Source organism: Ascaphus truei, chromosome 3 (assembly GCF_040206685.1).
Source record: "Ascaphus truei isolate aAscTru1 chromosome 3, aAscTru1.hap1, whole genome shotgun sequence".
Classification (NCBI taxonomy): domain Eukaryota; kingdom Metazoa; phylum Chordata; class Amphibia; order Anura; family Ascaphidae; genus Ascaphus; species Ascaphus truei.
This window is the reverse complement of record NC_134485.1, coordinates 14186729-14258817: the sequence shown is the minus strand read 5'-3', so window position 1 is coordinate 14258817 and position 72089 is coordinate 14186729.

Here is a 72089-nt window from a genome sequence, read left to right as displayed (position 1 = left end):
CGCTCCCGCAGCCTTCCCTGTAGTCATCCCCCTCCCGCAGCCCGGAGGTAAGAGGGGGGCCTGGCTAAATCTATATAGATATAGATACAAACGTAAAAACCCAGCACCAGTGTAAGTGACCTGATTTTAATAATATAAAGTGTGTGCAGACAGTGACACTATATTCAATACAGTTATCTTTGTTAGTATAACCTCTCACTTTCCCTGTCAATGCAGACAAAAGAGAGAACATCAACCCCACAACAAAGCAGAAAAGTACATCAGCCATTGAACAGTAATTGAAATGCTCTATACGGTGTGTCTCCATATGTTATTGGGAGGGAGGTTTGAGGGGATATACAGTATTCAGAACTTGAGACTCTATTACAGGGGTGCTCAACTCCAGTCCTTAACGGTCGCCAACAGGTCATAATGACTGAGCCCCCTGTGCTGAAGCAGGGATAACCTGAATACCTGACCTGTTGATGAACACTAGAGGACTGGAGTTGGCCCTGGCCAACTAAAATAGGTCGCTCTCCCCCTCTCTCCCATCCTCCTCATTGAACTCAGGGAAATGGATGTCCGTTAACCTTGCGACCTTAGCCCTGATTTAACACAGCTCTGTGGATCCCCTCCTAGGTGTTTTTTTTAACCACTCGAGTGCCCGAGGGGCCAGTAACACATAGCGCTGCACAGTGCCACTGACCCCTGTCATCCGATGGGTTAAACTCCTATAATAAAGTTGTTCTGGGGTTTCATCCTCTGCTTTTTCAACACAACGGCAAATAAAACAGCCAGGGAACAGCACTGGCCCAACTTGACAAGTGAGAGCCAGGCATGTTGGTTTTGCTAGTGACAATGCTTTGCATTTTAACAGCCTTGCAATCACAAACGCTTCCAATACTGCCCAAGAGCAAGTACATTCATATGTTTGCTTAAACATTTGGGCCTGGTTGTTTTGACCACTTAATAGCCAGCAGCTCTTGCATTACACTGAAAGTCTGTGCATCTCACGCCTAACATAATCATCTCTGCTTACAATCCTATTTCACTGTTGACGGAATCCTGTTAACACTTTAACCCGGCTAGGCAACAAATGATGCAGCTATAGCAGAGCATTACAACACTGCTACAATGCTAGAGACTCATTGTAAATAGTCAGGCACTTGGGTTACACTACGGTATGTACTGTAATACTCCTGGGCTTTCAAAACTGCAGACCAAGCAATATCCTACATGTGTTTTTTTTTAATAAATCAGTTCTGTGCTAAAATACTTGTAGCATTTGAAAAAAAAAAAAAACCAGCTCTGAATGACATTTTTTTACGTATTATAATGTAACAATATTTTTTTGGTTTCTATAGCAACCATTAACAAAGATACATCCCCTTCTTCTTCTGAAACCGACTCTGGCATGCCCCTTTTAGAGCCCTGCCCTCTCTCTAGCAGTGCATCAATTGTATCTAGTGACTGCCTTGTCACATGATCTTCCGCACAGAACTTTGGTCCTCTTCTGCTGCACTGACAGCCATTTAGTGAACCCCCGAGCCGAATCTTCGCCAATCGATCACAGGAGAATGGATCGAACGGCAACTTAGCTAATTACTTATCATTGTGTGGATTGCGTTGAAGCACACATTAACGGGAAACAAAATACATAAATAAAACAGCAGCTTGGACTGCTGCTGTAAATAGGAAAAAATAGTCCCAGAATTATCAAAGAACAAAAAAAAGTCCCAGGTGAAAGCAAAATAATTTTTTTTCTTTGATAAATCTGTTTTGATTTTATTCTTCAGTTTTGCAGCCAGAAGACTTTGGCAAACAGGACTTTATTTACAGAGGTCTCCTACCTGCCAAAGTGGAGGCACGGAAAAACCCACACTGCAAGGCTTGGAGACACTCGTAGTAAATAACGTCTGTAGGCCGCTTTGATGCTTGGAGAGTTTTAGATCGTAAGCTCCACGGGGCAGGGACCTGTGCCTGCAAAGTGTCTCTGTAAAGCGCTACGTAAAACTAGCAGCGCTAATACATTTATTATTACTGTTACCTTGGTGTAAAACGGGTGCGATAAACAGCGCTAGAAGCATCAAAGAACAAAATCCTATTAAAAAGCAAAAATGTTAACAGTGTCCCATAGATCAGGGGTGCTCAACTCCAGTCCCCAACAGGTCAGGATTTCAGGATATCCCTGCTTCAGCACAGGTGGTTCAATCAGTCCCTGCTTCATCCTGTGACCCTGGACCTTGCTGGCAACCGCCTTAGCGGCCCTGCACGGAGTAATTGGGGAGTCAGTAATTAAAGCACTAAAGGAAGGAGACGCTGGTACTGATTATAATGGCGTACATAAAACTTTATGTTTGTACCTACCCCTGTTTTCCTTTTTTTGTGCCAATGACTGTAAATACACCAATCTGGTCGCTTACCTCTGCGCCTTCCAGCTCTGCGGCAGATGTAAGAAATCCGGAAAGGTTCATTGCTACGCCACCGGAGAGAATTGCCAAAAGTGATCATTCGTACACCCTTTTAAACAAAGGTGCAGGATCATAGTGAGCTAAGGACAGTGGTCATTTAGATGTAGCTGCATCACATCCGAGAAAAATAAGATAAATATAAAAGTGTTTTTACTTTTATTTAAAAAAAAAAATATATATATTTTTTATATTTCTGTGGTAACAAAAATGTCTTGGGACCAGCTAGTCTACATGGGACTTTCATTCGGAACCAGGGGTAGCCAGCTCCAGTCCTCAAGAGCTACTAACAGGTCAGGTTTTCAGGATATCCCTTATTCAGCACTGAAGCAGGGATATCCTTAAAACCTGACCTGTTGGTAGCTCTTGAGGACTGGAGGTGGCTAGCTATGTTCTAAATACTATTTGCAATGTTGTTCATTGCTGCCATTGTTTCTAAACTAATGAGAGCATAGTTTTTAAACGAGAAGGAGCGGCTCAGTGAGTAAATACACTGAGTTTGAAGCAGCGGCACCTGGTTCAACTCCCGGCATCGGCTCCTTGTGACCTTGTGCAAGTCACTTTATCTCCCTGTGCCTCAGGCAACAAATACATAGATTGTAAGCTCCACAGGGCAGGGACTGTGTCTGCAAAATGTCTCTGCAAAGTGCTACAGTACATAAAACTAGCAGCGCTATACAAGAACAAACTATTATTATTATTGTAAATACATTAATACGTTACCCCTTTCATAGTCACTATCACATGTCAACTACTGCATACATGTGTAATATATAAATACAAACAGCATGGGATTTGTATTGTTACTTCAATCTATGGCATGATGCTGAGGGAGATAGGGTTATGCAACGATTTGAGTAACTACCTAACCTCTCGAAGACCCTTAAAAAAAAAAAAAAAAACCACATCACACACTGGCAACCACCAAAAGGAGAATGGAGATCAAAGATTTGTCTTTTTTTATGCACCGCGTTTAGATTTCCGCTATGAATTCTGTTTGATATAGGAAGAAAGGGCTCCATTTATCCCAGCGGGGAGAGAGGTCGCCCTAGATTCCCTACGAGCCAGTGATGTGCCAGCCTCCTCTTAACTCTCCTTCCACTGTCTGTCCAACACAATTAGTCACCCAATGACAATGAAGACTCTCAGCTGTCACGTCATCAGGGAACAACAGCGGCAACTAAACCCTACACTTTAAAAGGTGCCATCCCACTTAAAGTTCCATTTATTGAAAGGTGCCCAGTGATTATGTAGAAGTAATATAATAGCAACATCAAAATGGAAGAAGTGTTTCTCTCCAAAGAGGTATAAGTAATAGGTACGAGATGCACTCAGAGTCTAATAATAGTTAAGTATAATAATGAACAAGAGACCACTGAGTCTCCACTAGTGCTCAAACCACAAACAGCACAGACATTCCATGTGGTATCAAATGCTGTTAAAACCAGAGCAAGATGGTCATATGTTGTATGTGAGTATATAGGTGCTGATAAATGTCTTGATGGTGATGTCAGTTGATACTGAATCCCTATAGCACAAGTTCATGCATATTTGTACAGCACCCAACACTATACATTTCTCAGTCCTGTTGGCGATCCTAAGCCCAATAATACAGTCCAAGAGACCAAAATGATGAATCAATTGTGACAGTTGAAAATAGTACTCACTGGGTGTGACCATCAGTATAAGCTCCAGGCCGCGTGCGTCTCCTGCAGAGGCACATAACCAAGGGGATTCCTATGTGATCCAGCTGGAGCCAAGGAATCAGAAGAGCACCGCAGCAAAAAGTGGGGACCCAATCACGAGGAGCCGTAAAACAAGGTCATTTAATCCATAAAGAAAATACACAGTAACATACAGGCGGGCCAAGTGATCCAAACGCGTTTCACGCTTGTGCAGCGCCCTAACGCGTTTCACGCTTGTGCAGCGCTTTGTCAAAGAGTAATAGTTAAGTATGACTAGTAACCCCATAACAGGTGGAAATAAGTGATCTGAAGAGAAATAAAAACGTTGCTTTATATTTACAGCTGTACGTCTAGCACAGTCTGTTTCTGTGGCCACCCAAAAAACTGAATTGGTGACACTGCTGGGGCACAGTGAGACATTTCAGGCTAATACATACTGTACAGATGTAGCAGGACTTTCCTTTGCAGCCGGAAGGATTAATGCTGTAGGGATCCATACATTTGAATGGGACCCCACAGCATTAATCCTCTGTTTGATGGGAGAGAGATGAGCTGCGCAGCCGTCTGCAGCCGTCTGCAGCCGCGTCCCCGTCTCTCTGTCTGGATCCTTGTCCCTGCTCGCTGAAGGTAAGAGCTGTAGGGCTGTATTTTCTGCCCCATGGATGATATAGATTCCCTTATATGGGGCTCTACATCATGGAGGGGGGGGGGCTATATTGCCATATTTCGCCATCTACATCATCAAGGGTTATGTCCAAATATGGTCATATAGCCCCCCTCATGATATAGAGCCCCCTACATCATTCAGGGGGAAGGAAATGCAGCGCTGCATCTTACCAGCGCTGCGAGGACAGGACTCCAGGCAGAGATGTGGCTGTAGATGGCTGCACAACTCATATGTAAGGTGAGTACCGGTATTCTCTCCCTGCACATGGTCCAAAAGGATTAACACTGCGGGATCCTATTCAGAAGCATGGAACCCCGCAGGGTTAATCCCACTGGGTAGCTTACTGTTCTCGGGGCTGCGAGATCTGTACCCGCAGTGCACCGGGACAGTGAAGATCGCGGCACAGAGAACGGTAAGTCTTCTTACAACGGTAGGTGTACATATATAAAAAAAAATATTTCCTGGCGGCAATTTTCCACCCACACAGTTGTTTGCGACGCATCGTCAGCAGGCCCGTGTGAGTTACACTGCACCATTAGACAACATCTGCATTGCAGGCATGGAGGGTCTGTTCCTATTCTACTGGAGTGCCGGTTCCTTTTATTTTTAGGAGGATGTGTTCTATATTCTAGGTCTCCCCAGCGGGGTGGGGGGGGCGGTCGCTGCACTCCCGAGGCAGTTGCATAAATCCAGTGAGTGCACCTATTTCTTTCTCCTAACATCACTATTATACAGAGGTAGCAGCTGTTACTGTACCTACAACGTGTGCGCGGGGTGGACACCATTTAAAAGAATTCGCCGCGAGCAAAACAGGGACAGGGCTATCGTGCTGTAGAACACATCGGCGCCCGCCAGCGGCTGCCATAACATCTTCTACCTTTGTACACTGCACCGAGTTTATATCCGCTGGGTAACAGCATTCCCCTCAAGCCTGTGATTGCCGCTTTAAGATGAGAATAGCCAGCACGGGACTAGGAGAGCTTTGTACTTGACAAATAAGTAGAGCAGGGCGCAACGCTCAATATTTAATGGCAGCTTTTTAAGCATCCGTTATGTGCCGCACTAAATAATTGCTGCAGTTGGCCCGTTAAACCAATCCACAGAGTGTACTTTTTAAAAGTCAAAATAGCATAGAAGGTGAGAAATGTGAGTGCTCTGACCTCTTACAGAAATGCCAGGCCGAGGCTTTTTTTGGGACTTATTTCTTATCTGCCTTTAAAAGGAAAATGTAAGAGAGAATTGCAGGCTCGAAAGCCTCTATTTACTGAATTGTCCCAGGTGCAGGCTTGGGGCCAAACGAATGCAGTAAACAGTGCCCTGTTTACCAAAGAAAGGGGATCCCATTGAATTTGAATCCTTTTTCATTATTAAAGCATCATTTCCAATAGGAAACAATAGGATTTTATGCTTAGATAAGCTCTTGGAATTCAAGCTTTTGCAACCGCCGCACCCCATCCCCCTCCCCCGCCCCCACTATTTGCACAATAATTACACCACTTTCCCCTAAAAGTCTCCCGGTTGCAACACCAGTGAAGAGGAATTAATGCAGACTTATCACAACAAATACTACAATGGTTTTCAACTACTTTTCCTTGATTAGTAAGGTGATGGTTTATGGTGTGGTCCCGGTTTTGCACCAAAATATTTTACAAAAAAACACCCTAAAGCTCAAAGTTGCAAAATGGAGGCAACAATGGCGGAATATCACAGCGTTAGATTTACCAGGGAATGCTATCGTTTCTTCTTTTGCCTGCTGCTGATTTGGGCTATTTTGCCCCAGTCTTGGAGCTGGACAGGAGTCCATGATAACGGAATACGTGGAATTTCTCTCCATGTATTTTTTTCTTCAAACGCGCTGATTTCCTGCACTGTTATTGCCCTTGTTTTGCAGCGGAGAGATTTTATTACACAAATCCTTTGCGAGAACGACACATTTTAAAGTCTCTCAGCTCCAAAACTGGTGCCAACGCCGCGCTAGAAACCTCCACCAAGCTCACCAAACCGAAAAAAGTCCCATTCATTTCAACGGGATTCATTTTCTTGGGTACAGATGTAGCTGGCGTTATTACTCCCGTTAATGTGTGATTTTAATACGAAATGACAACATTTTCCGGCAGCTCGATTTGAAACGGGGCGGCGGTAACCACCGCACCAGCGGTGACGCAGTACCGTGTGTAAACGGGCGTAAAAAACTCTGAATGTTGTGCAGTTTTGTGGTCAACGTTTGCCCTGGAAGATTTCGGGATCCATTTATCGTCGATCCGGATGTATCGCGGCAGAAGGTGTATAGCACATGTAACCCTCCCTGCCCGGCTCCTAGGGTGTTTAGTCCCTGTATTTGGCTTCCTTAGTATATTGCCTTATCAGGGTGCTGGGTCCCTTCAGCTGGCTGGTGAAGGAGAAAGGATGGGCGCCAGGAACTTTACAGTTATGAATAAGATTGAGTTTATTTGCAGGTTGTTAGGAACACAACTACCCAAGATGCATTGCTGCAGTGCTGGGGAAGCACAGTCTTATAACAGTTGAAGTAGTTGCTTAGGCATACAAGATAACATTGTGCATACTTTCCTAATACCTTCGGTGTCCCTGCTTAGGCTCCGTTTATCTCTTTGGTCAATAAGACGTTGGGTTCTGTAACTTTTCCTGGCGATCCTTCTGGTTGCACTTCCATGCTGGGATGGCAGTGGGGGTCCCTTTATATTGGACCCTAACTTACACTCCCCTGGGTTGCATACAGAAGGAGGGTGTCACATTATATTCCCCTGGGATGCTCATAGCAGGAGGGTGCCTAAACATATAAGTTGCTACTCTTCTAAGAGTCCCACAGTTATCATTTGGGGTAACCCCTAGGGGACACAGGCCTCCCTGCTGGAAGCCTTACTTATATTCCTCATCTTTCTAGGGAGCCTGACTACAGGGCACCTCCCTATCTGAGAAAATAAGAACAGGGTCACCTGCCCTTTCCAAACTATTTACAAGGCTATATGCATTGTGAGACCCCGCTGTTTATCCCCTCCTGAGATCTGAGGGTAGAGACCTTCTCCCTTTCTATTTATAACCTCTCTCTAACTTCCTGTCTCCAGGCAGAAAAGGGGTGGAGCTAAATCCCAGCCGAATCACCCTAGACTCATCCAGCATGTTCTAGAATCGGGGTGTAACCAAGCCCCTGCCTAGTCACTTTGCAACATACTGTCAGAAACACCCATGCTTCCGTGGCAGGGGGGAACAGGTGCTACACTAAAAAAGATCAAATCATATTCTTTATTCACATAAAAATAAAAAGAACACCTGAATACAACTAAGCCCATACAACTCAAGCTTCCAAAAACCTGTATGGCGAAGCATATCAACATCAAAAATAAAAAAATATCATCCCAATTAATACAACCAGCTAATGAAGCGCGGGAGCAGCTGGCACACTCTGGTTCATTCTATATTTATAGAAACCATCTGAGATCTAACATTTCATTCATGCCTTTCGGTCTAATAGTATCCAGTGAAAATCCACCTGCTCTCCCTCTCCAACAGGCACTTTTCCATGTCGCCCCCTCTTTTGAGGGGACCTACTGAGTCCATGATTTGACATTTATGTCTGGCCGGCCAGAAATGTCTGGGGACTAGAGAATTCATTGGAGGTTCTTCCGCTTTTTGGAGTGCCTCCCAAATTTCGTGTCTATGCTCACTTTTCTTAATGGGACGAATAGTCTTACCGACATATGCTTGTCCCCAGGGGCACCAAAGTAAATAAATTACAAATTATGTATAATGTTTAGAATATGAAAAAGGAGAAAGTACGTTGAAATCGTTCCCACGTGTTCAACATTGCATAAACTCTAAATAGTTTGGTTACATTGTTAACGCATAATTACGTTGTTATTTGTAACCCTCCCTGCCTGGCTTCTAGGGAGATTACATTGGGGTGTATTATATGGCTATTCCACACGGGTTACCGTGACTCGGGCTGATTCAGGCGGCTGGGCGATGAGGTAGCAAGGTTGTAGAATAATTAGTGCCAGGACCTTATTGAAGTACAGCTGTCATTTATTCGTGCCCCCATGAACAGGAACCGCTCATACATCTATTAATAACGTTGTACTGTATTTTATAACAGACATACATGAATACAGTTGTTCCATCAGTGCCCACTCTTAACACTCCGATGAAGGTACTTTGTCTTAGTTGCTCTGAGTAAATGTGGGACCCGGACTCCCTTGTGGCTTCCGAACCATCATCGGTATTAATCCGATTACTCTGGGCCCCTACAGGAATCCTGTAGGGTCTTTTCTTACTTGACCCAATACCTTTGGCCTGTTTGGGAACTGCCACTTTCCCCTTCCATGATGAGGAATATTAGCGCCGATCTGCGGTTAGAGCTGATCCGCCGGCACTCGGGAGTCCTCTTCCTGAGCCTCCCTATTGCGTGCCGCGTTCCTTTTTATTACTTATTCTAGATTCTGTACCTTCTTTCAGGGGTTCTAACTTAACGGATACTGTCCCTATCTACAACATACGGTAATAAAGAAGGGGACTTGTTCTATACTATTACTTTACAAACATTACTTATCTCCTCTCCCCAAGGCTCCTCTCCTGATGTCCTCCTGGAATCTAACCTTCTAGATTAGTACCTCCTCCTTATATACCCCAGCATACAATAGCCATGTTAGTAACCCTTTAAGTAGGGAGGTTACATATGTATCAACCCAACAATGTATGTGATTCAGCACAGGACTTTAATTTCATAGGTTACCAAAATGTATTTTCACTATATGGCAATTATAAATAATATTACGCTAAGAATTGATAGTTACTAATCTTAGTTATAAATACTAAAAAAACACATTGTACTGTTTTAATGTAACTGGTATCCATCGGGTATTCCACATGACACCATGCATCAAAAAATCCTGTCAAACAATAAATTAGGGGTCATATCTATGAAGTCTTCGGTCTTCATACTCTACGTATGTGGCACATTTGATAAAAGTTATTAGTTTTTAGCACTGACATTTTTAGCACACATAACGTAAAATATAATCTTAGTATATACGTAGGCCCCATAATGTTTCAGAAAGGTAGAAATAAGGAAGAGTTCATTGCAGGCATTTTATCACTTTTAAACAGAAGTAGTAGATCAAATATATGCAACCCTTCCACATCTCTGTAGCCTGGGGTCTGCTGAGTTGTTATCTGATACTGTTTCATCCTTTTATGCTCTGTCCTATTCCAAACCACTGTATGAGTCTAGGATAGCCCATAAAGGTACTAAGATAGCTTCTGTTAGATGGCTGAGTAACAAGTTTCTGTCCTGAAATCTGCCATTTCTATATGAAAGAAGGCTCGCACAATATATACAGAAGAAATAGCTCAATGTAAGATATTACTATAGGTAATGAGTTCCACAGTTCCTTGATTAATATATGACTAGCTAAAGTGCCCGCACGGCTTTGCACGGACCTCTCTCCCTCCTTCCTCTCACCTCCCACTTTATTGCTCCAGTTTTGCAATAGGGAAACTTTGAGACTTTGTGGGGAGCAGGTAATTGGCTTCAGTTCCAGGAGCAATTATTAAACCCTTTGGCTCTACAGGTAGTCCTCGCTATCCAACGTTTCACTTTACAGCGAATGGCATATCCAACGCTTTACAATGCAACCCCGAGGGCCGTTTCTCGACGCCGGAATGCATCATCCAACGCCTGAATGCGTTATCCAACGCTCACCGCCACTGATTAACATGGGACTCACTTTCCAACGGTTTCACTATCAACGCTACTTCCAGAACAAATTCCGTTGGATAACCGAGGACTGCCTGTATTTGGAAAAGAGAGAAATGTCCACTGTGGACATTTCATTATGATAATACTTTATTTCCACAAAGTATCATTGGCGTACACTCCGTGTTATAAAGTTAGTATGGCTACAACTGGTAAACAGAGTAAGTAGGGACTCTTGCTCCTGATTGAGACATTAGTATTACCAGTCAGCCTGGCTCAATGTCACTCTAGTTCAGTCCATGTTTCACATTTTCCATACCGTATGTGGACATACATGACTACTGGTGACCAGAAATAATGCACTGAGAGAGCTAGAATGAGAGCGGTAAAAAGAGCCAATAGAGAAAAGGAGTTAAGGTTATCTTGGAATTGTATTGTATCAAGGGCACTTTCCTAATACGTCAGATTGACGGCTGGTTTCCCTTTAGTCACTGGAAGACGTTGAGGTGTAATGAGAGGTACAATGGTGACATTTTTCATTGGTTTTTCTAACTTGGAGTGGAAGAAAAATATTTTTTGTTGGAGATTTAACCTTTTCTCTGCCAGAAAATGTGCCAAAGCACAGTAATGTGCTGCAGTTAACTCTGGCAGCAAAACGGTTAATTTGCTGTTTGTTGATGTTTATGTAGCCATGTCTGGTTTGGCTACCAGTCTGCCATCCCTGACATGCAAGCCCTGGTAACAGTGCGGGCAGTGTCACGACCAATAATCCTGGGTTTTCCCCACAGTAAGCAGCTGCCTTGAGGGACAGGGTAGGATGCAAACTAAGGCCTGTATTCTGCCCAATCCTGGGCTCAGACCTTGGACCTTCCCCCCCTGTACTTAAGGGTCTGCCCACCTAAATTTAGTCGGTGTCACTACCCCTGAGAGAGACAGGTACTCACACAGAGGTGTACCGAGCATTGGCACCTGCTGTTCCTTCCCCTTGGGAGAGTGAGGAGTGATACCTTTCCCCTGACTCTATTAGAGAGTCAGGGAAGAAGAGCAAGGACTGGCCCAGGTGCCCTTGGCCTGGGGTGGATGTTCAGAGACCATCCTGAGGTTGGAGACCTATCTGACTGTGCTGAAGCAGATACAAGTTGTGTTGCTGTGTATGCAGAGGGACAATAAAGTGTTACAGTTATCTATACACCTGCCTGGTGTGCAATCTATCTGGGGGAGTGGAAGTAAGTTCTCCTGCAAGGATTGTCTCCACATGCCTGGAGCCTGCAGCAGATGAAAGCGCTGTACCATGTGATATAAAGATCAGCAATCTACCCCAGAGGCCTGTCCTGTCTTAACCAATGACAACAGTGGAAAGCTCAGCATCTTGTGAACCAACAGGTAAACAGCACAACACTGCTAAAGGTAGGGTGATCTCCCAGAGGGTTGGGGGGAAACCGTTAAACTTGGAAAGGATAATGTGAATTCGAAAGCAATCCTCAGTGTAGCTGCACGCTACCAATCCAAATTCTTGCAAACATTATTGAAGCCCTCAGAAGTTACATACCCACCTTTTACTTCCATCTACACATTACACTCCCAGTGTGGCAAAGGCCAATCACCTTAGTCCGAACACAGTGGCCCATAAGCAGTTGTGCCCTGTTGATTTTCTGTTATGGCTTCTCTGATGCATGTCATGTTTAGTGACATATACAGGTAGTAGCTCCATTTCCACAAGGAACAACTACAGCAACAGCCAATTATTGAGTTGTTCCCAAGCATACCATCTTCTCCAGGGATCTCTGGAGAGGTCTAGAAGGCTGGAGAGGAGAGCTATTAAAAGCACAATCCCTCTGACCTAACCATCTTTTGCTTTCTTACAGGATAGAAAGCATGGAGCCACCGTAGCTGAACCATGTTCATTTCAGCTCCGGGGACCCCAGTTCCAAAGATACTTAACGAGTGTAAAGCGTTAAAGGAACGGGTGTAACTTTCTGGTTTCACACTGGGTTTGAAATTGCCAAAGGATGACATTGAGGAATCCTATTTGCCCACGTAATGGGCAAGGACTGAAACGCCAGATAAGTTATCTCAGAAGTGGGGGTGTCAGGAGTTGGAAATTGTTTGGGTCAGCTCCGGGGACTCCCAGGTTCCATGCTGTTAAAAACAACAAATGGGGCGTAAAAAAAAATGAACAGCCAGAATTGCTGCTTTAAGCCCTAAAATAAGATTTTTTTTACGTTGCTATACAGTGCAGTATACTCATTTTGTGTTGGTAGCGGGGAAAGAAGAATTGGACAATGGAAGGTATTAAACATGAAAGGCTGCTTTAAAGGGCTTAATATATATAATATATATATATATATATATATATATATATATATATATATATATATATATATATATATATATATATATATATATATATATTATATATATATTTGTGTGTGTGTTTATATATATTTGTAAAGGAATGAGAATGCAACAAGAATATAATGTCCATTGTACCTGCTTTACACACAGTGATGAATGCCTACAAACGGGGTCTTCTCCGGACTGTAGATTTTCTTTCATTAGTGTCAGGTTTCAGGATACAACCTTGCTTATTTCCCTGGCATTTGGCGTGATGCGCTGTTCAGGGTCGCAGTGATTTCCCCCAGGTTCCCATGGTAAAGCAATGTACGTGTTCCTGATACAAAGATCATGATGTTTATGGGGCAGCCCGTGCTATGGGGAGATGTACGAACACAACGTGTGAATAGCAGTTCTCTTATTGTGATGGGAGTTTGTAACATTGTTCTCTGTTCCGTTCCCTGGACTTGACGCACATTTTGAGCCAGACAAGGTTACTCCGTTCCGACTTGGATTTTCTTTTTTTGATTGAAGCAAATACTAGATAGAATATTGATGGACCGAGAGGCAAAGATTGATACATCGCATTATAACCTGTGCATCGTCATATAACATCTCCGTAACTTGCAAGATGATGCGCATGCAAAAAGACTTGGAGCAAAGACCTTGATACAGTACATTGACGCAAAGAGATGCAAGATCAGCGGCGGACTTCCAAATTTGCCGCCCCTAGGCACTGGCCTGTGCCTGCCGCCTCCTTTCTGCCGCCCTCCTGCTCCTTTTGGAATCCCGGCATCAAATGACGCCGGGACGTCACCAACGTGACGTTGTATGGCGCCGCGTTGCCATGGAAACATGACGGCATGGCGTCATTTGACGTTGCGCCATCCCATTGCCATGGCAACGAGACACAGTGTGACGTCATGGTGGAGGGCTTTCGCAGCGTCATTTGACGCCGGGATTCCAAAGGACCTGAGTGCGTCAGAAAGTAGGCGGAAGAGACACGTATGTAACCTTCCCATTAGGTCCGACAGGCCCGACAGCGCATCTGTGTTAAATGTAAGAAATGTGCTTACAAAGTTTAATATATTTGATGCCAATGTTTTAGGTACAGTAGCTGTAGCTCATAGTCGGTTAGCTTTTACTGTACATAAGAAGACAACTGACTGCAAGAGAAGAAACATTTGGTACGTCCCATTGCCCATGTAAAGGCAATCTGAGTGGGACTTAAAGTCATTCTTGAAGTGAAACTTCTTTGCTGGCACCTACATGGCTTTCATGGGAAAAATCTTTGTCTTGTAATGAAAAACCATAACGCAGGTGTCGTCATGGAACTAATGGGCGCGCACCAGTCGCGTGTGGCCGTTGCGCTCGCGCATGTGCAAAAAACCCCAGCATTGTAGCCCGCATGGAGCTTACACTAAACGCACAAGAGGTTGTGGCCCGCATACGCACCATGGCCCTCTGCACATGTGCACCACGGGCCGTGGGCCTCTGCGCATGCGCGTTGCGGGCTTCTGCGCATGCACAACACGTAAACCGGACCAAGGGGGAGAAGAGGAGCCAGGGAACACGGGCAGCAACGTCCCCCGAGGTTGAAACACACACAAACATAGTGACACACACAGAGTGACACACACACAGTGACACACACACACACACACACACACACACACAGAGAGACACACACACAGTGTCACACACACAGTGTCTCACACACAGTGACACACACTCACAGAGTGACACACACTCACAGAGTGACACACACACAGTGACACACACATACACACAGAGTGACATGCGTGCACACAGTGACGCACACACACACAGTGACGCACACACACACAGTGACGCGCTTACACACACACAGAGTGACATGTGCGTGCACACACATACAGTGACGCGTGCACACACACACACAAATAATTCACAGTTAGTATAATTATAGAAGTTCAAATTGCTCAAACGGGGTGTGTGCCGAGCACGCGCGTTCTAAGCCATAGTTCTTTGAGTTTTGTCACTGAAATTGTGTTTTGATTTTTAATTAAAAATATCACTATCACAAATACAATGTCTGTGAGAAAAGACAAAGAAGTTTCACTTCGGCACACGCACATTTTTTTAAATTTTGTTTTAATATATGCAGCCTTTGATTACGTTTATTGAAAAATAATTACCTAAGCTTCAGATCGATTCGTTCTCCCATGATCGAATAGCAAAGCTCCTGCTTCCCACGGTTCACTAAATGGCCGCCTTTCAGTTTCAATCAGTCCTTCAGTCAGTGTACTGTAACTCAGCAGCTACCATGTATTCTTATATTACTATGGTCACATTATCCATTGTTACAGTTTGCAGCTCAAACTGCTGGGAATATTGGCAACAAATTATCACAAACATGGAAAGTGTTGGAAATATCTTGCACTGCTGGGGAGGTGGGCTAAAACCTGCGATAGAAATCAAAGGATGCTCACTATATTAAAACTCATTAAAAATGGCATTATGGGTTGAATTAAAAACACAATATTTAGTAACTACCGGTATTATCTGTAGGATATTTTGCTTGGATTACTCCTTTAAGGAAGTCTACTCCTACCGACTCTCTTTTCTCCATATAATAACTGCTACAAGTGAGGTGGAATCGCAGTAATGTACGATACCCACACAGGCACCAACAGAGATACTATGCCCAACCAAAACTATGCATACTGTACATTGTGTGATGTCTTTAGGCTTCCAGACTCCCAAATAAAAAGTAATAGCACATATATTAAATTAGGAAACACTGAATGGTAGATAAGGTATTACAGGGCTGAGCCATTTCACTCTACTGCAACTCCAATATAAGTTGGTAATTAAGACAGCACCTTGAGCCTTCCTTCCACTTCTAATAGCAGGCAAGGGCAAAATAAGAGTTGGTGGAATAGAAACAGAGAGCTGGCTTCTCCAGATGCAAAGGGACTCATTCTTAATATCCATTGATGGTGCTTGAAACACGAAAACCTTGACTTACAGTATCACCTTAAAGGCTATGGGAGAAATCCATTAATGTCAGATTGCTTCTTTGTTTGTCTAGATGGGTTAAGCCTGGGAAGGATTGCTTTATGACAGTTGGGTACGGTGGGACTTATTTATCCAAGTCTCCTGGCTGCAGAACCAGGGCAAAGATACTACAGCAGATTTAGCCAGGAGGAAACATTCCTGTTGAAATTCTCTTTATTAGTAAATATGGTGTAGTGAGTTTGCACCAGTTTTGCTCCAGGTTTTGCGTCTGGGAGACTTTGGGAAATGAGCACCTATATCAGCCAACTCCAGTCCTCAAGCGTCACCAACAGATCAGGTATTGGGACATCCCTGCTTCAGCACAGGAGGCTCAATCAGTGGCTCAGTCTACGACTGAGCCACTGATTGAGCCTCCTGTGCTGAAGCAGGGATATCCTTAGAACCTGATCTGTTGGTGGCCCTTGAGAACTGGAGTTGAATACTCCTGCCCTATATGTTCCAAACACGTTGCCCTACATTGTAACTCTGCATACGTGACTCTGGGATATGACATGTTTAGTGGCGTCTAGCAGCTCACCTCCAAAATAAATGTGAAAAGCACTTTCCCTGAAGGCGTGGCCTATATGGTTTTGCGAATGATCCTGGAGATGCAGTGTAAGTGTATTCTATGCAAGTATTTGCATTTTTTCTATTTATGTATGTGCTTGCGTGAGCAACGGTAAAAGGGCTCATTCTAACAGCTCTGGAGCGGCCATTGGCAAATCAGATGACTTGGAATGTTCACAACAAGCAGATGAAATGTGAGAAAAAAAAACGGTATTCTCTATCACAAATCACTTCTTCTAAACCTCTTCTAAATAAAGTGACAAACCGCACGGATTGTACGTGCTTTAGAAGCGGAATGACCTGAGATGGGGCTAACTCCATCCCCAGTCTGATTTTTGGGTTTTGGTCTCCTAGCCAAACCCATATTTCAGGCTCTGGATGGAACACAGAATCCCAATCTCGCTGCCCTTGAGACGAGTGTTTAGAAGCGGTTTGCCTAACGGAGCTACGAGGATTGCAGTTGTCATAACAAAAATTGCGAGTTTGAGGCTTTTTTTGACAAACCAATCGGATTGGCAGATCCGGAATGAAACCGCTTCTAAAAGAGCCATTTAAACCCGGATTTGACATGCAAGAAGTGCTTACAGAATAGTAAAGCATGCACATCCACTTCTAAAGGGCTCCATGGAAGTGGTTTGTCACACTTCGGAGCTACGAGAAAAGGCCCCAAAGAGTTGTATAAGCTTCAGATTCACGACCTCCGAAGTGCTGTACTGTGGCTGTCAGTGTTTTATTTGTCACTGTTAACTACATTATGTTCAAGGTGCCACACTTAACTATTCTCAAGGTGGGTTAAGCCCCGTGCCTATTATATTTCAATTGTGTGCCAACTGAGAGGCTTACTCTATATTAGGCCTATCGGGGGTGTTTTGAGATGAAATTACTCATCGACATCAACGGGGACTTTTGTCCTGGAATCTGCCCCTCCGGTAATGTAGAATGAGCCCTATAAGTAGCACTGTAAACCAACAGCTGCTTCCCCAGAGTGAGAGAGAGAAAAACCCCATTGTTTCTTGGGTATCCCAACTGCTATCGCCCGGATTCATTAGGATCCTTTATGGGTTCACGCACAAAGACAACGGAGGTTAACGCCGTAACGGGGCTTGATGAATAACACCCTCATAGTTTGAAATATACCACAGAAGATAACAGAGCTTACATAATAGTTTCTATTTGCATCGTAAATATCACAGTCTCTGACATCATAGTAAATAGAAGAATTGTGTAGCTCTCGATAAGTATTTAAGAAACAACCCATAGTCCAATACAAACAGATTTTTTTTTGCGTATTGATGAGTAATACAAGTATTGTGTTCTAGCCCATGATCTAAATACCATGCACACTTGCCACTGCCAACTTGTTTAATTTTTGGCAATTTGGAGCATGACTAAGCTTCATTCCACGAGTCGTATTAATGACCCAATTTAGGAAGTAGTGGAGTGCCTCACTAATAATTACGATACATCGTTCTGATGGTTTCACAGGCCACCCCATGGAATGGAACACTGTGCTGTAACAGGTAAGGCGTCTTCTATTTTCTGCTAACATCTTAATTACCTGACACAGTTCTAGAAGAAGCCGACTTTATTATTGAAAAGTCGTTAACCAAAACACAGCCTGTTCTGACAACGTTGCATGGCTGTGAAGGTGGAAAATTACTTTACAAACAGGAATCCTATCAACGAGATGAGGAGATATTATGGATGTTACAGAGTGTATAACAGGGAAATGACAGAAGTATCACCTTAATGAGCACGGACAGCCTCCAACAAAGTAACGTTAATTTATAAAGGAATATATGTGTAGCCCTAGTTCCCCCGTTCCTGGGAAGGAACTACCAGTGTTGCTATTACCTGTTGGCAACCAGGAGGCCTGAGCCTCCCCCACTGGAAGACTGGGGTGATTCTGGTTCGTCTCGGTGCAGCTCCTCCACCTGGAAGGGATCCGAACGTGGTGGGATAAGCCCCTTACAGGAGCAATAATAACCACACACAGGTATATAACAACAACCTTTACTGAACACACTATAACAGTACCCTGTACCACACAGTATAATAGGCCAAGCCCTGTACCACCTTTGAGTGTCCCCAAAGTACATAGGGTGCTTGGCACCAATACACTGATGTCCTTTTCCCCCAATGTCAGGGCCCACCCAAAAGTGTAGGAGATAGCGCTATCCTGTGAAGTGTTGGTGCACTTAGTTGGGTACCTGCCCGGGGCTAATGCAGATTAACAAGGGGATCCGTCTGATCCAACGTTGTCGTCGTCCGCGATGGTATCCGCTTCCACGTGGGGTGGATTCCGGCGTTGATAATATCACCATATAGAGTCTCTTACAACAGAGGTGGTCTGGTCCCAGACCACAGGTCACAATCATCGTGCGACGTCCTCACTGTGTCCCTGACACTAGACAGTACAACGGGGAAGCATCCCTATCTAAGAGGCCTTCCGTGCAACAACTACAAGCTACTGTGAATCGGGGCCTAGCTGGGGCCTACTGGGGGTGATCTGGCCTAGTTTGGGTGCCACTGACACTCAGACCCTACCTTCCCCTTTTGCATCCCTGCTCTGATTGGCATGGTCCCGCTGAGCGTGTCAAATGTATCAGTGTGTTACAGGGAATTCCGGAAGCCCTATCGGCTGCTGTGGGTCATGCCTCTACTCCCAGAGGTTCATGGGAGTTGCAGTTCCCCTGCAGAGATACGGGTGTAATGGCCACCGCAACTCCAGATGTCATCGGCGCCTGCGCGAGCTGCTACTGCGCATGCGCGGCATTCGGGCAAGATGGCGGCGCCCTCGGCGTAACGCCGGCAACCCGCTCTCCCGCTCCCTGCATCGCAGCAACCTCACAGCCATCCCCCTCACGCAGCCCGGAGGTAAGAGGGGGACCTGGCTTCCCATGGAAATACTTTTGACTTAGACTTCGATTTGCAGACAGTGTCCTGTTACAATCGTAAGACAATCATTTTCATACCATCAATAATATTCCCCCTGTAGGATATCCCCCCCAGTTTTATAATCCTGTTTTTATCATGCTGCAGATCATAAGCAAAAGACAGACAGATCATTTCAAGAGTTATTGAGGCATTGGGGAATACGGGCGTTTTGGAACATGTCAGATGAAACTAGAGGTCCTACATATCTCCCAGCTCTGTTTTACAGTGGGTTGGTGCAGTGCTGAATATTTCATCATTAAAATACTAACCTTTTCCTTTATTTATTTCCAGCCTTCCACTGGCAGTCGGATCAGCACTTACTTTCCTGAAGGTGTATTACAATATAGAAGCAATATCTGGAATAGATGCTCCCGGACACTGTGTCTCGTATAATTAAAAAGAGATTCTCTACCTGGAGTTGTATATCCTGCGGTCCTATTTATGGAAAGAAAAGGCAAAGCAGTGAACTAACAGTATATCTTTCCCCATATTCCTCCCTTGACAGTATTATTAAAACCATCATTTCTGGTAGACAGGACAATGCCAATCCAATATGGAATGTGATGTCCTTCCCTTGTTGTTCAAAGGGCATTTACAGTTAGGACAAAATAGAACGTGGAATAGTTTATTCTGCCCCCATTTAGTGGTTAGGAACCACCCACGTAGAAATGGGAAAAGTAAATGTATTCACTATAAAGGGCATGTCCTCCAACTGTATTTGGTTTCTATATGTTGTACCTACAGTACTGGATGCCAGCAGTATTTGCTCATAGACCTACTGTATGTTTGCCATTGTGTGAGAATTAAGAAAAACTCAGTTGTCGGCTTCCTGAATCTCAGAAGCATCAGCTAATTACAGCAGCGGGAGGATGGAGAGCAGCCTGCCTCGTACAGTCCGAGAGAACCCCTCTGTGGGAATCGATAAAAACAGGCTCAATACAGTACGTACATGTTTACCCAGGCATTTAATTAATGAACCACAACCAGTCCGGAATTTAATAGCTACAGTGCCGTCCCATTCTTTATTGTATCTTTCCTTGTGTTTGGTCTCTTCTAAAATCTTAAATGTTTTAAATATAATAATAATAATAATAATAATAAAAATAATAATAATAATTACTACTATTATTATTATTATTATTATTATATTTATGGCAATCAAATCAAACAAGTACTTTTTATCAGTGGAAAATGTATCAACCCCCTAGTACTGTATGTGTGTGTATACAGTAAGTATAGACAAGTGCAGTACAAACCAAAAATAGTTTTGTGTTGGTTACAAAGGTGTGGCCTGTAGTAAACTTACTGCATATGTTAACTCCTTCACTGCCTGAGTGGTCAACGATGCGTTGCTACTGCAAATGGAGTTGAGATGCCGTTATAGGCCCTGTTCTCATGCTTAGAAGAGACTCCCTTGTGTACTCACTTGGGCATCCTAGAGTACCTATTATCATGTGAAGATTGGAGGAAGATCTGGACTCTGCATTACAACTTTGCCACTGTGAGACATTCTCTTTTAACATCTGTGATTTATTTGTACACTTTTATCCTCCAGTACCCTGGAACTTTCTCCTCCTGCATCTCACTATGCCCTCCCTATTTCTTTTTCTGTTTACTGTTTCCTCACTCCTTTGTGAGCATTTCTGTTCTCTACAACATCTCCACTCCCCACTGCACCATTATTTATACACCTCTCTCCCAACAACTTCTTTACCCTAAATAAAAAACACCCACACAAATCCTCTATTCACACCCTTTATCTACTCCTTCCTGCTGCTGGGGATCTTCCCTAAGCCTGAAGCCAGACATACACACCTGATCTCACTCATGCCTCCCTGCCACCTCATCCCCTGTAAATGGTATTAACCTTTTCATTTAACACTGACCTCCTTAAATTTTACCCCACAAATCAAGCATCCCAATAGCCTGCCCTCATGGCTAATGTCCCACACTCAGTCACTCTTACCACCCATTGTGACCAAGCACTGCCATCTACAGCACTTACTCCCTCACCTGCTGTCTCTGTAAGTTTCCCATTAAACCTCTTAGATTGTAAGCTCTTCGGGGCAGGGATTTCCTTTCCTATTGTCTGCACTTATTGTATAATTATAATTCCCTGTACTGTATTGTTAGTGAAGCGCTGAGTACACTTTTGGCGCTATATAAAGAAAGACACACAATACAATACAATCATGGGACAAATTGTGAATGATCTGATAGGGGAGAAGAAATGGTGACTAATTAGACACAGGTAAAACGGTTTCAAATCATTGTGACCCTGAGATACTGTAATCTTCCTTTGTGTTAGGATTAGAGAGAGAGGGACATGTACCCAGGAAGTTATATAAACAGCTGCACACGCTGCTGTGCTATATGAGAACAAATATACACACCCATTGAATACTACGGCCCCAGTGTTTACTGCTGGACGCGCGCCTAGTGACCTGCCGGCGCGTGCACAGATTAAAGCCGCGATCTGCGGTCTGTAGGGGAGCGATGGGATGCGCATGGGGGGCGCGGCCATGATGGGGCGCGGCCATGACGTGGCATATCTGCCCTTCCATTGGCTGCCCGCTGACCATGTGATCACGGCACGGGTAGACACAATTCTAGTCTTCCCTGCCAGCCCACGCCCCATCGCGATACGTGAGCGTCCACACAAGAAGCTACTGGGGCCTGCCTGATAGAGGTGTGTATCTGGTGTGCGGAGCGCCGCAGCGGCCACTGGGGACCTGGCCTAACCTTTGAAGTGGGAGATCTAGTGTTTCCCGCAGCAAGTCACATTGCCACTTGGAAGTAAATATATTAACAAGTTGCCAGAATCCGGCCCATCCTTACCTGAGATACAACCACAGTTTTAATTCACTCCCTCATAATGTCACGTCTCGATCACTGTAATTTCCTCCCAACTGTCCCCCTACTCCAATCAATACTAAATGCTTCTGCCAGAGTCCTTTACCTCGCTCGCTGCGCCTCCTCTGCTAGTCCTCTATGTAAGTCCCTACTGGAGATTGGTGAATTTTCTGCCTAAATCCACATCCGCATTGGATTGGCCACTTCCTTTGGGCCACAGATTAGTCTTAAAAAGGCAAATTCAGTTTTTTTTTCTTTTTATAACTGAAAATCCGTCCGATGTGGATTCTGAACCTGCAAATCCGAATCCATCCAACATAATTTTAGTAGGGGGAGGAGGATGTGTATAAACCCGAGAATCCGATCCCCATGGACGGATTTTAAAGAATCCCAGCGGGCTAAAGCAGCTGAAATCCGATTTCACACTTCATCGTACAGGCCAGATGTGGATCAACTTCAAGATTCCTCTTAGGGCTCTCCACATCATAGCTCCTCCATACATCTTCAACCTCATTTCCAACGACACTCCGACATGCACACTTCCGAGCTGCACGAGGACTACGCCCCACCTCCAACCTCATAACTACAGTATGTACCTCACATTCTTTCCTCCAAGACTTTGGTCAGGCTGCCCCTATTCTTTGGAATTCACTCCCCTGTCCCATTAGACTAGCCCCCTCCCTTAACACATTTAACTTCAATGTCACTTTTTAAGGCTGCCTGTCCATCTCGTCTTCCATTTGTTTTTTTACTTCAATATCAGTTACCTGGGACTAGAGATAGGTGAACCAGTCCAAATCCGTTTCCCAGAATTTCCCGAGGTTGCCATACAAAATCCGTTCAACGGTGTCAAATCCTCCAACGGATTGTTACAGTTTCAATCCATGTGGATTCCTCCAAAACCGCCATTGGATACAATCCGCTGGTGGATTTTAACAATTCATCCTCGGATTCTGCAATCCGCGGACGGATTTTAAGAAACCAAACCGCGAATGGATTGTCGTTATTAAAATCTTTTTTTTTTTTTTTTTTTTTTTTAATCCGCAAAAGTCGAATCGCCATTTTTTAGAGTGATCCGCGGCAGAATCCAAATACAGCAAAAAAATTCACTCATCTCTACCTGTGACCTAATATACTATGCATCTATCTGCTTCACCCATCTCTTTCCTTTATACTTTAAGCTAATTTGGTTGGTGATTGTATTATCTTGTATTGTTCCTTTTATGATGTTCTGCAAAGCTGCTGCCCCCTAAATAAATGAGAATAGAAGCTGCAGTCCCTCCTAGTACTAACATGAACCAATAACTGGGACATGTTTGAGGGAACACATTTGGGAGGTTGGTAATCTTCATAAAACAATCAGAAGTCCACCAGACCTAACGTGTTAAAGTTGTAATCAGGAAGAAGCCTAATTTCCTTCTTTTCTTTGATTTTGGCAGTTTTGCCAGCCTTCCTTTATGTCCTCCTAAGACTGGGATTAATGCTCTGGTTCCCTAGTACCAATTTCCCAATGACAGATAGGAAGGGCTATTACCAACCAGAATGCACTTGGATTAATTACTAGAGAACAAGGGTTGGAACAAGTCTCGTGACAGCATGGTACTATGTGTCACAATACCGTGTCACTATGTGGGGAGCAGGACGTATGCTACTGTATTTCTATTTCTATAGATAAATGCCCAGATTCACTAGAAGGTGCTCAGCTTTAGCATGCCTTGACACAGGAGTGCTCAACTCCAGTCCTCAAGCCCCCCCTCACGCCCCAACACGTCAGGTTTTCAGGATATCCCAGCTTCAGCACTGGTGGCTCAATCAGAGGCTCAGTCCAAAGATTGTGCTGAAGCAGGGACTGATTGAGCCACCAGTGTTGAAACAGGGATATGCTGAAAACCTGACCTGTTGTGGGGGGCTTGAGAACTGGAATTGAGCACGCCTGCCCTAACCCATTAATTTAAATAGGCGTAAAGGCATGCCAAATCTTAGCACCGTTTAGTGAATCTGGACCAAAGTGCCCTTGCCCTTCTCCTTTTTGCTGGAGTTACAAGGAGAACCACAGTTGTAGGAAACTATTGACTGACATGAATTTTACATATCTGGGTCTCCCCCCCCCCCCCCCCAGCTAAAAAGAGAAGCTTATTTCCTTGGCAAATATACCAAAAACCTTCAGGACGATTGCATTTGTTTAATCAAGCAAATGACGTTGTTAAGTTATTTACACGTTGTTTGTGAGACAAGTAGGGACTACAGTAATCTGCCGCATTTGGGGCAGCAATTCACTGCATCATTATGTATTCTGCTATTGACAGAGCTGCACGTAGAGGCAGCATTACCAAAAACATGAACTCATCTGAGGCCCGGGGAAAAAAAGACAATATCCCGTTTCACGAAACATTTTTAGCCAGGTCCCTCTGGTTCGAAGAAGCCCAAATGCAGTCTCTCCAGCACAGGTAGGGTTAATGGCATGGCAGATAATAGCCAAATGATAAGGCTGGGAGCGCATAACATCTGGTCAATCAGAATGATTGATTTTGTACCTGCTGTGCCCATTGAGGTTTGCCTTGCTCGCTCTGAAATTGGACACCGCTTGATTGCTGAAGCCAAGTAAGACCTGTAAAGCTACACACTTAACCCCCTCATTGCTGGCTGGTCCTAAAATACACGGGGGTTGATATTTCAAGGTAATATTTGAAGCACGATTGACACACGGCATTTTCATGTTGCGTCTCTGTATCGAGGTGTTTAATCCCCGCGTTGGTGGTGCTGTGTGATTGCGCTTTGGCGAGCGCCAATAGGAGGAGTTAGGGAATAACTGCGTGACCGTCATATTATAATGAGATGTAGCGAATGATGAGGCCTAACTATCGCAAGTGGCTTTTAGGGAGGGGTGTCAAACTCCATTTCAATTGTGCTCGCGAGCACCCATGTACAGTATTAACCTCAAATGTATGCAGCTGCGCACAATGGATTTTATTCATTTGGCGCACAGAGAGGGACTGCGCTTGGCGTGCAGATGTGAACGCTATGCACTAAATGTTTTCTATGCGCCAAAATAATGGTGACTGTACCTAAAAACCCTCTACCAGGTCCAACGTGGCGTATGAGAGAGAAGCAGAGAGAGCGCACTTAACCATTAGTGAGCCTTGAAGATGCCCGTAAGCATTTCATGAGGCGTTAACATAGGTAAACGCCATAGGTTAACGCCTCCTCTGTTACACCTGTGTGAGAGGAACAGAGGGGGGGTCTTTTTCTAAAGTCTCCTGACTGCAAAACAGGTACGAAGGAATCGCACATGATTTCCCAAGGGAAACGCTGCTATTCCTTTCAATGGGATTCATCTTTCTATGATCAATATGGTAAAAAAAAAAATTGCATTGGTTTCGCACCAGTTTTTAAGCCATGTGACTTTAGTAAATAGACCCCTGGGTGTTCTATAGTTGTTACTAATGCAGCCAAAGTCTTTTTAGGAGTACTGTATTGTAGTCTCCTGGAACAAAACAGTGTTAAGATCCAGCACAATTGAAGGCCACGGGATTATTATCATTGATAAAATTCGGTGCAGTTTTTTTCTGCTCCACTTTTGCTTTGGTTTAACGTCAAGGAACTTTGATACAATAGAAGAAAAAAAAGTAAGAATCGCAAGCCACTCAAGGTTTTAATTAATTAAACATGTTTGTCTATTAAAGATGGTGCTCAACCTCAATACTCAAAATACAAAGGGAAAAGAAAGAGATACTATTGAACACTCAGACTTCTAAACATATAAAAGAGCCAATTAAACATTATTTCAACTGTATTTTATCAGAGGGAATTATTTATTAGACGGCGAATAAATTATACAACAAATACTAATAAAAAGGACATATAAAATCACAAAAAGGCAATGGTGCCTGTATATATCGGAATATAAAAAAAGTGCATACAAAACCGGCCCTGGAAAATGGAGCTTAAAAGTGCCAAAAATGCATTCCCTCGTATAAATTATCAAAATTCACAGCGGTGTAATTACCAATAAAATAGTCCTGTCTTCTGCTGTTACAGGATCAGTATAAAACATTGTAGTCCCACTTATATAAATATGATGGAATCAATAGCAATTATTGTCAAGCCTCGCACGTCAATAAATGTGGTCCCTTCAAACTTGCAATCAAAAAGTTGAAATCAATCCTCAAAACAGAGGACAATATTGACTCACAAATAGCGCTGTTATTTTCTATATTCCAAAACGCAGCTTGGTCACGTCGTTCTGAAATATCTTCTGGCTATGAATGATAAGGACGAGTCGTCACCGCAGCACCCATAAAACAGAGTCACCGGTGAATAGCGATAAAGATTATCTACCTTTCCGCAAGTTACAGAGACTCCACCGAATCCAACAGATGACTGTGTGTCACACTATGAAACACATTAGAGAGAGTAAGTACACCTGTAGGCTGAATTTGGCATCATCAGCAACAGGTCATCATCTAGTTACTCATGGACACAACTGTTCAGTCATCACACCGGTCAATCATGTCCTGATCTTTCTTGACTTCGGTTTTATCATCATCACCCTTCTGGCCTAAGCTCTGTTTATAGTTTCTCTGTGTGTAGTTAGTTTATCGAGGTGATATCTGGTGAGCCGTCCAACCATAATGCTGGCTGTAGAAATGCACGGCTGTGACAACTAACACCAAATCCCCAAGTCAGGTAAGCAGGTACAGTAATGACTCCGTCCAAAGTAGACAAAACAAACGAATCGAAGGTGATGGCATCGAAAGTTGCACTGCTTGTAGAGACTTGCACTGCTCCACTGCTGCTGGCGCATGTTGTTCCCGGCCCAGAATGGGGGCTTCCTCTGGGCTTGTACTGTTTGATTATATCACAGTATTCATAGGCTGCCACCGGAAGCAGCACTGGAACTTTTTTCCCCAATTTCCCAACCATTCAATGAATCCTATTTCTTAAACAAAAACAATGATAACTTAAAGGAAGAACCCAAACGATAGATGAAATAAATGTAAGTGCTTAGAACAGGGTCTGCTGGTTGCTCCTTGAGATGATTCACCTGCTCCTTCCCCATAACATGACATTATTTCTTGTACCTGATAAAGCACCCAACATGCATATACTGTAGCTGGCATTGGCTACACAATTCCAGAGAGGATATTATTTTAAAGCAGGGCACAAGAAAGGAAAGAAAGAAAGAAAGAAAAGATGTTTGATTGATCAATTCTTTCTAGTGGAAAACTTGGGAACTTGCCACATCTGTTATTTAGGCCAAATTGTGGTCTGATCTGTTCTCACTGATGCATCTGGAGAATTTGCCCATATTTCACGAAACACCTGCTAGTCACCCAGACTTGGAATATATGATCATAGAAAATGTCAATTCTAATCTAAGCCCCGGCGTTCCTCTACGGTGCAACAGATGGCCGTTCCTCACCTTCAGCCAACATAGGTTACAGATTTCCCCTACTTGCTCCTTTCTGCTGCCTGAAAAGCAGGACCTAATTAGCAGACAGGATCAGACCTAGCCTTCATTCACACCTAGAAGATTTAAAGGGGGCTTAAGACTGAACATTTTACAAGTGATGTATAAACCCCCATCCCTTCAGAGATAGATCACTACTATCACAGTATGCCTTCTCAAATGGAACCTTAAACTTAGGGGTCTACTTCTGCGTATTCTGAATGCTTAGTCACTGTTAGAAATGGTACAGCCACCAGACTGTCATGGACATGCTACAGAGATGTCATTATTCTCTATAAGTGACAATTACACCAGGTTCCCCTACCTCAAAGTCAGTGCACTTGTTATCAGCCTCCGCTTACTCACTGAGCCTCTCCTTCAGCCTGTACTCTCTCTGCTGCAAAACTTGCGCAAAACTGCAAATGATCACAAATTGGAAACTAAGAGTGATAGGATTTTTATTATTTGATAAATCTTGTGCTTTCATTTCTTTTGCTCAATGTTAGTAGCTTGGAGAGTGTGATAAACAACTCCCACTGGGATCCATCAAGTGGACATCACATTTTCCTTTGAGACACTAAAGAACAAGTAATTGATAAGTAATGAATGTGAATACATGTCCTTCAGCTTCAGAGCATCGCATCTTCTTGTAACAGTCTACTTCAGGCATGCACAACTCGTAAAGCGAGAAGGGCAGAACTGCTCCAAGGAAAAACAATTTGGGCCGCACGGGTAAAATCACCATCATCATCATCATCATCATCATCATCATCATCATCATCATCATCATCATCATCATCATCATCATCATCATCATCATCATCATCTCTCCTCCAGCACCTCTCATCATCATCATCATCCTCATATATCTCCCCCAGCACCCCTCATCATCATCCTCATATCTCCCCCAGCACCCTTCATCATCATCCTCATATCTCCCCCAGCACCCTTCATCATCATCCTCATATCTCCCCCAGAATTCCTCACTATCAACCTTTGTGACACTCCCCATCTATCTCTCATACCCCTATCTCTCCCCCTCACCCACACACATAATACTCCCCTTCCACATCAAACACACAATACCCCACTGCACACCACACATATCCCAACCCCCTGCACCTCACATCCTTCTCCCCCCGTGCACCTCACATCATTCTCCCCCGTGCACCTCACATCATTCTCCCCCGTGCACCTAACATCATTTTCCCCCCGTGCACCTCACATCATTCTCCCCCTCTGCACCTCACATCATTCTCCCCCCTGCACCTCCAATCACCCTTCCCTGCACCTCCAATGACCACCCCTGCACCTCCAATCACTCCCCTACACCTCCAATCACCCCCCTGCACCTCCAATCACTCCCCTACACCTCCAATCACCCCCCTGCACCTCCAATGACCCTACCCTGTACCTCCAATGACCCTCCCCTGCACCTCCAATGAACCTCCCCTGCACCTCCAATCACCCCCCCTCCACCTCCAATGACCCTCCCCTGCACCTCCAATGACCCTCCCCTGCACCTCCAATTACCCCCCTGTACCTCCAATCACCCCCCCCCTGCACCTCACATCACCCCCCTGCAGCTCACATCACCCCCCTGCACCTCACATCACCCCCCCCTGCACCTCACATCACCCTCTCCCCCCCTGCACATTACCCTCTTCCCCACTGCACCTCACACCACCTTCTCCCCCCCTGCACATCACCCCCTCCCCCACTCCACATCACATCACCCTCTCCCTCCCCTGCACCTCATATCATCCTCTATTAGTGGTAAATAGCTGTCCAAAGAATGGAGAACCAAAGACATTCTGGTGGTGGTTCTGGGCCTGATCGTATGTGTCTTCGTACTGTTGACCAACTTACTAGTCATCACGGCCATCATTATCAACAAACGCTTCCATTTCCCCATCTACTATCTCCTGGGGGAACCTGTCTGCAGCTGATCTCTTTGCCGGGGTGGCCTAAATCTTCCTCATGTTCCACACAGGGCCGCGGACAGCCGACCTCACAGTGAAGACCTGGCTACTCCGGCAGAGCCTGCTGGACACCAGTCTCACAGCTTCAGTGGCCAACCTGCTGGCTATAGCCGTGGAGAGACACCAGATGGTCTTCACCACAGCAAGATGTCCAATCAGCGTGTATGCATCCTAAGTTGTCGGCAGACTCAAGGGGAGGGGGGGAGGAGGAGCGCGTCACCATGCTGGCGCTCCTTCCCTAATGTGTCGACAGAGCAGGCTCAGGGGGGGAGCTCGTCACCATGCTGGTGCTCCTTCCCTCATGTGACGGCAGAGTGGGTGCGGGGGGCGTGTTACAATGCTGGCGCTCCTTTCCTCCTGTGCCTGCAGAGTGGTCTCGGGAGAGGGGAGTGGGGGGATGCACAGGGAGCCATCGCGGGCCGCACAGGGAGACCATGCGGCCCGCGGGCCGTATGTTGTGCAGGCCTGGTCTACTTACTCTGTAAAAGGCTCCACCTAGGGGCATATATACCATGGCAAAAAATGGCGCCGCTCCAGGGAATAAAATCTGCACTGTATGTATCAAAGAAAAAAATCCTGCTGAAATCAATAGGACTTTTGTCTTTCTTACATTTGGTGAACGTTGTTTTGTCCCAGAAGTAAATCCCTTTTGCCTTGGTGCATCATCCCCTTTTTCCATGCCATCCATGTTGAAGTCCTCCTGTCCTTCCTGGCCATATGACCGCATGGGTTACCCTTTGCCATTGCCCAGCAATCCTTCAAACTAGGGATAAGCTTCTAGCTAATGAATGAAAATGAAAGCTGCTCCACATACTGTCCTGCCAAGTCCCTATCACATCGATGGAACATTCTTTCAGATACAAAAACTTGCAATTTCCTGCTGGTTCCTTTTGAGCACTTGATTTGATGAACTTATAAATGTCAAGGTTAAACTCAGCACTTTCCCTTTCACGGTTGGAGTGCAGAGCCCGCATCTGAGGTATGAAACCAATAACAGAGCATATGTTGTCACAAAACACTGATTAGCGTATGTCTGCCATATTACATGTCTCACAGCCACCACCAGTTTAAGTTCTTTCAAAACTAAAGCTGTCTCACATTTTAATCTGGTCTGTAACTGTTTCATACGCCTATAATACATATTATCTCTAACTGTGCATGCAATGTCTTATATATAATGTATACCCTGTTCACTTATGTAACTATGTATTTGTAACCATGTATTATTTGTCTTAACTCTATGCCCAGGACATATTTGAAAATGAGAGGTAAAACATTTTATACATAAATAAATAAAAAATACTCTTACTCCATACACCAGTTTCTCTATGTATATTTCATGATATAAAAAAGCCACTGTATAAAGCGTCTGTACCGCCATCTTTTAATCCACAGAATCGTTCTTCAAGCCACCATGACTAGAGATATGCAAATTATTTGAAGACATTCGACTTTGCTGCGAATATGGCATTTATTCACCGGCACGAAATTCGCCGCTCAATCTCCAGTCAGACATATTCACATCATAGTAAAGTCTCGCACATGGCCAACCCCCCCACCCCCATGCGAACATGCGAATGTCTGCGTTAGGAGCCCACCCCCACCCCATGCGAACGTGCAACTGTCTGCGTTAGGAGCCACACGTTTGGACATCCGCAACCGAATATTCATTTTAACATTCACCGATTAAATGTCATGGCATTCGAAAAAACGAGAGGGTGACGCAAAATTTGGCAGCGGGTGTAGGTAGATTCGCACTAATTTTTTCACGCCAAGTTCCGGAGCGAATATTTGACCGCACAGCGAATTTTGCCTAAAACACCACGATGAATTTGCAGATGGAATTTTGCCACGTTCGCCCATCCCTAACATTGAGTAAACACGACCAGCAGATAAATCTATTAGGTGCCGGAGTTCTCCAATGTGTGCCGTGTTCTGCTGAAGTGTTCTCACTTTGCCCTTTACAAGTGACCTCTAAAGTCCCAACAGAAGAAAATACATTTGTACATTTCAAGCAACGAGCGCCAGAGGGAAACTAAGGGCTCCGGTTCGGAGAACGCTCCTAATGTTTATCTGGGACCTGTGAGGCCGGGTGATGGTAGGGAAAATTGGCCAAGATGTGGGAAATCCCCCACTGATTCACCTTGCTATTATTATTCATATATCTATAAAGAGAGAGAGACTCGGCTCCGGCAGGGACAGGACTAAGTGCACTGGGATGTGGGAGTTACTTTGACTATTTCCCTTGTAAGATTGTGTTATATTAACCATCAGCTCCTCCTATCTAGCTGTATTAAGAAGCAGAAGGTGATACACGTTCTCCTCTCCTGTAAAAGACACCCTTTTTTGTTTCTGACCCTTATTATTGTTATCGTTTATTTGTAAAGCGCCAACATATGCTGCAGCACGGTGCAAAGGGGGTGCAGAGTGATGTGTATTACTGTATATAAACAGAGTTACATGCAAATAAGGACAGACCAGTGCAAACAGATACAAAAGCTAATGAGGGCCCCGCTAACGAGACCTAACTTTCTATAGCAGGGGGTGGCCAACTCCAGTCCTCAAGGGCCACCAACAGGTCAGGTTTTCAGGATATCTCTGCTTCAGTACAGGTGGCTCAATCAGAGGCTCCGTCGTTGACCTGACCTGTTGATGGCCCTTGAGGACTGGAGTTGGTCTAGAGTGGGGGTGCGCAAAGTTTTTGCCCTGCGCCCCCTGCTTGCTCTCCCCCACTGCTCGCACCCCCCTCTTCCCTAGTCTGAAGTGTCAAATGACGCCGCGGGGTCATGTGACGTCACGTTTTGCCGCGTTGCCATGGTGACGCGTCGCCGAAGCCGACTGAGTCATGCTAAGTGAGTTACAGAGGCATTGCGCAGTCCCACCGCATTTAATTTAAATGCCTTGGGGAATAGCGCGGGGCCTCTGCAACCGCCGCGCCCCCCCAAAAAAATCTTGCGCACCCCAGTTTGCGCACCCCTGCTCTAGAGGATCCTTACATTATTTTCTTTCAAACTGTGGTTGTATTTTTGTTTATAAAAAAGTTTTGTTGTCCCCATTGCTCCAAAGAAGAACCCACAATAGAACCATTTACTGTTATATAGACTCAAAGAATGCTTTTAAATACAGACATTGGATGTGGTAAGTCATTTCTATCACAATACCTTTTGCACAGCAACAATTCCAGTAATAAAATAGTAACAAAAGGTAAAAAGACAAAGGGATACTCATCCACAAAGCAGATTGTATTGCACTTTGCGTTGTTCTTTGAGCCAAATAAATAGTTATTACATAGTCTATAGGCCAGTCTTTTTGGTCAGTTGTCCATTATAGTACAGTACTTTAGTAATATCATTGGACAATACTTTAGTAATATCATTGGGTACCTTATGGGGTATTGAGATAAGGGGGCAACATTTCTGAGTCTTGACACTTCTTCTAGCCAGTTCCCACAAGTCCAGAGAGGAATGTGGTACTTCCCTTCCTATTCTCCCAAAAAGTTTTATTAAGGGAGTATAGCCATGGCTGGTCCAGGCTATCTTTCTGCATCTCTGTCACGTAAGCCCTAGTAGCTACAGGCAGTGACAGGCTATCCTATGGGGTTAACCCCCTCATGCCTACTCCCTGAGTGACGGGAGTGGAGCTGACACAGGAATCTGTGTGCAGCCAATATTGGTACAGATCCTGTGCCCTCCCCCTCTGAGCCTCAGGGAGGAAAAGTCCAAATTATAGAGTGAAGCTCAGCCCCTTAGGGGTGAGACATTCATTGTGAAGCAGCGCTACAGGAGGTTTCTCCTCTCTGCTATATGAGTCATTATCCCCTTAAGATGACCTGCATTGCCACTCTTATATATGTACCTTTTACTCTGCATTACTGTATTTCTCCACACATCGTGTATATATCTCTTTGTTCTGTTAAGTAAATAATCTGACAGAGCAAGTTAACCCTATCTTGCGAAACGCGTTGAGTGGAAGAGGAGAGGAGGAAATTCGTTCCCGGTTGATCATGACGTCAGACGCCGATTCCAGTCGAACCGCGCGACAACCCCAGCGGCCACATGTGGGGATCGCCAGCGACTGTCAGAGATGGATAAAGCGCACAAAGGTCAGCACTTTGCTGTAAATGTGTCCTGAGTGGCAGTACAAAGTGTGAGCACGCCCTCAGGGGGGCTTTTAGTATATTTGAATATTAAAGGTGTTTGCGCTTTACCACACCATCAGCCCCTTTTGGTTCCCCCTCCCTATCCCGTTTCTTCCCCACCTACTCAAGCTTGGCTACCGGGCAGTTTACAACTTCAAGCAACTGCCAAATACCAAAGGTTAGTCTAGGACACACTCCCTCATCCTTCGTGCATCTAGTAAATATCAACCTTAGTATGATGTGCAATTAATTGGTGAGTAATTATAATGCGTGTCCACTCTCCCTGACTTTCTGTGAGTCTCACTGATGTGGAGTCAGTACCACTGATTTTTAAGTGGTCTCTAAGACCTCAACTGATAAATATCCGTACTTCACAGTTAAAAAAAAAATGTTTTGCCCCAAATCCCTTCATCTCCCTGATTTGAAACCTTGGCGCATACCTGATTTATGGATTGAATTAGGGGAGAGGTTTCTAGATGCTGTGTTATAATAAGAGGTGCCTTATTACCTCCTGAAACTCTCTTATAGTCCTTCCCCCCCTCTTGCATTAAAATAATCCAAGTATTTGGGGCTAACAATCAGCATCGAAGGGTAAAAAGGGTAAGGATCTTGAGTAATGAGCCATGAAAGATTGAGGAAAAAGAAAATGAATGTGTTTTTTTCCCCCCGCTGGCCTTTAAGATGCACATTTTTAGCCCCCCCCCCCTAACCCCATGGGAGTCATTGGGAACTTGCATCTCGTAGAGTCAGTGTGTGATAGTAGGCAATTAGTTTCCTGCGGTCGCATCGGTGGGTCATTTGGAGTGTCTGTGAAAGGAGTTATCACTTATAATAGGATGTATAAAGGTACTCCTGTGTTTATGGGTTACCTCTGGAATGCCGCGATGGCCCCGTGGCAGCGAAGGGGTTAAAAAGCAAGCCAATCGAAGTACTTGTAAACCTTCTTTGCTAAGATGTCCACTAAAAACTCTAAAATGACACGATTAACGTGAAACGTGGTTTGCATGTGTGCCGGGGGGAGCAATCAGAAACATCTGTAGCACTCTAGAGATATCTGCTTTTATTTGTCCGATTTCTGGATAGGTTGCGATTCACGAGGGGCCAACTCCAGTTCTCAAGGGCCACCAACAGGTCAGGTTTCCAGGATATCCCTGCTTCAGCACAGGTGGCTCAATCAGTGGCTCAGTCATAATGAAAGGTGGCACTTGAGGACTGGTGTTGGCCATCCCTGCGTGTAGCTGCGCAAAAAAATGAAACGGGGGCACTGTGACGATTACCCCAAATTCTAGATTTATTCGATATTGAGGAAAAGCTCTTTGGAGCATATTTTATAAATGATTATTCCGCACTCGTGCATTAAAGCAGGGAGAGGGGAGTCTATCTGTAATATATTCCCTTTCTTCCAAAGCAAAGCGTGTGGTACCCTGGGTTTGTAAATAAAGGAAACGTACCCTCTTGTAACATCTTACGTTGACCCCTTTGGGAATGTCAAATTACTTCCGTTATGGGATTTTAGAGGGTTATTTACTAAAGCCTTGTGGTTGCCTATCTGAGGGCAGCAAGACCAATGCAAAAGAATGATGTCAGACTTATCAAAGGAAAGACTCCAAGTGCTATCAATGAGATTCTTTTTCTTTGATAAATCTGGTGCCGTTTTCTGTGCTGACTTTACCCCAGTTTGGCAGCCTGTGGGTTTTTAGTACATAACCCCCTTCGTCTGATTCTCTAATTCAATAGGGAATAAGCAGTACTCTCATTACCGACACGCACTGGGATGACGGGTCACGGCTGTCAGACAGGGAACTGAAAAGGAAAATACAGTGAGCCATACAGGGAATGGGAGCAAAAGAAACGACTCTGTCACCATATTCCCCTTTGTATGGCTGGAAACGCCCCGTTTCTGAGACAGCCCATTAAAAAGTGCTGATCTGAAGGAGGGCGCCTGTGAAGGAACGCATCTCTTACAGATGGGCCCACTTTCTGAAACCTAGATTTCTTCTCATTTGTCTTTCATCATCGGAGCCGAGTCGGAATGTGCAGACCTATGTATTTTTTCTTCTGAGTTTTTAAGTTTGCTCCCATGCCGGGCTGTTCTAATCAAAGAAGATAAGGGAGAAAAATTACAGGCCAGTTATACAGTAAGCGTGCCCCAGGCATTCAGAGCTAGGATTTTCTGTCGAAGCTGCATTTTATCCCTGTGCTTCTGGTGCATTACTGATATTGTCGCCTAATTATTACAAACCCTATAGCTATCTCTGCCAACTACAGTAAGCAGCTGAGTATCACAGCCCTTGGGGTGTCAATATTTTGACTGTAGAAGTTACCTATGATAGAAGTACTTTATTTTGGTTCTGTTGACTGTCGGATTAGTCAATACAGTCCCAGATGTGGACGTTAGTGTTAGTATGGTACAAGAGGTCAGTAACACAATACTAGTGGTGTGTTCTGTTGCATCTCAGAGGAAGAGTGACCTTCTGTGAAGCAGTAATGTATAACTTTTCCAGTGATTTGAATAGTGTTAGGGTTCATTTGAGAGCGGATCCTATAGATACTGTACTATAGGTAAATGTGAAGGTGGATGGAAGGGGGTTGTTTGATCTGCCCTAGATAGGAAGTCAAGTTTAGAAGGGGTTTATGGACAGCAGAGGGTGGAAACGCTTTTGCCCACCCAACCCCTGGTGCGAATCTGTCAACTGAGAACAGCATCAATTATCTACAGTATGTAATAACGTGTGAATAATCCACTACTGAATTTGGTGATTTTTCCCTCATATGTGAAACCAAAAACTTAACATTTGAAACCTTTCCAAAGGTCCAAAGGAAACATCCCCCCCCTCCAAATTACATTTAAAAAAAACTGCCCAAATCCCCAAATATACCAATGCAAATAAGCACAAGTTTGTCTTTGTTATTTTCATATGGTTGTGTGATCTCCGCTGTATAAAATATAATTTTGTGCAATTGCAATGTGGTTTGGAGCAGGTTTTAATATTTCTATACAAAGCTCGGAAATTATTAACTTAACTTCAACAATTCACAGCTCGAATGTAACAGAATGAGTTTGAACAGTTTTTGAGTTTTGCTAATGTACCCCTGTTGGCCAAATGTGGACTTAGATTGTAAGCTCTTCAGGGGAGCGACTTTTTTTCTGATGTCTACTTTTATGTATGAAACGCTTATTCCTATTGCGTCGCGTGTGTCACTGCTGTAAAGCGCTATGTACATGGATGGCGCTATATAAATAAAGATATACACGCACACATACTTCTGTAAGGCTAATAAGAGAAGATTCATATTGAATCGTATCTTATTCAGTACAGTCTGAAGCGGACAATCACATTTGGACTATGTTGAAAAACGCTCTTAGGGAGAGATTCACTAAGTGGTGATGCGGGGGTTTCATACTGATGCGATGTTAACAGTCATTCAAGTCAATGGCAGTTAATAGCAGACCAGGGAGTATCCTCCCTCACTGGCACTTGAATACGGGCGTTAGTGTCACTGTATTGCATCTATATTAACTGTCAGCTCTGTATTTAGTTAGTGTCAATAGGAGGAGTTGGCAGGAATAATACAATATTATGTATCAAACTATGAGCCGATGTTTGACACATAAAAAATATATTTTGTAGTATTACATACTGCACCAGTGGTACCCCCTTCCCCCCCCCCCACTAATTATCTGCTTTAAATGTAAAATATTTCATTAACATGCTTCCTTACATGAAACAAGTTTTGGAAAGCCGGAGTACCGGTGCCCAGATATGGTTCCGGTGATACGGCGGCTGTCTGTTAGAGGAGTGGAGAAGCATGGCCTGAGCTTAGAGAAGCCTGTGAGCAGAGTGTGATCTGCACAGCGACTGGCAAACTGATTAGTTAAAGAAGACACATTCCCCTTCATAATGATTCTGTGTGATAAATAACACCAGCCCTGCAACCATACAATGTGGTACTTTGCCTATCCTAGAAGGGGAATTTCAGTCTGTTCTTCCATGGAATGTGTCTGACAGAAACTCATACTGCCACAAATCTAAACCCTTTGTATAAATTCTGATTCTGATGCTTGTTCCCTTGTGCTCCATTTATCACAGGTATGAGTATGAGGACTTGCATTGAAGTGATATTAAATGGGACATTTGCCATGGAAAAATGAATAAGAGGACTGTACGAGAGACATTTTGCATTTATACTCATGCATCTCACACATCCCCGGTTATGAAGTATATGCAAATACCATACTGTTTTCATAGGAGATAAGAAACATACATTTTTCATTTTATTTTTCTTCTGCTAAAAGTGAATTGTTGATTTCCAGTTTCCTTTTAAAAAAAATATGAATGCACTTATCAGGGCTATATTTCAATATCGAGAGGAAGCTAGGTGGGCATGAAAAATGCAAGTGCTACATCTTTTAGCTATTCCTCAATGACTTATTTGTGAGAATGTTTTTTTTGGCCTGCGGTTGTGTTTTCATCCGGAAGGCATTTCTCTCGTGTGTATGGGATCACCCTGTGCAGATGTGGCAAAGAAATGAGACGGATGGCTACCTGTCCACCTGGGACCGCTGGAGATTCGGAACAGCTGCAGAGGTGCAAAGCAATTTCGAGGAGCCAGTGGGAATTTTAGTCAATTCCGGTGATAAAATGATGCTAAATGTACAAGTGCAATGTATTTTACATGAGACCCATGAAAACGCTCCATCCTGAGAATGTTCCCAATGGTTATAAACAGAGTAAAGCGTAATTACCCGACCGGTATCAAGGTCTACCATGGGAACTGTCACCAAGCACAGCTTTCATATGTAATGCCACCAAAGACTCAACTAGGACAGGTTATGCACCGTATCAAGGCAAAAGTGGAGCAATTATGGGGCAAAATAAACTGCACCAAATTATCCCATTGATCTCAATAAGATGTTGTCCTTTGACACACAGTATATGATGCAGATTGTGTGTCCCAGTATTGGACCCCTTTTTCTTTGATACATAAACCCCTAAGTATCAAGACAAAAGTGGAGCAATTAGAGGCATAGCCATCTGCAACAAATGTATCAAAGGGACAAATGGTACTGATTTTTTCAGTGGGATTATTTTCTGTGTGTGGTGCAGATATTTGGTGCTACTTTTGCCCTGATACATATTCCACAAAGTAGGGGGCAATTCTAAAAATGCAGCGAGCTATGTATGAATAATTGTCTTTTGAGGGCATTGCATAATACAATCTATTTCTCAGCTGAAATCTTTAGCGGCAGATGGTGTCCTTATTCACGTTTTCCTCTGCGCACATTTTTTATTCTTTGTAGGGTGTGCGTCATGTTCACACATCTGAATGCATTAAGACGGGGGTGCGCTAACTGGGGGGGGGGGGGTTTGAGGGTAACGGCGCTTACAGAGGCCCAGCGCTCTTCCCCACAACATTTAAATTAAATGGCGGGGTAGCACGAGGCTTGTGTATGACTGCGCTTATACTGCCGGCGACGCGACGGCGATGTCAGGCTGTGGTTGCTGGAAAAATCAAATTGAGATGACTTCCAGCGATTGCGACCAAGCCGCCGCGCTCACTATAAGCGCATGCGACGGCGGCAATGCATTTGTTTTTACACTACGCCGCGTCGCTCTCACCATCACTATAAGCGCTGTCTAACTCTCTCTAACCTGCTCTCCGGCGACATGTCGCCATCACAATGCAGTATGAAATGACGCCGGGGGGTCAAATGGCAATGTGTTGCCATGGCAACTCGACATCGCATGGTGTCATGACGTCATCTGACGCCGCCCATACCTGAGAGCAGGAAAAGGGGGGTCGGGAGGGGGGGGGCACGAGCATGGGGGGAGACCAGGCAGGGGGCGCAAACAGAAAAGTTTGTGTACCCCTGCATTAAGAAATGTGCGTGTCTACTTGCATTTGTTACTATTCTGGGGGGTCAATGCTGGTTTTTTAATTGAGTTTTCCCCTCGTTTTGCAGCCGGGAAACTTTGATTCATAGCCCCGGTTTGCACTGAGATATGCAAATAAAAAATATTGGGCCTCAGTACTAAGATTTAATTTGAATAGTTTTTGCTTGTCAAAATGTTAGCGCTATAAAATACAAGCCTTCACAAAATGTGCATTTATATATCGACCAGGCTACTACTCTCGGCGTCCACCGTCACCAGTGTTTAGAGTCTTCCTGTATGGCCCCATGTTAATTCCATAGAGCACCAAAAGACCATGGACACAGTAACAGGGACCAAGGGATGTGGATCATAAGGACCCAGGACCCGCGGGATTGCAACGGGGATATCAATCCACACTGATCTGAGGAACAAAACGCAATGGATGCCATCAGATGCGGAGGTCCAGCTGTGCGCCATATGTAGTAACATGTACCTAACATGTATTGCCTGAAAAATTGAGATTGATGTACGTGCGTTTTTTACCTGCTTCCAAATAGCACATTATAATATTTAATACATTAGGAGTTGTGCTCTGTCTTTTTCTTTTTTCTACACAGTACCGCTGACCCATTCTATAAGCTGCTCTTGCAGTCCATATCGACTTACTCCAGCTCTCCAGAATCAATTCACCTGGACCAGCTTTCCAGCCATCTCTCTGCCTTTTCCTACTTTCCAACTCGTTTCGCCAGTATAACTGGCTTCATCAGGGAAAGTCTCTTTGATTCAGCTCAAATAATTATAGTCCCAGCAATCAGCAGTGACTCCTCCCCTCTGCTTTGCTTCACTATTAACCCCTCTCATTGCCAAATAGCATGTTGACCACATCCTACTTAAAACATATCCTACTTTATCTCTACCTGGATTTATTTACCAAATCACGCTCTATAGGTCACAATATGATATAAAAATATATAAAATCACAATATAACCATTGTGTATATATATATAAAATCACAATATAACCATTGTGTATATATATATATATATATATATATATATATATATATATATATATATATATATATATATATATATATATATATATATATAAAGTGTTCGACAAACCTATACATTTGCATGCCCCGGGCGAGTGGATTTAACATCGTGGCGAGCTCCTATTGGCCCAAGCAGCACACGTGTGGTACTAGGTGGCGAGTAGATTTTTTTGTTAGGCGAGTAGATTTTTTGCTGATTTGTCGATCACTGTATATATATATATATATATATATCCTAAAACATAACATGTACACAATGTCCCTATTCAGCTATCAATATATGTTCACTCTATACATTTCCCCTCAAAATATTTAATACATACATACAGTGCGAGAAAAAGGTTCTGAACCTCAATAATAATTACGAAAAGTTTATAGGTTTTCCATGATAACCGTCTTGAATCAAAACCAGTCTTTTCATAAATATCCAATAGGGGTTATATTAACCAATTCCATGTCTTTTGATACAAAATTATATACGAATTAGACAAACAATGAGTAATTAAGAGTCAGGGTATGTGCAAAAGTAAACCCTGGTTTTATTAGCTAAATTTAAAGAGATAATTAGAACCAGGTGTTTAAATAATTAGATAGATCTTCAGATGTGAGTTTGGGAGGCCCTACCCTATATAAAGATCAGAAGCTTTGGGAGTTTGGTCTTCACGATAGAGGTGTGTGGAAACACGCCATGTCACGATCAAAAGAAATCTCTGCAAAAGTAGATGCTCATCAGTCTAAAAAGGGTTGCAAAATCATTTACACGGATTTGGGGCTCCACCAATCCACTGTCAGACATATATTCTACAAATAGAGAAAGTTCAAGGACACAGTCACTACACAGGAGCTGTCATCCTATTAAAATCTCTCCAAGAACATCCCAGCAAATCATTCAGGAAGAACCCCAGAGTAACATCCAAGGATCTGCAGGCCACTCTTGCCTTGGTTAATGTGAGTGTTCATGACTCAACTATCAGAAAAAGACTGAACAAGAATGGTGTTCATGGATGGATAGCCATGAGGAAAACACTGCTCTCTAAAAAGGAAATTGCTGCCCATCTGCAGTTCACCAAAGACCACATAGATGATCCACAAGAGTTCTGGAACAATGTTCTCTGGACAGACAAGTCAAAGGTAACACTGCTTGGCCTCAATGAAAAGCATTATGTTTGGTGAAAACCAAAGACTGCGTTCGAACAGAAGAACCTCATCCCAACCATCAAGCATGGTGGTGGGAGTGTGATGGTTTGGGGCTGCTTTGCATCCTTGGGACCTGGACAGCTTGCCATCATTAACACAACCATGAATTCTGCATTGTATTAGAAGATTGTAAAAGAGAATGTCAGGTGATGCATCTGTGAGCTGAATGCCGAAGTGAAAGTGAGTCATGCAGCAAGACAATGATCCTACAAAAGAATGGCTGCAGAAAAGAAATTCAATATTTTAGAATGACCTGTTGTCAGGACCTGAAGCGAGCTGTCCATGCAAGGAAGCCCTCAAATGTCACCGAGTTGAAGCTGTTCTGTAAGGAGGAACGAGCCAAAATTCCTCAAAAACAGGAATTGCTTAGTTGAAATCATTGCTACTCAAGGGGGCGCCACCAGGTACTGAATCTAAAGGTTCACATACTTTTTCACACATGGATATTGAATGTTGAATCATTTGTGGATCAATAAATGTTGAAAAAGAATCATGTTTTTGTGTAATTTGTTTGACCAGGTTACCTTAATTTATTATTAGGACTTTGTTTAAGATCTAATAAAATGTTCGGTTTGAAGTACAGTACATGAAATATGTGAAAATCCTAAGGGGTTAACAACTTTTTCTCACCACTGTATATATGTGTGTGTACAAATACATATAAAGTGATAAATAATTCTCCTATATATACACAACTCAGAAATAGGGGATGTAATGCCTAGACTAGGAGAATCTTACAAAAAACAAGTCAATTTCAATATTCATGCCTCAAAGGGCCAAAGTTTTCATTGAATATATATCCATTGAGTTTCCTTCTGAGACAACTTTTCTAATCTATCCCCACCCCTCTAGTTTAAATCCACTGAGTCAATCCCCATACAAATGCATCTTTGTGGGTTCAGGTTATGCTTTTCTTTGAAGTGCCATGATACCTCTAACCCTTTTTTTTAAAATTGTTCTTGTATTCTTATTTTCAACATTTTTCTCCTCCTGCCTGTAAAGTGATGTCTACATGGACATTCCACTAAATAGGTATCAAACTTACTCGTGCATAAAATAAACTTCTTTATCCCAAAGGGGGTCTGTGTATTTTTACATTTAAACTTCTTCTTTTCATTAGATCTGAACCTACTGTACATATGAACAGTTTTTACATTTATGAAACCCTGTCTCCTTTGCTAAGCAGTTTCCCAACTTATTTTTGGTTATATTGCCCAGTACTTTAGTGCCCCAAATCTGTTATAGGTTTGCTGCTCGTCTGAAGAACGCCTGTGAATCTGGAGTTAATATTTGTTGCAGCACTGGATAGTTTAACAATATTTTCCAGTGGTTTTAGGGATTTTCTTTACTTGTCCTGAAATATTTGACAATTCTGTAATAAATGGCACTATTTCTATATATAAGAGAATTATATACTTTTATATGTATTTTTTATATATTTTGAAAGGAAATGTATAGAGTGAGAATATATTGATAGCTGGATAGGTACATTTTGTACATGTTATATTTTAGAATATATATATATATACACATTTATGCAATGGTTATATTGTGATTATATATTTTTTATATATAATATTACGACCTATAGAGCTTGATTTACTAAATAAAGCCAGGTAGTGATAAAGTAGGATAGGTTTAGGATGTGGTCTACATGCTATTTGGCAATGATAGTGGTTAATAGTTAAGCAAAGCAGAGGGGAGGAGTTACTGCTGATTGTTGGGACTATAAATATATGAGCTGTTAATCAAAGAGACTTTCCCTGATGAAGCCAGCCATATTGGTGAAACGCGTTGGAAAGAAGGAAGCTGCAGAGAGCTGGCTGGAAAGCTGGTCCAGGTGAATTGATTCTGGAAAACTGGAGTAAGGCAATCATGGGACCACAAGAGCAGCATATAGAATGGGTGAGCGGTACGGAGGCCTTGAACGCAGGACAAGTTTGATGCACACCACATACCCCTATCCGCAAGAGGCGGAGTAAACAGACGTGAGCTAGAGAAACGACTAAGCAGAGACACCACAAGGAAATAATTGCAGTTTATAGTGCCAGGATTTGCTGCCTAGCACAATCACCTGAAACACCAAAGGAAGGGCCCGCAACTCCACAAGTCTCTTCACTGCCTTCCTTTAACTCAAGTATGTTTGTGAGTGAGATACCTTTTTTGCTACTAATGTATATTTTATTTTTTTCATATTACACCATTGGTCTCCCTTTTCCTTCCATCTCCTCCCCCCATTATAGTATTTGTCCTTCATTATATGTTGTGAGTCTCGGTTGGGTCTGATTGTTTGTCCAGTATTGCTGCAGAGTAGCACACTCCTTAGGAGTATATGGACATTAGACGTTTCTGCTCATTTGAAGAGCATATCAGACTATTACACCAGTGGTCTAATGTAGATTTAGATTGTATTAATTGGTTGTATATTTCATAGTAATTGTTTTTCACTATTGCTAATTTTCCACTTGTGTTATTTAGACACATAGCCAGCTACAAAGACAGCTATTTGTAGATATTTGCTATGGATTAACGCTACAAATAATTTTTCTTATGTATTTAGCATTAGTGTTGCAGCCGGCAGGCTTTAGACAAAATTGCAGGAGTCTCTGTAATTAATTATTATTGTGACATCCCGGGGGAAAACTCCCTGCACAGCAGCATGTCACTTCCATTAGTGCATTGTTACATAGCCTATGTAAGTACTGTAACTATAGCTCGACTATTCCAGTCTACAGAATCAGGAGATAGGATTCATCACAAGGATGTTAAGCAGCCACCAGACAATGGTTTGGACACAGGGCTGTTGATCACCCGCTTGCCACCTTCTTCTTTAGTGACACTTAGGCCTCGTCTTCTTTAGTGACACTTAGGCCTCGTCCATGGTAAGCGCTTACTCGCTGAAGCTAGCTGACGCTCGCTCATGCTTGGCACTGAGCCCCTAGAGCCACAATTAGAGCGGCTTTAGTAGGGGCTCGCCTATGCTTCCGCAAGTGCGCGGAAGAGTAGGTCTTACCAGATTTTTAAATTCACGCGCTTGCCGGAGCGCAGGGCCGGTCACGTGAGCGGTTCGCTCAATGAGGGCAAACCAGCTTCGGGCCGCCCCCGGCCCGCCCCCTGACGGCGTGCAGGGCAAGCATCCGCTATCCCTGCGCCTCAGCGCGCCTCAGCACGCAAGCGAAGAGCTTGGCCGAGGCTTTAGACACTGCAAGAGTTCTTGTTCTGCCATACCAAGCAGCCAGCCTGGACTTCCAAGTTCTGAGTCTCTTCTACAACTTCACCAACGCTTTCCCTGGTCACTAATTATCCCGCTGTCGTATTTTTGCCCCAGATTTGTAGCCAAAGACTTCCACAAATAACCATCCGCGTCTTAAAATGGAAATTGGAATTGAAGAGTCATTACTTGTAGAGGACAGCCGTAGAGAAAAATCTGTAACATGATCAAAATGTGCTCGTTGTAGGAAGTGGTTTTGAAAGCTATGGAATTTCAAATAGTGTTCCACACGTCTTGATGAGCTGTGTTCACATGATCGGCATGAAATAATAATGCTAAGGAAACAGTCATCCTTTCAAACAGCAAAGACTTCATTCAACAGCCTTTGTTCCTTTACATTCCTTCCCATCCCCCTGTTGGTACAACAGCTAACTCATGATGGATAATTTATTATCTTGTCAGCCTTAGACATCTGTGTGACAGACGTTTACTATAAAATGCAGCATGGCCATGCGGAAGCATCCGTCTTAAAGCCAATCTGTGGGTAGCTGAGGGCTGATAGGCCAGGTATTAGCTAAGATACTTTTAGGAAGGGGCAACTTATGCTCCTTTCTCTCTACAACCTCACTCCTTAAGCCCCTCCAACAGGTCATGTTTTCAGCATATCCCTGCTTCTGCACAGGTGACTCAATCAGTCCCTGCTTCAGCACGGGTGGTTCAATCAGAGGCTCAGTCAAAGACTGTACTGAAACTGGGACATCCTGATAACCTGGCCGGTTGGGGATGGGGTGGGTTAAGGCCTGGAGATGAGCACCCCTGGCATAGATGATCAGCAGAGCATTGAAAACACTGGCACATTACGCTGCTGCTGTTCTTGCTGTGTCTGTTCAGCAGACTCAAACAATGCCATTGTTTCTACTCCTCCATTATAGTGAATGAAATAAGGAACTAGGAGTGACTTCAACTAACTGATATGTCTTTTGATATGTAAGAAGCTTTTAAAATGTATCTCTATTCGCAGCAGGTGCTAAATTTAATTGTAAGCTTTGCTGGTTAGCAATTGTATTCTTCCATACAGACTGTTGTGAGAGGATCAGACGTATGTAAAATACAATTCTTCTTTATTTTTGGGGGGTTCATACAGTATATACAGATGTAGTAAGACTTTCTGTCCTCCACGTCGTGTAGGAACAATCAAAAGTCCACGGCCCTGGGGGCAGTGTCTGCTGCGATGGAGCTGTCCACGCTTCTGAATAGGACATCCCACTGGGTTAAACCTTTGATGCCCTGACCACGCGTGGCAGTGGCACCGAAGACATTTAGACTGGCTGCACCTGTATGGTGCACTTTATTTGCCCCAGTTCTGTACCAGGGAGACGTTTGATACATAAAGCCCTTAGAATTGCACACAAATGACCAGGAAAATTATAGAGTCTACTTACTAATGCCTCCCGGCTGCAAAACGTGGGCAAAAATCAGTGCAAGAAAAGAGCACTGTATTTAGGGAAGAAAGAAAATCCCAAGCACATACTGTATAGATATTTGTTTAATAAAGCTGCTACAATTCTTTTGCTTTGCCCCGAACTTAGTGATCAAAGGGGCTGATGTATGAAAGCCTGCCGGCTGTAAAAGTGGGGCAAAACGTGGGCAAAACGTGGACAAAAAACTGGACCAAGTTTATCAAGGTAAAAATCCCATAGTTTACAGTGGGATGTTTTTCTTTGACTTCCACTTCTGCAGCCGCGAGACTTTGATACATCAGCCCCATAGTGTGCGACAGGAGGGGGGGGGGGGGGGGGGCACAGGACTGCTACTGTACTTCCTTATTTATAGACCCAAAGTACAATGACTTTCTGTTTCATCTTTTATTGAAATAAAAATGTACATTTTTGGGAAGCCTCTCTCCATTCTAACCATAAATACTGTGCCAGGGGTATGGGGGGTTATTATCTGTGCCGGAGGGATTGGGGGTTATTATCCATTCCTGTGGGATTGGGGGTTATTATCCGTTCCTGTGGGATTGGGGGTAATTATCTGTGCCGGAAGGATTGGGGGTAATTATCTGTGCCGGAGGGATTGGGGGTTACTATCCATGCTGGAGGGATGGGGGTTATTATACATGCCGGAGGGATTGGGGGTTATTATTTTTGTGCCGGGGGGATTGGGGGTTATTATCCATGCCGGAGGGATTTGGGGTTATTATCTGTGCCGGAGGGATTGGGGGTTACTATCCATGCTGGAGGGATGGGGGTTATTATACATGCCGGAGGGATTGGGGGTTATTATTTTTGTGCCGGGGGGATTGGGGTTTACTATTCGTGCCGCAGGGATTGGGGGTTATTATCTGTGCCGGAGGGATTGGGGGTTATTATCTGTGCCGGAGGGATTTGGGGTTACTATCCATGCATGAGGGATTAGGGGTTATTATCCATGCATGAGGGATTAGGGGTTATTATCCATGCATGAGGGATTAGGGGTTATTATCCATGCATGAGGGATTGGGGGTTATTATCCATGCATGAGGGATTGGGGGTTATTATCCATGCATGAGGGATTGGGGGTTATTATCCATGCATGAGGGATTGGGGGTTATTATCCATGCATGAGGGATTAGGGGTTAGCATTGACAATGTGTAGAGCAGCCTGGCCGCAAAAGGATTTAATCTATCATACTATAAACGATAGAAATACAGCACTCTGAGAACGAGTTGGAGCTGCTCATAACATTGACATTTTAGCTGAAAAAAATAAATATTTGGTAACTTCAAAAAAACAGAGCAGTTAGTAAATGGCACCTCATTCCATTTTTAATCATTTTGTCAAATGTATCTGTCAAACCTGCTGGAGCACAATGTTTGTATTATTAATCAGCGTTTGTATGATAAACTTTAGATCCAGAGTCATTTGCTGCTAACTCTCTGTCTTTCCGGAGGGAGAGACAGATAAGAAAAAAATAAACATGATTAGGACTAAAAGTACATTCATTACTGGAACAAGATGACCCACCATGAAACTAATGAGGAGTTCTTTACGGGCAATTTAAGGCACAATTGTAATATTTCTGGAAATCAAATCCTGGGTGCTCATTAATGCAACATGTGGCCAACTCATACACAGCAGCGACTTTGATGTAGGTTTGCCTTTGAAGCATAGAAGAAACATACGCTAGCTGTACTAAGATGATAATGTGCCAGTGACTCATGTATTTGAAGCCTCAGTTTATTGTCACTTGCTATATGTAATGAAACCTCACTCTTGTCAAGTGTTGCTCACAGAAGCAAAGCATTCTGGGCAATGCAGTTGGGTACCAGATAGTTTCCTACCAGGCATGAGTCATTTTAAGCATATGAGAGGGGGTTCATTAGTAAACATTCTTCATTTACGCTAAATATTCCTGCTCCAAATGAAGCCACAGATGGTGTCAGAGATTGTGTAAGTGAGCTTTCTTCTGTACCATACATTATTGTATTGTAAGTCTTTATTTATTTAGTGCCAAAAGTGTACTCCGCGCTTCACAAAGAATACAGTCCAGGGAATTATAATAATACAATAAGCGCAGCCAAATCAGACAATAGGAAAGGATAACTCTGCCCTGGAGAGCTTACAATCTAAGTGGTATGATGGGAGACTTACAGAGACAGCAGGTGAGGGAATAAGTGCTGTAGATGGCAGTGCTCGGCCACAATGAGTGGTAGGAGTGACTGTGGGTGTGGGACAATAGCCATGAGTGCAGGCTATTGGGATACTTGATTTGTGTGGCGAGTTTTAAGGTTAGTCACTATTAAATCAGAATTAACACCATTTACAGGGGAAGAGATGGCAGGAGGCGTGGGTGAGAGCAGGTGTGTTTATGTCTGGGTTTGGGCTTAGGGGAGATCCCCAGAAGCAGGAAGGAGTAGGTAGAGGGTGTGAATAGAGGATTTGTGTTGGTGCTTTTTATTGAGGGGTAAAGAAGTTGTCTGGAGAGAGGTGTGTAGGCAAGAGCCCTGGCTATAGCCTTCTACTGGCCTCAACACTATAAATCCTGATAGGAACAGGTAGTGTTGGGGATAATCTCCTGTGCAGGGCCTAGCCTGAAGTTGCAACCTGGATGGGTACTTTGTTGTCTTATCCAGGGTCAGGCCTAAACTGGCAGTTGGAGTGTTATACCTGGGGAGGGTACTGACTGGGTCACATGTATATGGTGCGATGCCTGTTATGGGGCGGGGTTACAAGCCCTTCCCCTGGGTATAAAAGCTGACACTCCACCAAATTGAGTGTGTTGATTATGAGACAGTGTGATACCCTCCAGTTGTAATCCAGGGGGAGCATGAAGGGAAAAGAACATAAAACAGGAAAAAACAATCTAAGTGCAGACAATAAAATTCAAGTGATATAAATTCTGCGTTCTTTCTTGGCTCATATGTGATGTCTACTTACAAGATGTAAGTCAAAATCAAGCGGTTTTGACACTCAATGGTCTCTGCTGTGCAGGTATTCCCACCAGGTGATAGGGTCTCCAGCTCTCAGCTCCGCAGCAAAGTGTATGTAAAAGAAATACAGACCATAGTGCAGACCAGTATGATGTAAAAAAACTAGACTTTATGGGGTTTAAAAATGAACACTTACAATAAAAACAAGTATTTCAGGCATGTACCACAATCATTGTGATCAAAGAGAGAAGATTAATTGGTTTACACTTCAGGCTCACCCGCCTCCTCCGGTGTGACTTGGTGTGGACCACCACTCTCAGGGACTTTGTACCTCCAGCGGTGGGCGCATTGATCCAGGTCTCTCTCCCCTCGTGGGTTCCCTCTTCTGTGGGTCGATCACCTTCCCATAGCAGCTGCCCGCAGGTACTGTGGAGTTCTTCACTGGGATACAGCCTCTCTGATGGATGTTTCAGCTTCACTTGTACAACGATGCGTCACTTCCGCTCCGTCCCGATACGTCACTTCCGGTCGCGGTTCTGTGAGTATCTGTTAGTAAATTTCTCCTCTCTTCTCTCTCCTCTCTGGGCGGCTACCACTCTTGGAGTGGTAGCCGCCCAGAGAGGAGAGAGAAGAGAGGAGAACGGCTACCTCTCTTCTCTCTTCTGGCGGCTACCTCTCTTCTCTCTCCTCTCTGGGCGGCTACCACTCTTGGAGTGGTAGCCGCCCAGAGAGGAGAGAGAAGAGAGGAGAAATTTACTAACAGATACTCACAGAACCGCGACCGGAAGTGACGTATCGGGACGGAGCGGAAGTGACGCATCGTTGTACAAGTGAAGCTGAAACATCCATCAGAGAGGCTGTATCCCAGTGAAGAACTCCACAGTACCTGCGGGCAGCTGCTATGGGAAGGTGATCGACCCACAGAAGAGGGAACCCACGAGGGGAGAGAGACCTGGATCAATGCGCCCACCGCTGGAGGTACAAAGTCCCTGAGAGTGGTGGTCCACACCAAGTCACACCGGAGGAGGCGGGTGAGCCTGAAGTGTAAACCAATTAATCTTCTCTCTTTGATCACAATGATTGTGGTACATGCCTGAAATACTTGTTTTTATTGTAAGTGTTCATTTTTAAACCCCATAAAGTCTAGTTTTTTTACATCATACTGGTCTGCACTATGGTCTGTATTTCTTTTACATACACTTTGCTGCGGAGCTGAGAGCTGGAGACCCTATCACCTGGTGGGAATACCTGCACAGCAGAGACCATTGAGTGTCAAAACCGCTTAATTTTGACTTACATCTTGTAAGTAGACATCACATATGAGCCAAGAAAGAACGCAGAATTTATATCACTTGAATTTTATTGTCTGCACTTAGATTGTTTTTTCCTGTTTTATGTTCTTTTCCCTTCATGCTCCCCCTGGATTACAACTGGAGAGTGACGATTTGTGGGACTAGCGAAACCAGTCCCCACCAGCTGGGTTTGAGCAGGGGGTTTGAACTTTTTAATAATATTATCACGTTATTTGAACACAATATCACTGTTTAACAATTAATTGATTTGGTCAAAATATTCACTGTATATTATTAGTGTACACTAATAGAGTTAGCGCCGTTTTCTTTCACCTTCACGTAGCACAGTGTGATACCCTCACACTGGTCAAGGAGATTGGGAGGGGCTCTTAGGGCCTCAAGCCCCTGGGGTCTGCTCCATGGCAGGAGATGAATCATGCTGTTATACAATAAACCTGCCGTTTTACCAACTATGGTGTGTTGTGCTTACTGGGAAGGAGTATTGCCTGTGGGGAACATCCTGCACTCAGCAAAATCCTCATGGGATGGAGGCGCTGCACAGTAAAGAGATGAAGAAAGCCTGCCCTGTTGCTGCTCCCAAACTCCAACTGCGAAGCCACTCAGTCCTCCTGAACCAGCAGGTGAGCTACAGCACTGGGGGAAACATCCATGTAGTGGCAGATCTTCCGTGGCAGGGGGGAGCAGGTGCTACAGGTGTATAAATAATGGTGCAGTGTATGGGTGCAGGCATAGGTGAAGGGGAGGAGAGATGAAGAAATGTGGATAGGAGGGGAGTGGGTTAGTTGGAGAGAACAGAAACGTTCACAAAGGAATGAGAAAACAGTAAACGAAAAAAGCAATAGGGAGGGCATAGTGAGATGCAGGAGGAGAGACTTCCTAGTTATTGGAGGATAGGAAGAGTACAAATAATCACAGCATTTAGAAAGTCAAGTTCTCACAAATAGGAATAACTATTGTATATGGTCTAGGCACAAAATGCATTTGGAAGAAAAAGGTTTTCCACTTGTCTTCTATAGAAATGGTTCAAAGACATGTGGCCTATACTTCCTATTTGTGGACACCGAGCATCATTGGGTATAGTTTCAATGTATACCATTTTGATGCTTGTGGGTCACAGGCTGTTTTTTTACTCTATGTTTTATCTATTTTGCAGGTTACAGCTGTGACAGGTTCTCAGCCTACTCTACATTAACTTAAAGAGGTACCACAGTATGCATGCAGAGGAGATGTCCAACTTATCTAAAAAGTACTCAAATTAAAGCAAGTAAAGGACATTAAACATAACTTGAAGAAGAGCCTGACAGATAGTATAGGATATAGAGATAATAATTCTATACAAATAAGAAATGTTGGTGCAGCGGGAACAGGAGAGGGACCCTAAGAACCTCAAAAGTATCTACACAAAAACCCAACTAAGTTCCCAGCACTCACAGGTTAATAATGAGTCAATGTGAAATAGATATGCCAAAATTAGATATTTACTAAATGGTAAACAGGATCATAACAAAAAAACACTAGCGAATGATCAGTGTATAAACACAGAAAACATGGACAGAGATAAATCAAGGCACAGTGAGTAAATACAATTAATATGAACAGAAATAAGTCCAAAAACGGAGCACAGTGTGCAAATGGGAAACTAAACACAGGACTCCTTCTGCTTCTGCCCCTGGTCTGTTTCTATTTTGTTCCTGTGAAGTTCTGGTAACATTATTAAAGGCTCTTGCTATTGAACTAGCTTGCCCCCATCTGTTTCCTCCTCCCTTGTCCCAGTTCCTGTTCCCCTGCCCTGTTTCTGCCTTCCTGCTGCCGACCCCTGCCTGGATCCCAATGATCCTGCTTGCTGCCTGCCACCGATCCCTGCCTGTGACCCAGACGATCCTTGCCTGCCACCAGGGTCTGTGGTACTTCCCTTAAGACCCTCAGTTAGGACCCCCCTTGCTTTCAGAGAGCACAGATATAAAATGAGTATAGTCCCAAGAATAGAGAAAGATGCAAAGTGCCTAGCCCATTCAATAGCCCAAGAGCTGGGCATGCACTAAACAGCAAAAAGTGATCACAAAGCTAAAGAGCTTATGCACAAACAAGCAAAACGTGCTCAAAAAGCTAAAGAGCTCAAAAGATTACAATCGTCAAGACAGAGCAATCCCCAGAGGGGGTAATGTTACGTGAGGCAGGAAGCAAAACCTATTGCAGCAAACTCAGTGTGATCTGGAACAAGGGATGTGTCATAACGCAGGGACTGTCATTACTGTGCCCCTCATTCCACCTTTAGCTCTGACCTACCATTAAATCCCTGCGGTAACTATAAGGAGCGCTGACGATACGCGCTGTTAGCGGGAACCTCTTTTGCATTTCATTAACACTAACGCACGTTATAGGGCTGGATCTGTCCAAAAAACAGGACTTAGCGCATCGTTACTGAGCTTTGAAGATCCCCATCCCCTGAGCTTTGAAGATCCCCATTAGCACTTAACGAGATGTTGACCGAAGTTAAGTCATTAACAGACACCTGAGGATCTACCCTTTAGTGACTCTGGGCCCACGTATTTCAGATCCAGTTAGCTTAGTGCATATGGTGCTAACTCAGGGGGGAAAATCATGCCATTATGGAGAATTGGACTGTGCATTTAGGGGTTAGAGTCCTAATACAAAAAAACATACATACAAAAAATAATAATAAATGTACAGTATCCAGACTCACAGCACCAAGTTTTGCATACCGACATCTGCACCAAATGTAATGACTATTCACTGACACATCCAGATGCAGAAGACTATACATCTGATTACAATATGACCCATTGTTACGAATGGGTGCTAATCCATAAGAGATCTTCTGGTGCAGGAAGACACCTATAGCCCATTCACTTAACTTCGCCCGCCAGGTGTCTTCCAGAGCCAAAGGGTGTTTTACCGAATAGCGCCATTTAGTCAATTTAGGCCTATTTGTATAGTGACTATGAAAATTACTACTCTACCAAATCACCAGCGGACACACATAAAGCAAGAGGTGACAACAGGGTACAGTGACAAATGCAATTGCGAGATACCTGCCTACGGGCGTTATTACCCAACGTTTCCCGGCTGCAAAACTGGGGGAATTGAAGTGCGCAAAACAGCATCTGATCTATCAAAGGAAACGAATCCCATTACAGCAGTTTCAGTTCTCTCCCTGACAAATGTGGCAGAATTTAGGGTGTACAGTATGTATCAAGGCAAATGTGGGACAATTCTGGGGCAAAATACTGTATCTGCACCATGTGTATCGAAGAAAATAGTCCCATGGACATTAATAGAACTGTTTCCTTTGATACATCCAGTATGGCGCTGTTAGTTTATTTCAGCATTGTTCCACTTTTGCCTTGATACATTATCCCCATAAGCATCAATTTTGGGACCCCGAGGCATCGATTTACCAAAGACTCCTGGATTGAAAACGGTGGCAAAGAACAGCAGCAGATTTATCAAACCGGAATCTCTTTGAGTGCAATGGCATTTTCCACTGTGATAAATTAGGCGGCGCGGTGTTTCTGCTTTGCAGCCCGGGAGACCTTGTTAAGAGCGGACCTGTAACATTGGAATCTAAACCACCGGCTTGTGAGTACTAGCCTCAGCCTCCTGTCTTTGCACGGTCATTCTGCGGTGAGAAATCAAACACAACGATAAGAAAATGACACAGCCAGGCAGAGCAGTGGGTCTGCAATTTAAACAAAACTGTCTGCTTGAGCAATTATTTGACTGAGTTCAGGAATATAAAGTAAAACAGCCAGTTCATATTTAATAATTAAGGTATGTGGTCCACTGCTGGGCAGGTCATAAAAGACAATTTGCTAGTGTATTATTCATAATTCAATATGCCGCAAACAGATGAATATTTTTAGCAGTGCTTTTAACAAAACAGAAAAGAACAGATCCTCCCAGGGGGAAAGGAAGTCATGCATATCACAGCCGTCTATCAATACTATCAAAAAAACTTGAAATAGCATTGGAAAACAAGTACACTGCAGAAAAATATATATTCTCTTGTTCTCTATTAAACAAGCACACACGAGTACAATACTCACATATAAAGGGCTATGTATGGAGAATATTATTATTTTTATTTTTTTAAACATATTGCAAGAGTGCATTGCGTCACAAATATTTGATTTAGCACCTAAAATCGGCCGCGAAAATGTGTTGGTTATGTCAGTTATTCAGGTTTCGCAAAGAGGAAAAATAGCCAGACACTGCAGGGACCTTAATAAATGATAAAGCTCGGACCTTAGTCTTGGAAAGGTTGGACTGAAACCTGCTTTAAATAAACATTTTATTCTTTAACGAGACGACCACGGGAGGGCCTGGATATTTTTCTTTTTCGCTATCTGCAAGTTCCTGTGCTGGATTGTTGATCTGATATGCACGGGTGGCAGGACTACAGTACGGGCTCCTAATTCTCTGCACCAGGAGAGCTCAAATCAAACCCTCAAACCCACCCCAACAGGGCAGCTTTTCAGATGTCCCAGCTTCAGCTACTGCGTTGGGTTTTTCCGTCACAATAAAGGTGGCGTGAGTCGTTGTTAGCGCAGAATACGCCAAATTCCGCTGCCGTAAAAGGTCTCTTAAAAAATATGTCGCGTTTCGGACAGAAAAAAAGGCAATTTTATGGGATCCAAATGTGTATTCTTGATACTTAGACTCCATAGCGCGCTATGTATCAGAGGGGTTTATGTATCCTTAAGGGATAAGGTGCTAGGAGCATATAATCATATGGGAATGAAACCTCGCTGAAGCATAGAAAAGAAGGGCCCCTATATACAGCACACTAAAGCCAAAGTATTGATTGAGCTAAAATATAACCTTTATTAAGGATGTGTATAAAATAATGTTGGACAAACAAACACCAATTAAACATAAAAGACGCACATTAACTGATACAAGCTAAGGTTGGTCACTCAGTCAGGAAAGTATACCTCAAGGGTAGAAATCCGGATTGAAAGAAGGTGGTGTCCAATAGTGTATTCCTGTATATCCTATATATATGACCAGTCACCAGTGTCTATGTTTGGAACCAGGAAGACTCATTGGTTACACCCTAGTGGAATGGTATAAACAATAAATCCACCATGACCATTATCCCTAGTATCGCCTATACTCGAGGCCACAATCACTCACTAAGATGGAGTATATACTGTAGTTACTTTAGTGGTAATCCACCAAGAGGAAAAAATAACTCAGTCACAATAATGCTGAGATCACAACTTAATATCAGGTAAGTATACAAAAAAACGTTGGTTATATTAAATCAACAGTGGGAGGACATATCAGTTGCTTGCCTACTGTAACTGTAAAAACTGATCAAATCGGCATTCCAACGTCCAGCACAATGTGTGTATCAACAAGCCTATATATAAATGCAGAGCTTGCTTATTACTTGAGCAGTGGGATACATATAGTTTAAAAATGTCCCATTCGGTGATAGTATCTGTTAGCAATAATTGTATCCTATGTGTGATACAAAAGACACATTACTATATAACAATAGTGGTCCGAAATTTATTGCAGACATCTGCAAATAGCATGAGGACCCTCCATACTTAATATAGCAGCTGAGCGATTTAAAACTGATGCAGGATAGTAAACATACTGTCGTCACGCTCAGGAATATAGCAAGCAGTGCTGGTTCTTACTCGCAATTCGCTACAACTACTATGATATTCATATAAATAATAGCATGTTCTTGTATAGCACTGCTAGTTTTACGCAGATCTTTACAGAGACATTTTGCAGACACAGTCCCTGCCCCGTGGAGCTTACAATCTATGTTTTTGGTGCCTGAGACACAGGGAGATAAAGTGACTTGCCCAAGGTCACAACGAGCTGACACCGGGAATTGAACCAGGTTCCCAGGCTTCAAACTCCGCGTCTTTAGTCACTGAGCCACTCCTTCTCCCTAAGGCCTCGGTCCCGCTGCGCTCGTTGGCGCGGGCGGCCATGTCGCGAGTTCCCCACCAGCAGGGGAATCCTGCTGAGTCGGTCCCGGTCCCCCCTGGCGACGCTGTGGCGCGTCAGCCGCTAGGGGACACAAGAAAATGGTGATGTCTAGCGTTGACGCGTCATGTGGTGTGGCTGTGAGCCAATGGGGAGGGGAGGCTTCGGGAGGAGGAGAGGCTTCGGGGAGCGGGGAGGAGTGTGGAGTGAAAGCGTGAGTGCCTGTCTGTGTGTGTGTCTGAGTGCGTGCGTGCCTGTCTGTGTGTGTGCCTGAGTGCGTGAGTGCCTGCCTCTGTCTGTGTGTGTGTGTGTGTATGAGTGCGTGAGTGCCTGCCTGTGTGTGCGCACGTGTGTGTGTGTATGAGTGCGTGAGTGCCTGCCTGTGTGTGCGCGCGTGTGTGTGTGTGTATGAGTGCGTGAGTGCCTGCCTGTGTGTGTGTGTGTGTATGTATGAGTGCCTGCGTGTGTGTGTGTTTAATACTTACCATCAGCAGCTCCAGCCCGAGTCCGTGGAGGGAGGGGGGGGGAGAGTAGCGGGTCCCTCCGGCTCAAGTCACGCCCCCCCTCCCTGTCAAACCTCCCACTCCCTCCCACCTCCCGCTCCGGCTCCCGCTCCCGCTCCCTACAGACCGTATATCGCGGTCTGTGTATGTCAGCGCACCGCCTGTCTGCAGTGCGGGCGCGCTGACTCTGGGAGCGGGGCCTTAGCCTAAGTGTTTCTGTTAGAACAGCTCTTCGTCCCTATTAGGACAGTATTTTGGGTCAGATTGCTCTTGCTACTAGCCAGCTGTTAGCTTGTTCATCCGTCGCTGTTATCAGCGGAGTGTTTACAAATAGATACCTGCTGGTAAGCATAGTCACGCTATGACATGTAAGTAAAGGCGCGCTAATCTTTCCTCGCAATTTGCTCGTAATAGTATATTCATAGATATTCACAGCTTGATGCCCCTGTTAGAACAGTTTAATATCTAGATACTAAGTGTGACAGAGTGAAGTCAACTCCTATCAGTTACGCCTGGGAGACATATGTCTGAGTGCTTCATCCAGCACTCATAAGGGTTAACTCAGGTGGAAGTTAGGAAATCAGAACTCTTTAGCTGACACCTGAGAGCCAGCAAGGTAGATAAAGGATCATGTGACTGGCAGTAGCTGCCAGAGAGAGAGAGAGAGAGAAGCACACTGCTGCGTGAGCCCTTAGCCAGAGGGATTTCACCAAAGACTACTTCAACTAAAGTAAGGATTATTCATTTGTTTACTGACTGCTTAAAGTACCCTTATGGTTTGGTTCTGGTTTAGCCAGCCAGCCTGCTAGATAGGTCTGCTGTGTTATTAGTCAGTTTTTCTCCCAAAGTGGAGCAGGATTTATTTTGTTAAAGGGACAGTGTACCCGCATGTTATGTTACTGTGGAGAAATAAAGCCACTGAACGTTTTTATTTATCCTGAAACTATACGTGTGGACTGTTCCCTGACCTTGGCTACAGGCCGTCCTGCCACAGGTGGTGTCAGAAGTGGGATGTCGGACGGCCCCTGTATCTGAAGGGCCACACCAAAAAAAAATGGAGAAATTTTTTTCTCAGTTCCTTGAGCAACAGCTCCAGCTAGCAGAGAAGCAAGCAGAGCTACAAGCCCAGCAAGATGAGCGACAAGCCCAGCAAGCTGAGCGACAAGCCAAGCAAGATGAGCAACAGGCCCGGCGAGAGGAAAAGCTACTCCAACTGCTGGTCGAAGGCCCAACCCCAGGCAGACCAGGGATTCCAAATAACCCACCGGTGATGCTGCCTACAATGAAGCCAAACGAAGACCCAGAGGCATTTCTCCTCACTTTTGAAAGGGTAGCCACGGCCCACGGCTGGACAGTTGATCGCTGGGTAACGACTCTGGCTCCACTCCTCATTGGGGAAGCTCAGGCTGCCTACCAGGCTCTTCCAGCGGATGAGGCCATGGACTATCAGAAACTAAATGCTGCTATTCTGGATCGCCTAGGCCTCACGCCAGAGACCTACTGACAGCGGTTCCGGACAGTCAAATATACAAACCGAGACAGACCCCGGGTCGTAGCCCACCGCTTAGTAGACTTATGTGCCAGGTGGATACAACCGGAAAAACATGACAAGGCAGAGATCCTTGAACAGTTTGTGCTCGAGCAGTTCATACAGATACTGCCCCCCTCCTCCCGCTCCTGGGTAAAAAGACACGCTGCATTTTCCTTGGATTCAGCGGTCCGCATGGTGGAAAACTTCCTGGGCGACGACACCCAACAGGATAGCTGGGAACGGCCGGTGCAAACACCAGTTGCTTCCGGTGATACTAGAGGCAGGAGAGCAGACAATCGAGGGGTCTAAAACCCGCCAGCTCGGGAGATCCAGTCAACCCGATCGGAAGACCCTTTTTCCCATCTCGGAGGGTTCCTGGTACAAACTCCCGCAGAGATGCCCATCCTGGGTCCGAGGCCACTGGATCACTCAAGGGAGGCCGCCACCGACAGTATTCCCCGAGAACCTGGACTCCTGTCACCCACCCGGTGGAGAGGATAACCCCACCAACCAGAAGGGAGGACCCCATCCAACAGCGGAGAGGTCCAAACACCGAGCCCCGTCGAGAGCTTCTGCGGACGACCGAGTTTGCAGACTCAGGAGATGAAGAAATGGACTGTTCATATGGCAGAACCACTGCCACAGCTTGTCTCCGAGGGGACCACAATCCGTGGTTAGTCCCAGCATCTCTGGAGGGGACAAAAGTAAACGCCATGCTGGACTCGGGCTCTGGAAAAACCCTGATCCTATAGGGCCTAATTCCAAGCAATAGACAATCTTATGACTCTCCTTGGAATATCGAGTGTATTCATGGGGATAAAAAAAGAGATACCCGACGGTGAACGTTACACTGCGTATCCAGGATCAAGAGGCCAGCCTACTAGTGGGAGTTGCTCCCTGGATACCTGCTCCTGTTCTACTTGGCCGAGACTGGCCCTACCTCGAAATATTGTTGGCCCCTACTCCTACGGAGCCTACTTCTCTGGTACCGGAGAAGCCCGGAGACTTGTTCCCTTTTTCCCCAGAGATTTTCCCCCGTAGACACCATGTCCCAAAGACACGTAAACAGAGACGTGCAGAAAAAGAGGACTGGTTAAGAAAGGCTGGGACTTTTGGTAACATTAGTCAGCCCAAAGGACTGCAGGTCATGGCCGGGGATGACCAGGGTGGGGAGCAGATAGATACGGGAGTGTTGCCAGACCTGGATCTTCCTGACTTCCGTCAGAGGCAGTGGGAGGACCCAGCTCTGGCTAGACAATATGAGAAGGTGGTACAGGTGAACAACAAGATAATAGATGAACAAGGTGTAAAAGTGTTTCCACATTTTGAACTGTTTAATGACTTTCTATATCGTGTGAATAAGGTTACACAAACAGGGGAGGTCATTCGATAGATACTAGTCCTTAAAGGGTTGATTAAAACAGTGTTTACCCTAGCCCATACTCTCCCATGGGGTGGTCATTTGGGCAGAGATAAGACCACGGACCGCATCTCGTCCCGGTTTTACTGGCCAGGCATACATGGTGACATCATGAAACTATGTGAGACATGTCCTGAATGCCAAAAAGGACAGAAGCCGGCTCCTTTGGTTCCTCTGCCCTTGGTAGCCGTCCCATTCGAGAGAATTGGGGTAGATCTGGTCGGACCTTTAGAACCCTCTGCGAAGGGACATAAATTTATACTCGTTGTTGTTGATTATGCCACCAGGTATCCTGAGGCCTTCCCTCTGAGATCAGCCACTGCTAAACAGGTTGCTCACAGGCTGTTAGAACTGTTTTCTAGGGTAGGACTTCCCCAAGTAATGTTAACTGACCAGGGAACAAATTTCATGGCAAAGTTAGTGCAGGATGTCCTGAAGTTATTGGAGATAAAATCCGTCCGGACCTCGGTCTACCATCCTCAAAATGATGGATTGGTAGAGAGGTTTAACCGTACTTTAAAAACTATGCTTAGGAAGTTTGTGGACACTCAAAAGCGAGCTTGGGACGAACTTCTCCCTTTCCTGTTGTTTTCGGTACGAGAAGATCCCCAATCATCCACAGCCTTCTCCCCGTTTGAGCTCCTATATGGACGCCAACCTCAGGGTATTCTCAACCTACTGAAGGAATCCTGGGAGGAGGAGCCCTCCCCCTCCAAGAATACCCTTCAGTATGTCATAGACCTTAGAAACCGCCTAGACATGATAGGTCGGTTTGCGAAGGAAAACCTCAAATCTGCTCAAGAACGTCAAGAGAGGCAGTACAACCAAAATGCTCGCTTGAGGGTCTTCCAACCTGGGGACCAAGTGATGCTACTACTACCGACATCAGAGATTAAACTCCTTGCGAAGTGGCAGGGTCCTTTCCAAGTTCTCCGCCGCACCAGGGAGGTGAACTATGAGATCTCTCAACCAGGGTCCAGGAAGGGTAAACAAATCTACCACGTGAACCTCCTGAAACCCTGGAAAACGATGAGATCGCTGTTCATTCACCTTCGGGAAGGAGAGACGGATTTGGGTCCAAAGCTTCCAAAGGGTAGTACGTACACTGACCATCAGGTTCCCATGGGAGAGCTGTTAACAACGGAACAAAGGTCAGACCTACTTGATGTATGTGACCAGTTCCCAGATGTTTTTTCTGAGCTGCCAGGGCAGACTGATTTAGTGTCCCATAGGATTGAGACAGAACCTGCCGTAAAAGTACGGTCCCGTCCCTATAGATTGCCAGAGGGCCGAAAAGACCTGGTAGAGAGGGAGATAATAGACATGTTGGAATTGGGCGTGATCGAGGAGTCCCACAGCGAATGGTGTAGCCCTATCGTGTTGGTCCCTAAACCAGAAGGGAAGGTGAGGTTTTGCGTGGATCTGCGAAAGGTAAATGCTGTATCCAGATTTGATGCATATCCAATGCCTAGGGTGGATAAATTGCTTGATTCGCTTGGTAAAGCAGAGTATATCTCCATCCTAGATCTCACGAAAGGATATTGGCAGATACCTCTAGCGGAAGAATCCAACTGCAAAACTGCCTTCGCCACCCCTCTCGGTTTATACCAATTCGTCACTATGCCATTTGGGTTACATGGGGCTCCAGCCACGTTCCAAAGGTTAATGGAAAAGGTACTACGACCCCATAGGGCATATGCCGCGGCCTACTTGTCTTCTATAGCAGACACTGGCAGTCTCATATAAAAAGGTTAAGGGCAGTCCTAACGTCCTTAAGAGAAGCAGGGCTCATTAAGCTGAAGCATCAGCACAAAGAAAACACTTGTGGCAACCGCTGATTGAATTCATAGCACCCACCGCCGCCACTGCTGGATCCAGACTCAGTGAGCGTGCTGTCTCCAAAGTGATGGTAGATGTCCTGACACGCAGGAAAAAGGAGAGCAATGCTCCAGAAAAACCGGGGAACAAAACTGGACGTGCTAATAAAAATAGGTTTTATTCTGGGAACCACTTAGCAACATTGTAGTCACAAAAATAGTAGTCCTCTTACATAAAGTATGTGTCTGTTAGGTAGCACTCCACGTCAGTGATAAATAAACAAGTAAAGTCCACATGTTTCACGCTCTAGGCGCTTTATCAAAGATGTAAGAGGAAACTAGCAATTCCGGGTTTGTTCCCCGTTTTTTTCTGGAGCAGTGCTCTCCTCTTCCTTGCGTGTCAGGAGATTTACCATCTAAATGTATCACCGTGCCATGCTTTTATTCTGCCCTGTGAGCGTCAACAAAACGTGGACAATATCAACACAGACGTATCACGTCAGGCACCGCGCAACACGGTAAATCGCACAATAAACATCCCTACATCGGTAATGCGATATTGTCAGCCTAAAAGAAACTTTCTTCAAATGTTTCTTAGGATGGCTTTTGGCTACAATATATGTATATTTTGATTTCATAAAGCATGATATAATATTACCAGTGTGCCGGGCACTGGACTATGTTATATACAGTATATATTTTATTATGTTTTATCCCAGTCTGCATAATATTATTTACCCCTATGACCCCTTTGACCAGTATTTGAGTATTCGTTATGTTTTCTGGTGTGCAGTAGGGTACATATTTTTGTTTTTGCATGCTCAATGGAACACAGAACAGGGCATATGCTCCTTGATAAAGCACCCAAGAGGTGCGAAACGCGTAGGAGGGTTTTTATACTTCCTTTTTTGTGATGTATCAATAAATATTTTTTTTTACTATCACATTGCCTGGCTCCCAAGGTGCTGCCAATTTTTGTATTTCTCACTTGGATCCTTTTCAACTGCGGCTTGTTACGCCTCATCCAAGAGACTCTAGGAGTGAGTAAGAATTCCTATATATTCACGGAGAAGATATCTACACTTGGTCTTCTTGAAGATTTTATATTCATCTATACCCCCAATGAGATTGCAAAACAGTGGGACACCATCTTTTCAGTCACCTTCAGGAGGGTCTTCAATTGACAAATATTTTCAAGACATCTCACTCATCTTATCTATATACCCAGTCCATGGACGAGTTCTCCTTTCCACAAAATGATTGAATTTATCCAGATCATCAAATCAGGAACTATTTGAGCACCCATTTTCCGTCTTTTGCTGCATATGTATCAAGGGAAAATGGTGCAATTGTTGGGCAAAAATGATTGCTCCAGATGTATTAAAATGGGTAAATGTTACACTGAGACATACACCCCGATATGTCTATGGTTACAGCAGCAATCCCTCCCATTTTCCCTATTGACGTTTCATTTTTCCTATATTTCACCCGGTAGGTCCTCCGGAGCTGAATTGTACTGTTCTTAGCTTAGGGGACCTTGTGGTACCCGAAGCCCTCACTGGCTTAGTTTCCGATTTTCTCTTCAAAGATGGTCCCCGTGGCCATCAAATAGGAAGCCGCAACATCCTCCCTTCGATCCTGTTGTGGCTTCCTATTGAGCCGTGGGATTTGACGACCATTTTGATTTCCTGGATTACAGCTGAAACACCGGCAACTAAACAGGTAAGTAACTCGGGAACCAGGAGCGTTCCCCGGAGAAAAACATATCGCTGTTTAGCCTCGGAGGAGCTGTAAAAAAAACAAAACAATATTAAGTAAGCGGGATTGTCGCTTTGGGTTTTGACACAATAAACATTGATATTGAATACTGTATGTGTGCATTTTGCCAGTATAACAATATGTACAGTGGCACCAACACAAAAAAAATGGCATTACAAGTTGAAATGCAAGGAGCAAATGTAACGAAGGATGCCTTGAGTCGTGACATTATGAATGTTGATCTATTGAGCAGATGCTGTTTTGCAGAATCGCTGAATCAGCTTTGGTAATATATACTTCCATTTCATATACTGTATATCTAACAAAACAACGTGCTTTTTACAGCCACAGGAATGTATCTGATTTATTATACAGCACTTGCCCCTCATCCCCTCCAATCTTGGCCTTCTCAGATCATCCTATGCAGTGGGATAAAGTTGACGCCCGGAGAAGCCTTTGAGTTGCAAGTTATTATTTTCCTCCCACACACAAACTGTAATCACTGTACACACTATCTGGTCAGTAACCTAACAACCCACAGAGAGAACACTAGCTGCACAGCACTTAGATGGAAGTGCTGTAGCCTTCTTATTTCTCACTGCTCCCATTACACTTTCACCCTTCACCTATTGCACCTGCCGCCTACCTAACCCTGCCTTGTTAGTAAGGGTAACTACAGAGACACCCCTGTAACAGCAAAACATGGAATCAAACAAAATGATACATATGTGGCCCCCTTTCGGACTACCAATTCACTTAAGGGGTTAACAGTCTTAATGGGTTACCTGTGTGCGCTCACTCAGATTACTCCCCTCCCCATCACGTGATGGGGATGACTATGCAGAAGGGATTGCCACTCCTTTGTATGTCTTGTGACCAGTGATGTCACCATAGGGAGAGAGAAGGGGATATATAGCTCCACCCAATGTTCTAGAAGCACGTTCTTCAGACTTCAGACTGGGACCTCGCTGTGAGTCCTCTAAATAGGTTTGTGTGTACAGGTGGTCCTCGCTATCCGATGGTCCATTGTCTGTCGAACGGATTATCCAATGCCAGATAATGCATTCCGCTGAACGCATTATCCGACGTCAGAACGGATTATCCGACGCTCACCTCCGCGGATTAATATTGGATCTGCAATCTGATGGCCCGATGGTTCATATATATATGAACAATGCACTCACAGGCTCTTGATTAAAGTCGGGCAAACCGATTTGTTTTGGTCCCCTTGGGGGACTTTTGTCAAGATGTATACTGAATATATATACATATATATGAATACATTTTAAATATATATATATATATATATATATATATATACAGTGGTCGACAAATCACCAACAAATCTACTCGCCGAACAAAAAAATCTACTCGCCATCTAGTACCACATGTGTGCTGCTTGGGCCAATAGGCGCTCGCCACGATGTTAAATCCACTCGCCCGGGGCGTGCAAATGAATAGGTTTGTCGAACACTGCATATATATATATATATATATATATATATATATATATATATATATATATATATATATATATATATATATATATATATATATATTTATATATATATATATATATATAAATATATATATAAAATGTAATATCTTTATTGAACATTCCACTATTATCTGTGTAACAGATAATAATACCGACAGAGTTTATCATCTCTACATCGAGCCTGATCCTGAATACTTAGTGGTCGGACGGAGCAAAGACCAACATTAACCATATATAACTTCAAATATCCATTAATTGCAAGCTCTCGTATTGATTTACATTGCTTAAGTCAATAACTAGCTCCGCATGGGGATTTATAATACACACTGTATATCAATCTATAGTGTTTATGAATCAATCCATCTGTTTAGCTTAAGTGTTTACATTAATCTCTCTGCCAATATATTTGTGCAGAACATCAGTCTATTAATCTGTCATACTGATATATTCATCAATTGAGTCTAGTGAATGGTGTATTATAACACATTAATCTATAAAAGGAATGAATACATTCAGCCTTCTATAGGTGTACAATATGGCTGCACCGCAACAGATCAATCCCCTCCCATATATTATTGACGTTACATGCGATTGTCCTGCAGCTTTTCAAAAACCTCATACATTATATTTAAATAATGTCGTACGAGCGTCTGCGGGGAGTTAATAAATAACGTCACACCGCCGAAGAGAAGTAAGATATATAACCGTTTCATTCGCTGTAATACGCCAAGAAAGGTTTCACAAGAGAAATTAAATATGAACCTAATTTGTATTTAAAAAAAAAAGCTATTTTGCATTTGCCTCTGCAAGTCCGCTCCCACATACAGTACACTGCGCTGAAGGACGGCAGCGAAGGACAGCTACTAATAGGCTCAATGGGTTAAATATACTTTAGGTGATTTTTAATTTTTTTTATTAAATTGAAATACAGGTATTTTAAATTATTTGGGAACGGTGTTGACGTTTTGTGTTAATGTTTACGTTGCTTTTTCTAGCCTCACATTAATAGAATCAGAAGTAGGTGCGTTCAAGAGCCGAGGGTGGAGGGCTAGAGGTGCTGCTCATCACGGCAGATCAGTGCTTGTGTGGGTGGGGAGGAGGGCAGGATCAGTTTAGGGGTGTGGGCCCCCAAGGGTTTGTGGCAGGTTCTGGATTTGTTAAGGGAGGTGGACGTTTGTGTTTGGATATTTCCTGCAGAGCACCATGCAGGAAATGTTTCCCACCTCCTCTGACCAGCAGTTGGGTCCTACCTTACAGTGAAGGTGTCTCTGTTGTTGTTTAGAGCACTGTACAGATAAAACAAATAGAATGCACTGGCACTCACCTTGTCTAACACAATATAGCTAGAGGTGCTACAGTATGATCCTGCATGCACACTGTATCCTGCATGCACACTGTATCCTGCATGCACACTGCATCCTGCATGCACACCACATCCTGCATGCACACCACATCCTGCATGCACACAGCATCCTGCATGCACACTGCATCCTGCATGCACACCGCATCCTGCATGCCCACCACCTCCTGCATACACACTACATCATGCATGCACACTGCGTCCTGCATGCACACCGCATCCTGCATGCCCACCACCTCCTGCATACACACTACATCGTGCATGCACACTGCATCCTGCATGCACACCGCATCCTGCATACACACTACATCATGCATGCACACTGCATCCTGCATGCACACCGCATCCTGCATACACACTACATCACGCATGCACACCGCATCCTGCATGCACACCACCAGATGCACACACACTACATCATGCATGCACACTGCATCCTGCATGCACACCGCATCCTGCATGCACACCACATCCTGCATGCACACCGCATCCTGTATGCACACCGCATCCTGCATGCACACTGCCAGAAGCACACACACCGCATCCTGCATGCACACCACATCCTGCATGCACACTGCATCCTGCATGCACACCGCATCCTGCATGCACACTGCATCCTTCATGCACACCGCATCCTGCATGTACACCGTATCCTGCATGCACACTGGATCCTGCATGCACGCTGCATCATGCATGCACACTGCATCCTGCATGCACACCGCATCCTGCATGCACACTGCCAGATGCACACACACCACATCCTGCATGCACACTGCACCTGCATGCACACCACCAGATGCACACACACACACACACACACACACACACACCGCGCCCTGCATGCACACCGCATCCTGCACACACACCGCATCCTGCATGCACACTGCCAGATGCACACACACACACACACACACACCCTGCATGCACAGCACACCGCTAGATGCACACACACCTCATCCTGAATGCACACCGCTAGATGCACACACACCGCACCCTGCATGCACACCGCATCCTGCATGCACACCACATCCTGCATGCACACCACATCCTGCATGCACACCACCAGATGCACACCACATCCTGCACACACACCGCATCCTGCATGCACACCGCACCCTGCATGCACACCGTCAGATGCACACACACTGCATCCTGCATGCACACTGCCAGATGCACACACACACCGCACCCTGCATGCACACCTCATCCTGCATGCACACCGCATCCTGCATGCACACCGCCAGATGCATAAAACTATACAACACACAAACTGGATCAGCACTCAAAAATAATACTGAAAGAATTGTCAGCAGACACACAGAGCGACGTTTCAAGGCCCCGGGCCTGAAGAAGGGGACAGGGGGCCTTGAAACGTTGTTCTATTGTGCACACATAACAGTGTGTGTCTGCTAACATTTCCTCTCCCTGTGTGTGCTGATTTTACTGTATTGCTGCTTTTTTGATACATTAAAGAAGAAACTTGGTGAGGCCAAAATCAACTCGGAATAAGCCGTTCTTTATTATTTGTGACTGCTGATTCCGTTTAGTTTTTTGTAGAGTGCTGTACAGTACGTACCAGCGGAGCGGAATTTTGGAAGCACCCTAATATTTGCTAACGTTTTCGGACCTAATATAGTTGAAGCTTTAGCTGGTTAAATCATCATCAACAGCATTGCCACATACAGTGTTACGTGCTGACTTTGTGAGTGATTCCATCTCCCTCTCTGCATACAGGTCTGATGCTGCTGAGTGATCTTGTGACTAACGATGGAAACTTGAATGTTGTTGATGTGATGGCTCATTTCTTTGGCTAATGGTAGTAATGTGATAATTACAGCTACCTTCTTGGAGTTGCATTTTTGACGTTCTTTACTTCCAATCTGGAAATGTGCTTCTGGAATTGTAGTAATAATAATAATAATAATAATAATAATAGTATTAAAGATAATAATAATAATAATAATAATAATAATAATAATAATAATAATAATAATAATAATAATAATAATAATAATAATAATAATATTTATAGGCAGACTATTACCTACCAAGAAAAAAATCTTCCATTCGACCCTTAACGTAAAAGTGTATGTCCAATGTGTGGAATAACATTCTGCTTTGTATAGCAATATGGAGTAACACAATACAACCACATCTAACTAAAGCTTTATATGATTATAATGGAGGGGACACTGATAAATGATTGGAGCACTCCTAGAATAGTTGGTCACGTTCACCCATGTCTTTTAACTAGTGACCAATAGGGACGCACATGCGCTGGGGGGGTTTCTCCTGTAAGCTACAATACTACAGTATAGTGAGTTAGAAAGCAGGTAGGACTTCACTTTGGTGTAATGGACTACATATTATGGCTGCAATCTTTGATTCCTTTGGTTTAAAGCAGTATACAATATTACAGTTCAATCTACATTAGTATATTTCTAGGTAGCAATTCCAATAGAAACATGAAAGGAAGAGCCCCTTTCTCTGTTTGAATCAGAGCATACTGGTGTTTTACAACGCCACACAGAGGAAGAGAGCAGGTTTGTGTGGTCCCCAGAGAAGCACATCCATGCAGCCTCTGGTACTTGCAGATGATTATAGCATTATTCATTCATTTTGTGAAAATGAGCCCCATCTAGTGGCAAGTTGGTTAAAGCTTCAACTGTCTTATCACCAAGCCTACTGTCCTTGAACCAGAAGGTCACTCATATTGGAATTATGGTGAAATATCATAGAGCATTTAACACCACTATTAAAGCAGCAATCCTGCTTTCCTTTTTCTATAGTTACAATATTGAAGCAGGGGGTCTCTGGAGCTGAACCGCGTTCATTTGAGGCCTGATTGCTGAGATACGCACCCCCGTAGGGGGTGCAGCTCCAACTGCGCTATATGGGGCTGTCAAAATGGTGGACTTAATGCTCCCGCGTGGCACGGGCCAATAGCAAGCTGTGACATCACTCCTTGTGGCTTCCTTTTAAACATGAAGGAGATGCCGGCGCTCCCTGTACATGTAAGTATCACGGAAAGTAGGGGCTCCCCAGAGCTTAAATTAATGGGGTTCAGCTCCGGAGACCCTCTGCGTCCCAGCTACGAGGGCAACATATAAATATAGCCTGGCCTTCGGCAGCTATTGCTAATTCTGGGCCTTTCCTCTGACAGTCCTGTTAGAACAGGCAGTGGAAAGGTTAATTCCTTCAGTTGGCCTGTTTGTGAGTTTCAGCTCTGAAGTATTGTAGCAATATTCAGAGGCGGGCCTAAGCAACCTTTGAGCATGTTAATCCAAAGGGTGGATATGGGTTGGAACACCCCTTGATGTGTGTGTGAGCCAATCTGTATCCAGCTTTGAGTTGTAATGATTCAAAGTTAGAGACACTCCCTGATGATATTCAAATTGAGACATGTCTCCAAAAATATAGTATGTCAGTTAGTTAGTAGGAGTAGGAGAGAAGAGATTGAAGAGAGGGGACAGAAAATCGTTCTCCCCCTCTTGCCCCACCTGGGTAAGGAGGGGGGGGAGGTTAAGCTGCCATGAGCAGAAATGCAGAGAGCAAGATCAGGCCTATGATGTTCTGCTGTATGCTGTGTATGCTGCTCTGAATAAAGAACCACAGAAAGAAGCTGCTGTGTGTGTATCACTGTTCCTGGTGTGAGGAGAATGGAGTGTCAGTGGGGGTCTCTCCTCTGGAGACCCCAGGGGATCCCTACTGGCTGGAGGCACTGTACCACCCAGAGAGAGCAAGGTAACCTGTCCCACACCACCTCCTGTCCCTGTCCTGGTTCTTCCCACAACACCGCGGAGCCCTCAGCCCTCCTGTTTACCAGCAGGTCACAGCACCCAGACCACTCAGAGTGACCAGAAGGAGTGTACCCCCCAATCTCATGTCAGGTGGGGTACCATAGGAGGGTTACATAAAAATAAAGGTATACATTCTAAAATTGGAGTCCATCTATCTCAAAAACAAGTACAACCGCACATTTGTTTGTACCAGTAAGAAATAAGATGTAAAATCACAGACTTTCCTAAAGGTAATAATGCAAAGGGACAAATCTAGAAATGAATTCAATATATAAACGATGAACTATGGCTCAAGGGAGGGGGGCTCAACTCCAGTCCTGAAGATCCCCCCAGGGTTTCAGGATAGTCCAGCTTCAGCTCTGATTGAGCTACCAGTGCTGACGTAGGGGCTGATTGAGTCACCTGTGCTGAAGCAGAGATTGATTGAGTCACCTGTGCTGAAGCTGGGATATCCTGAAAACCTGACCTGATGGGGGATGGGGGGCGGGGGGAGAGGGGTCTTGAGAACTGGAGTTGAACAACACTGGCTCAAAGTACTTCGCGTAGGACAGTTTTTTGCCCGAAACGCAAAGTCTCTTTCACCAAGGTGTCAGCCTGTCATTCTTCCATTATTTGTGGTAAAGTTTTTACTTTTATATTGCATTATGATATAATATGTATTAATGTTTCTATATACATAGACAATGCTGTATTGGATTCAATATTTCTTTTGAACATTTATTTAGTATCTTGGTATTTTATTGCCCATTCTTCCTTATTTTTTGTACCAGTAAGAACCATCATTATTTACCAATGTCTTCTGCGGAGTGAAGCAGTGTAAGGTAGAAACATCCCCCTACAGAATATTGTAAGCGATTCCATTAAGAGCTGAGTGGTTTATAGCAGTTCTGCATGTGTTTGAGGAATGTTATTAACCTCTCAAGTACAGAACAGAAGAAACCTTTCAGAAACTTGTATCATATTCATTTGGATTAATTAAATATACTGTATCTGCCATCTGAGAAACATGCCCGAATGCAACAATAAACTGTGATTTAAAAAAGTTCCTTTGTTCTATAACCTTTCTAGATTTACGCTATGTTGCATGCTGGTTTCACATACACTGAGGTGACTTTGCCTTTGCTGTAAATGGTACATTTGAATGTAGAGAGAGGCAAATATGAACTCTCTCCTGAGCAGTGTTGCTGAACTCTATGCACAGATCCACAAAGATCTGGTTAGTAACTTAACGGTACTGTAACCTAACTCACATTAAGACTAATGCTGTATCTTTAAAGAACCCTAACATAACGTTAGGCCAGGGGTGCGCAAACTGGGGGGCGTAAGATTTTTTTTTGGGGGGGGGGGGGGGTGCACGGTGGTTACAGAGGCCCCACACTCTTCCCCAAAGCATTTAAATGAAATGCCGGCAAGTGCACGAGGCCTCTGTAACTTACTTACCTAAGCTTCGTGTGAAGCATCGCCATGGCAACGAGGTGTCAAAAGATGGCGTGAGCACTGGGGCTGAGCAGGCAGGGGGGCGCAGTGCAGAAAGTTTGCGTACCCCTGCGTTAGGCC